Source organism: Triticum urartu, chromosome 5A (assembly GCF_056163025.1).
Source record: "Triticum urartu cultivar PI428250 chromosome 5A, HENAU_Tu73, whole genome shotgun sequence".
NCBI lineage: Eukaryota > Viridiplantae > Streptophyta > Magnoliopsida > Poales > Poaceae > Triticum > Triticum urartu.
In genome coordinates this window covers 402,782,487-402,854,575 of record NC_141877.1, presented here as the reverse complement: position 1 = coordinate 402,854,575, position 72,089 = coordinate 402,782,487, and the positions used below count along the sequence as shown (strand labels likewise).

The following is a 72,089-nucleotide window of genomic DNA, read 5'->3' as shown; positions in this document are numbered from 1 at the left end:
CTGATATAAATTTGATGTGTACATTACCATTTATCCTAGGCTACAAACATCTGTTGCATTTGGGTACACCCTAAATGAATGATCAGATGCTAAAATGCAACACTGAGGGTTTCCAGACTAAGACTGCCTTCACACATACAGTTCACCAACATAACAGATGTTTACAGTGGCAATCCACAGTTGTTTATGGAAGAAGAGGAGTCATTGCTTACCAGTTCAAGGCCACCAATTGCTGTCCCATTCATCTGTGTGCCAAGAAGGGATGATGAAATTGCTCTTAGGTAATCCACACAACCTATCTCTTGCATCACACTTTGCTTAATCGATTCATATTCCCAGTGAGCACTTAAACTTCTGGCGGCAGCATCAAGCAATTGTTGTTGGGGATCCAATTGAAGGCAGTAAAATAGCAACTGTAATACAGCATCTGAGTTTGTGAGAACAATCAGTTGATCGGTACTTGTCAAGAAAAGGTAAGTCCCACAGGGTCTGTACGGGGATAGCTCAATAAAGTAAGTCAGCGTTCCTAGGATTGAGCTAGTGCATCCCATGAAAGAACAGGCCTCGTGGCTGGCAATAGATAGGGTGCTTCTCAACAAAGTTTCATAAAACTCTGGAATAACAAGCGAATTCCCAACAGGTGAGAAGTTTGGACTGTGAGGAGATAACCAATCCAGAACGGACTGAATTTGTTCTCTAGAGGATGCGAGGGGGGCCAGCGGTATTCGCGGGATGATGTCCAGTGGCATGATGAAATGCAAAATACACTGCGACCAGCCCTCCCTTCTAACAGCATGGTTGAAAACATTATCGCCAACAAGAGGTGCCCCAAAGGTCACGCAAAATGGCTGTGCTTGATTGACACTTCCCCGTCTTGTGCAGTTCTCAAGAAACCATATGGCAGCAAGGGTGGCTATTGAACCCCCAGATGAATGGCCTGTGAATACAACACGTTTCTCCTCTGCCACCGCTTTAGATACCTGTAATACAAAGCGATAAAAAAACACCACTTTTCTTTCAGGTGAAAATGCAGTTACACTGAAATTCACCATGGCAAGACTATCATTCTGTTGATACGAAGATAACATAATATGAGGTAAGACTATGAAAAGTCTATGACCACAGCAAGAGCAAAAAGTAAGTGGAGTCGAACTCGGTAGAATTGCTAAACTCACAGTGGGCACTTCATTTTACTGTCATCAAATTAATAAAGCACCTAGTTCATTTTACCTATTTTCACGGAGCATAAATGACACCAAGCCAAACTACCTTGTAGCCTTTTATCTACTACTATCAGTCTGAAACTGTAGTGGCCATGGATCTCATCACCTCCCTCATTATGTTTCATAAGCTCAAATCAAACTAACTGAACATAAAAGCACTATGAAAATCAAAACCGACCAAAGAGATGAATATTTGAAATAAAAAGACATAAATCTTCAAAAGCATTATACCAATATGGGCAAATATATACTCCCACCGTCCGAAAAAGCTTGTCCCTCAAATGAATGTATCTAGCATCAAGTTAGTGCTAGATACGTCCATTTGAGGAACAAGCTTAGGACAAGCTTTTTGGGACGGAGGGAGTATCAGACAAGAAAAGGAGGTAGTCCCTTTCTAGACAGAACCACTGCACAGATCTCCAAGTCCACACGACCGCACCCCATTGCTCGGGGTGACACAATTGATGCAGCAACAACTCACAACGATCCTTCGTGCCAACCAAAACCAATATAAATGTAGCCTGTAGAGAATTCAGAGCAACAAGGGTTTCTTGATGCAAAGGGGGCGTTTGAAAATTGAAATGTTTCTTTCACAGCCGGAATGAAGCTGTTGTTCTACACACAAGAGGGAGAAGGTTTCCTGAAACAACATGCTCTTAGATCCTACGGCGGAAGGAAGTAGCAAAGCGCAAAAGGTCTCAGAAACTGCACTTCACTTCTGTGCGGCAACCACGGCTTCTCGGCAGAATGGTTTATGAAGTGGCGATGGCAGAAGGCCCTCACCTCGGTCTGGAGCGGCGAGCCGTCGAGCAGGCCCCTGAAGGCGGCGACGAAGGCGGCGCTGGCGCGCGCGGGGACGCCGCTCCCGACGCTGCGCAGCGACGGGAAGAGCGCGGGGTCGACCTCCGCATCCCCGAACGGCGCGCGGCCGCCGGCGTCCGGGGAGGAGGGCATCCAGCCGGCGGCGGACCAGGTGGGCGGGAAGACGAAGGCGGCGCAGGGGTAGGGGCGGGACGCGTGGTGCACCTGGAAGGAGGCGGAGGCGGAGGCCGCGGAGGACGGGGAGCCGGAGGCGGAGGGGAAGGAGAGCGCGGCGCAGTGGGCGACGAGGAGGCGGTCGTCGTCGGACAGCGCCGCCCCGCGCGGCGGCGGGGTGTCCATCGGCATAGTGGTGGGTCAGTGGGGGAGGAGCTGGAGCACCTGAAAGGTGGAGGCCGCTCTTCCTCTGCTAGCCTTTGATGCTTGAGCTCGCACGCTGCCGGGTTGACTTTGTCGCCCTGTCGAGCAGTTTGGAGTCTTCGCGGTGGTTGAGAGCAAGTGAGGGGCTCTCAAACAAAACAAGAGCTCGTCTTCACGTGTATTTCTAAATAAAAGTATTTAATAAGAGAAAAAAGATAAAGAAAAAATTGAAAAAAGTTATGAACTTATAGTTAATTATATAGCCAGTTCTATTATATGAGTAGTTAATAATGCTAACTTTAGATGACATGGCATGTTTATATAGCCAACAGCTGGCTACACTATTAACCATGCTCTGATACGATAAGACCACACCGTTACAGCTTGCGAGAGTACCGATCAGTGGCAGAGCCCGACGGAAAGAATGAGCGGCCAATATAATTGTACTTACTTATATGTGATTTGTTTGCAAAACCTAATGTGCACATGTATGAGCATTGTTATGAATAGGTCTCATCAGAAAATTTATGAGAAGGCATACACATAAACTAGCATACACGGTTTTAAAAAAAATGAATTGTTTATCACATGTCACGATGGTAGCATACATATTGGTTGATATGGTGATATCTAACCATATTATGGACGTCCATTAAGTAGAACCGACTTTGATAGGGCCACTTATGAGATGGTGGGAGAGCATGTCCTTTCATGTCATCAGTATATCTCATATGCATTATATGTGTCTACATCCACAGGGGTGAGATCATAGTCCACACTAAGAATGTTCACTGATTTGCTTAGGCTTGTCAAACTTTATTTGGTAGCAAGGTAATTAAAAATGTTGAATAGTTGATTTTCACTAACTTTAATTCTCTTAATATGGGGCCTTCCACTTACCAAGTTTGTTACATCAACATCCACTAATACTCCTGCAGAAAGTGTTGGGATCTATGGTAGGGTGCGTCGACTGCAAATTCAAAATTCCTATGCGCAGAACAACCAAGAACATGCTACGGGAGATGGATCACAGTTCGTTACCACTAGACGCGCAGTGACGTGCAGCGGAAGAAGAGTTGGGGCAGCGCGTCCACGTGGATCGTCTCCTCCTTGTCTGATCTCCCTCGTACAACCGGTGGTTGGTTCCCACGTACAGGTTCTCCGGAGCGGCGCAAGTGCACCGCCTCTAACGGTATCCGCGTGTGCAGGAGGAACGTCGTGCGGCGGACTGCTAGGTCCGATCACACAACCGGCGGCGAGTGGAGGTGTCTATTCACAACACATGCAAACCCTAGTGACAGCGCCAAAGCGATCAACTGCGTGAGTGTGCGGCACCTCCACTATATATATAGGCGTCCGTCGCGGGCTCAACACTTGGGCCTCGCATGGACCCTAAAGCCCATAAGTCTACTCGGACACAATCCGAATACAGCTTGGATCACATCCGACCAGTGTCCTCGGATCCGACCTCGTAGGTTCCTTCCCTTAAGCGCGCGACCACTTAGGTTCAAGTCGGCTTGGTCGCAGTTCGCATCACCTCCGAACTACACGGTTGGTAGCGGCCTCTAGTAAGGCATGTCGAACACCAAGCAGACTATGAAGCTGGTTAGCAAACCTGTACATCACACTTTCATTCCTTTTGCCACACGATATATGTTGTTGAGCTCAAGGCGAGTCTGTCATCCTTGTGCTAGCCCGACCTCTTTCTCGTTCCAGTGATGCCGACCACTATCCGGATTATCTCATAATTCTTGTCGCATGGCCATGCTTATCCTGGTCGGATCACACGAGGGGCCCAGAGTATATCTCTCCTGGTCGGATGGGCAAATCCCATCTTGCTCGACCACGTCTCACAGCATGGTTCTGGACAAATCCGAAACCTACCTTTATAACTACCCAGTTACGGAGTAGCGTTTGGTCGGCCCAAAGCAAGTCTGTCACCATCCCGAGTACATGCGTCAACTCAGGTCTTGGGACATAGAACATATGTTGTACTAGAGACTCGCAGATGACATATCGCTGCGTCTCATAGTTGGGTCTGTCCGACTCAGACCTTATCTCGACTCGGATCCGACTACGTCGAATCCGACCAGATCCTTCCAAGTCCATATTATCCGGTTAGCATCCAATGCTCCATGGCTAGTGAGACCAAGCCATCGACCGTGTCATATGCTAGTCTAGTTGGTTGCGCGTCCACACAGCCCTTTCGACTAGGGACCTTTTAGGACAGTCATCATACAATGCATAGTCCCACAAACAAGTCATGTACTTGCTGATACACATCATTGATAATGTCCAAGGACTATCTTTATTCATAAACACATAGGAAATATCATCATACATGATTGCCACTAGGGCATATCTCCAACAGTCTCCCACTTGCACTAGAGTCAATCAAATAGACATCGAATGCCCATAGCTCTAACGTGCCCCTCATGCTTGGGTTGTGGAAGCGGCTTAGTCAACGGATCCGCAACATTTGCATCCGTATGAATTTTGCATAACTCTACATCACCACTCTTTACGATCGTTCGTATCAGGTGATATTTCCGATCTATGTGTCTGACCTTGTGGTGATTCTTCGGCTCCTTGGCTTGTGCGATGGCACCAGAATTATCACAATAAAAGTCCAACGGTTTTACCGAGGCTGGGAAAATACCAAGATCATCCAGAAAGTTCCGGATCCAAACACCTTCCTTTGCAGCTTCACAAGCCGCAATGTATTCGGCTTCTGTAGTAGAATCGACCACCGTATCTTGCTTGGAACTCATCCAGCTCACTGCTCCTCCGTTCATGACGTACACGAATCTGGACTGTGATCGACAATCATCTCTGTCGGTTTGGAAACTAGCATCGGCGTAACCCCTTACGACAAGATCTTCCTCACCTCCATAAACTAGGAACATCTCTTTAGTCCTTTTCAGGTACTTCAAAATAGTCTTTACCGCTGCCCAGTGATTCTCACCTGGGTTGGCCTGGTATCTACTTGTTAGGCTTATTGCAAAAGCAACATCAGGCCGCGTACATATCATGGCATACATGATGGATCCGATTGCCGAGGCATATGGAATCCTACTCATCCTGCTTCGCTCATCAGATGTCGAAGGACTCTGAGTCTCGCTTAGCCTTATACCATGTGAGAGTGGCAAGAACCCTTTCTTTGCCTCACTCATGTTGAACCGCTTCAACACTTATCTATGTACGTGCTCTGGCTTAAGCCGAGCAGCCTCCTTGATCTATCTCTATAGATCTTAATGCCTAAAATGTACATTGCCTCACCAAGGTCCTTCATCGAAAACTTGCCATTCAATGACTCCTTGGCCGAGTTCAGCATCGAAATATCATTTCCGATCAGTAGTATGTCATCCACATACAAGATCAAAAACACTATCGAGCTCCTACTTAACTTCTTGTATAAACAAGAGTCCTCTTCGCTTTTGATGAAGCCGAAACCAGTGACGACCTCATCAAAACGAATGTTCCAGCTCCGAGATGCTTGCCTCAACCCATAAATGAATCTCTTGAGCTTGCATACCTTACTAGTGCTAGTCGGATCGACAAAACCCTCGGGGTGTATCATATACACGTCCTCGGTTAAATTTCCATGAAGGAAAGCTGTCTTGACATCCATCTGCCATATCTCGTAATCAAAATATGCAGCTGTAGCTAGTACGATCCTCACCGACTTCAACATCGCTACCGGCGAGTAAGTCTCGTCGTAGTCAATTCCTTGAACTTGTCCATAACCCATAGCGACAAGCCGAGCTTTGTGGATCTGAACATTTCCATCCACATCGGTTTTCTTCTTAAAGACCCATTTGCAACCAATGGCCGTTACGCCAGGCGGCGGATCAACCAAGTCCCAAACTTGATTCTCATCCATGGACTTTAACTCAGATCTCATGGCCTCCAGCCATGCCTCGGAATCTGGGCTCACCATCGCTTCCGCATATGTGGCCGGCTCGTCGCTTTCTAGCAATAATACATCGCACACTCTGCGCAATCTTTCCGACCTCCGTGGTTCCGGTGCCGCTTCCACTACGGGTTCCCTGATTGACTCTAGTATGATCTCATCACCAGCCGAGCCGTCCCCGAGTGGTCCTCGAATTTCTTCGAGTCAGACCGTCCTCCCACTGGCCTCCTGACTAAGAAACTCTTTCTCAAGGAAAACCCCGTTCTGAGCAACAAACACTTTGTTCTCTTCCCGGTTGTAGAAGTTATATCCCAAGGTTTCCCTCGGATATCCCACAAATATGCATTTATCCGACTTGGGTGTAAGCTTGTCTGACATAAGTTTCTTGACAAATGCTTCACAACCCCAAATCTTTAGAAAAGACAAATTGGGACTCTTCCCGGTCCACATCTCATGTGGTGTCTTGCCTATGGATTTTGATGGTACCCTGTTAAGTGTGAAAGCTGCAGTTTCTAGAGCGTATCCCCAGAATGACAAGGGTAATTCCGACTTGCTCATCATAGATCGAACCATGTCCAACAAGGTGCGATTCCTCTGTTTGGATACACCATTTCTCTGTGGCGTACCCGGAGGTGTGAGATGAGGTACTATACCTCTGCTTTTCAGATGATCATCAAACTCCTGGCTCATGTACTCACCTCCACGATCAGATCGTAGAAGTTTTATAGTCTTGCCGAGCTGATTCTCCACCTCATTTTGAAACTCTCTGAACCTTTCAAAAGTCTCTGACTTGTGCCTCATCAAATAGATATATCCATATCTACTCAAGTCATCGGTAAAAGTCACGAAGTACTGATAGCCACCTCTGGCAGTTGTGCTCATTGGTCCACACACATCACTGTGTATCAGTTCCAACAGCTCAGATGCCCTCTCACAACTCTTTGCGAAAGGAGACTTAGTCATCTTGCCGAGCAAGCATGATTCGCATGTCTCGAACGACCCAAAGTCGGTCGAAGTTAGGAGTCCATCATCATGGAGCTTCTTCATGCGTTTCAGACTAATGTGTCCAAGCCGGCAATGCCAGAAGTATGTCGGATTTATCTCATTGGGCTTATGCCTCTTGACATTCACGTTATAGACCGGTTCCTGTTCTAGATTCAATATAAATAACCCATCAACAATGGGTGCATAGCCGTGGAACATACCATTCAAATAAATCAAACAACCATTGTCCTTTAAATTGAATTCATAACCCTGACTCATCAAGCATGAGGCAGAAATAATGTTCCAACTAAGTGCAGGAATGTAATAACAATTATTCAATTCCAAAATAAATCCAGAAGGAAGCTGGAGCTGCATCGTGCCGACCTCCAACGCAGCAACTCTTGCTTTGTTGCCGGCCCTGATGTCAATCTCCCCTTGTGCCACACGCCTAGTTCTTACCAGCCCCTGCATCGAGTTGCAAATATGAACAACTGATCTGGTATCAAATACCCAAGAGCTACTAGGTATGTCAGCAAGGTAAATGTCTATAACATATGCAACAAGTGTACCTTTGCCTGAAGCAGCATTCCCGGCCTTCTTGCCATGCTCTGCAAGCCACTTGCTACAGTTCCTCTTCCAGTGAACAGTTTCCTTGCAATGATAGCAAATGGTCTTTGAGTCTGGTCCATACTTTGGCACAGCGGCAGAGGTTACCATCTCCGTGCCCTTTGCCTTAGCCTTCTTCTTAGACCAACTCTTCTTAAACTTAGCCGATTTCTGCACCATCAACACTTCGTTCCTTTCTTAATATCCTGCTCTGCCACTTTGAGCATCACATGCAATTCAGTGAGCTTCTTATCCATGCCATGCATATGATAGTTCGAGATGTACGTACCATAGCTGGGCGGAAGAGAACCCAGAACTGCATCGGTAGCCAGCTCATCCAAGAGCGGGAAGCCCAACCGATCCAAAGCTTGCACATATCCGATCATCTTGATCACATGCGGGCTCAGTGGATCACCCTCCTTCAGCTTACAATCCATCAAGGATCGCCAGACGTTGAACCTTTCGGTCCTAGCCTGCACCTGAAACATGCTCTTGAGACTCTCGATCATATCAAAAGCCCCAACGTCTTCCAAATGCTGCTGCAAATCAGGATCCATACAAGCCAGCATGAGGCAGCTGATCTCGTTTGATTCATCAACGAGTTTCTGGTAGGCATTCTTGGTTGTGGTACTAGCATTATCGGCAGGTTCCTCTGGAAGCGGATCCTCTAGAACATGTTCCTTTTTATCATGCTTGAGAACAATTCTCAAATTTCTATACCAGGTAGTAAAGTTTGTTCCATTTAGTTTATCATTTTCCAGAATTGATTTCAATGCAAAGTTGGGTTGAGCAGGTGGTGCCATTGATCTACAACAGAAAAATATGCAATCACTAAGCAATGTGTTTATGTAGAGTAATTCTAGCCATAAACAGAAATACTCCCACCGAAGTCAGCATCCCTCCGCAAACTCTCAGTGATTCAGGATCCGACTAGCACATGCGACTAGTGAGCTTTAGCATCACAACTAGACAACATGCCTATCCGGTAAGCAACTCCTTGCTAATCGTATCTCTATACGACTCCTGTCAGTCGGGTAGGTATCTCATACCCTAGCTCCCGACCTCTTTTGCCACAAGGCCCAAAACCATTTTGATAGCCTTGTCAAGTCAACCTAATGCAGTTCATGTCCGTGTCCGACACGAACCCTTCAGTTCAAGGACACCTAGCAGCACCCCAATTTTATGAGCCCACTACTAGACGTACTTGACGTGCGAAGGTGCAACATCGGGGATGGCAATTCACTTGATATTCATGAGGGATCTTTCTACCATTCTAACATGCATAGAAAACAAGGAAGCATAACAATCACAAATAAACACATATTGTGAAATAGTATGGCTCCTTCATGGATGTTCTTCCAGGTCGGCTCCAACTCTGATGACCATCTAGAAACTCCATCTTGTTTGTCACGCCGGGACGCCAAGCTACCAACCTGATCTCTATTATCCAACTACTACATCTAGTAATGAATTTTACATAGAGTCACAAGTCGACACGCAGGTCATTATACAATATAATGACAGCACTTTGGCTCCTGCCGGCTGACAAACATGACACGCAGGCCATGTATAATTTACACACATGCATCACATACACATGAGCCATACTATTCACATCAAACCCTGCAAAATAAAGTTATGCATAGAATCGTATTCTACCGGTTTGAGTGATCGTGTATGAAATACAAGGCACTACGCACACGGTGGTCCGATCACGCCGAATTCTCTGATCTGACCGATCTCATCGATCATCGCGAATCCGATTCGGATTTACATTTCACTGTTAACCCCGATGGCGTATAACCGACCGGTAGGGGTAGATCGTGTCATGACCTCATCGATCCCAATCAACAGAAAACATAGCCACATCGATCCCCATGTGCAGTTGATCTCATCAACCGTGCACACAGCCAATCTTATCAACGACAACAGATCTCATCTATTGCCTCCACATATCTAATATGCATATGATCTGAATCCAAATCCTATAGCAGAGGCTCTGATACCACTATTGGGATCTACGGTAGGGTGCGTCGACTGCAAATTCAAAATTCCTATGCGCAGAACAACCAAGAACATGCTACGAGAGATGGATCACAGTTCGTTACCACTAGACGCGCAGTGTCGTGCAGCGGAAGAAGAGTTGGGGCAGCGCGTCCACGTGGATCTTCTCCTCCTCGTCCGATCTCCCTCGTATAATCGGTGGTTGGTTCCCACGTACAGGTTTGCCGGAGCGGCGCAAGTGCACCGCCTCTAACGGTATCCGCGTGCAGGAGGAACGTCGTGCGGCGGACTGCTAGGTCCGATCACACAACCGGCGGCGAGTGGAGGTGTCTATTCGCAACACATGCGAACCCTAGTGACAGCGTCGAAGCAATCAACCGCGTGAGTGTGCGGCACCTCCACTATATATAGGCGTCTGTCGCGGGCTCAACACTTGGGCCTCGCACGGACCCTAAAGCCCATAAGTCTACTCGGCCACAATCTGAATACAGTTCGGATCACATCTGACCAGTGTCCTCGGATCCGACCTCGTAGGTTCCTTCCCTTAAGCGCGCGACCCCTTAGGTTCAAGTCAGCTCGGTCGCAGTTCGGATCACCTCCGAACTGCACGGTTGGTAGCGGCTTCTAGCAAGGCATGCCGAACACCAAGCAGACTATGAAGCTGGTTAGCGAACCTGTACATCACACTTTCATTCCTTTTGCCACACGATATATGTTGTCGAGCTCAAGGCGAGTCTGTCATCCTTGTGCTAGCCCGACCTCTTTCTCATTCCAGTGATGCCGACCACTATCCGGATTATCTCATAATCCTTGTCGCATGGCCATGCTTATCCTGGTCGGATCACACGAGGGGCCCAGAGTATATCTCTCCTGATCGGATGGCAAATCCCATCTTGCTCGACCACGTCTCGCAGCATGGTTCTGGACAAACCCAAAACCTACCTTTATAACTACCCAGTTATGGAGTAGCGTTTGTGTAGCGACCCGACCTCAGACAGTCAAGTCTCTGTGCTTAAGTGTCATCCCTGGATCAGTATGCTGACACACACAGTACTCGAGGATTTATAACAGAGGTAAATCACATGTATAAAGTAACGTAAAATACTATTACCTCAATCCAAATAGCGGAAGTAATAAGGTTGTGGATTCCCATCAACACCAACGGCAAAGTTGAGTGTAGAAATCGTAACCCTAACGTATCACTTACTCGTCGTAAGATAATCCTGCAACATAAGACGTTGCAGCCACAAAGGGTCAATACATTGAATTTACTGGCAAATTCACACCATAGAGAATGATGAATAAAGGCTATCACTACATGCATATTTGGCTGGTGGAAAAGCTCTATGGTTATAATGTTTTTGCGAAAGGCCAATTTTTCCCTACTGTAAAGGAGTAATTTTTTTATTTAACTATCATGGTGGTTGTTGAACATTGAGAATGGTTGACTGCATTCTCAATCCCAATTAAATAACATCATTAAACCCAACAAAATTAATTTAAAGTAACATGATGAGATTCACATGATAATCCAAGTACTAGATACTCAAAACGTCCATAACCGTGGACACGGCTAATCATGATTAGTTTATACACTCTGCAGAGGTTTGCGCACTTTTCCCCACAAGACTCGATCTTCTCCGTTGGATTTCTCGCACTACATGGTGTTTGAGAAATGGATGACCGAGACATAGTCTTTCAGAAGTGTTTGCACCTTACGATGGGTAGACCGTTCCACCTACAACCCCTACATCTGCTAGTCTATCACTGTAAGAGTTCACACGACTTAATCAACTATACTAGAGCCCATAATAGCTTGTGGCTGCACACGGAAGTTTCTAGTATGAATAATCTCATGATCCCTTTGAGCCTGGGTGGCGGTCCATAAAAAACAGGCAATCCTGGAATACTCAGGTGCCTAGAAAGGCAATCGCTGGAATACCCAGGTACCTCAATCTACCCAGATGTGTGTTATAGTTGCCACCTTAAGTAAACTATTAATTAACAATCTCACATCTGTCATGAAATACTCTCAAACCCAATCCACGTCTACGAGCATAGCATGGCAATATAAGCATAACGTAATAGTAACTCCCAAAGGTTTGATAATAAACAGGTAATAGGTACTACCTCAACTACTACTTCCCAATACCCACATGTGATCAATCCTACTCACGCAATGTTTGAGGGTGAAACTAATGCATAAAAACTGGGTATGGAAGGGATATGATCAAAGTGTGAACTTGCCTGCAATGTTGATGAAGATGATTCGCACTCATAACTCTTGATAGCTCTACTCATCACACTCCGGTCAATCTATCGTAAGCAAGCAATAATAACCACACATAAGCAATCACTCAAAGAGCGGAGAGAACAAAGAAAACAATTCGGAAAACGTCAAAACCAAGCAAATAACTCTTGCATCATAAAACAATTTCTAACAGTACCAAAATTATGTGAATTTGGCCTTATCAGAAAGTTTAGGTCAAGAGCTTCGATTTGCAAAAAGAATCAACTCAAACGGAGCTACGAAACTCAAGTTATGATCAAACGAAGTTTGAATTCAAATCTGATCAAATTCAAATTTTAAACTTTTCAAAAACATGTTTGAGTTGGATTACTGGATAGAGGGGATCGTAACGAAGACGTGGGCGTTGGTTTCATCGAATTCCGAGTATCGAGCAAAAAGTTATGAGCGTTGCAAGATCAGGGACTAATCTATAAAACAAATTATCACATATAGGTCCCTGGCCGGAATTAAAACAGAGAAAAAAAATCTATCGAGCGAACGCTCGCTAACAGAACCTTAATGAACGAATTCGTTCGCTGAGAAGACCTAACGAGCGAACGTTTACTAACTAACTAGTTTAAAAGAAAAACCGGTTTTTAAAACGAAAAATCGAAAAAAAAAACTAAATAAAAACCGGCGAACCGGGCGGTTATTACCGGTCTACGCGGGTCAACGATGACGGCGGCTTCCCGCAGCGGCGGTCTTCGACGGCGGCGGCGTGGCTAGCAGCGGCGAGGCGCGGGCGGCGGCAGCTAGGTGTGGCGGCGGTGGCGGAGCGCGGCGACGAGTGCGGCAGAGCTCGTCGGTGGCGCGGGCAACAAGCGCGGCGACGGGCGGGTGTGCGGCGCCAACGAGATGCGGCGGCGGCGCTACGTGGGCGGCGGCGGCGAGAGGAGAGAGAGGGAAACGGGGCCGGGACGTCGCCCTTTATAGGAGGGGAGGGGAGGCGTGGGCGAGGGGGCAGAGGAGGCCGGGGCGGGCACGACCTCCCATGGCGGCGCGGCGGCGTGCGGGAGCCGGAGTTTGTCCGGAGGTCGGGGGCGACGCGGAGCGGGCTAGGCTGGCCTGGCACTAGGCTGGGCCGGCCCAGTCGGGGAAAGTTTTTTTTAATAAAACATTTTCCAGACAAATAAAATAATAAAAGCAAAATAAATAAAAATATTATACTGGCATATAATATATCAAAATTTTCAGAAAAAGATTTGCTACGACATGAACATTTTTCTAGAGTCAAATAAAATTCAAACAAATTCAGATAAAACAAAGAGTGCTACTGGTCCAGAAAAAGATTTTCTACGATATGAACATTTTTCTAGAGTCAAATAAAATTCAAACAAATTCAGATAAAACAAAGAGTGCTACTGGTCCAGAAAAAGATTTTCTACGACATGAACATTTTTCTAGAGTCAAATAAAATTCAAACAAATTCAGATAAAACAAAGAGTGCTACTGGTCTAATAAAATCCAATAAAAATCATTTTAAAAATACCAAAATGATTTCAAATTAATTTTTCTCCAATTTTCTAATATAGGGAATCATGTTACCCTATTTTCCATATATTTTATTTTTGGAGAAAAACAATTTGAATAAAACTCAAACAATTCCAAATTGAAAATAATTTCAAAAGGACTTTGAATTTGATCCTTGAAACTCCCAACTCATATTTCATAATTTGAAGAAGTCATTTTATCTCCTCTCGTGAAAATCATTGCGTTGCTTAAAATTTCTGAATTTGAAATATTTTCCAAATAAAATTCAAATATTTTCAACACCCCTTGTCATTTAAATAATGGAAGAAGTCATGTCATCTTCTCTCTAGGGTTTTGTATTTGAAAAAAATTTGAATTCACGAAGATCATAAATGCAAAATGAAAGTTTGGGAAAGTCCTTTTATTCCCTCTCATTTAACTTTCAAAAAGGTTTCGAATTTCACTCAATTTCACACAATCAATTAAATCTATCTATTTAGTATAACATTCCAAAATTTAGAATTTTGGGATGTTACAGTTTGGTCGGCCCAAAGCAAGTCTGTCACTATCCCGAGTACATGCGTCAACTCAGGTCTTATGACATAGAACATATGTTGTACTAGACTCACAGATGACATATCACTGCGTCTCATAGTTGGGTCTGTCCGACTCGGACCTTATCTCGACTCGGATCCGACTACGTCGGATCCGACCAGATCCTTCCAAGTCCATATTATCCGATTAGCATCCAATGCTCCATGGCTAGTGAGACCAAGCCATCGACCGTGTCATATGCTAGTCTAGTTGGCTGCACGTCCACACAGCCCTTTCGACTAGGGACCTTTTAGGACAGTCATCATACAATGCATAGTTCCACAAACAAGTCACGTACTTGCTGATACACATCATTGATAATGTCCAAGGACTATCTTTATTTATAAACACATAGAAAATATCATCATACATGATTGCCTCTAGGGCATATCTCCAACAGAAAGAAATATAAGAGCGTTTAGATTATTACAAAGAGAGTATTATTTTGCAATCTCATGCAAACCATATGCAGACTCTTTGTTCACACACGGTGCAAGTATGAAACATAAAAAATAATAGCTTTTGATTTAGATCATTTCTTCATACATAATTCATCTAAAATTAATCTTTAAATTCCTATTGCAACGCGCGGAAAAATCACCTAGTTATAAATGTGATTTGGGTTAACTGTAAAGCATTGCCGTGAGTTGTGGATTCATGAAGATTGAATTTTCCCTTCTGATGATGCACGCAAATGGAATTTTGTTGCATATCGTGTATTTTTGGGGTAATTTGCCACTCCACTGTCTAAATCTTCAACTGGTATAACCTTATGATCCATGATCTTTAACTTAATTATGTTAAGAAATGGTTCCTTGACAAGCGGCTTTCTTCATGTTTAATGATATTTGCATAACAGCATTCGCCTCTGTGCGTGCGCGCATGTGAGGTGAGAGGGAGAGAGGGCCCGCGCGCGGGGGGGGGGGGGTCCAGCACAAGTGTACTATTTCTTTTATTATATTTGGATAAATCATCATTATTTTACATATTGTGTGGCATGGCATTCTTTAGAACTCACAAGAACATTGATGCAAAATAAAAAAAATGTTTAAATTGTAGATGAGAATTTAGGCACAATGGCGCTCATTATGCGGATAAGTTTGCTAGTTATTTTTATTCGAAATGACATATCCACATACAAAATTAATGATCATAGTTTCGCCTTGAAGAACATGTCAAGCCCTAAAACGGCATACATCTATATGAAGCATTTCTTTGTTTCACTTCATCCATACGGTTGAGGTAGTTGGCCGGAATGTGGAGTATCTGCTCTGGGCTCAAATGCTCCCTGATGAACAGTAAAATTAAAAAAATAGTAAACAAGTTTTAAAAAATCTGAATTTTTTGTGGTAAACTTTGACAAAAAAAATTATGCTTGTAATATTTCAGCATGAAGCATTTTGGTATGCATATAAACATTTGTCCAAGTTTTTAAAAAAAGATTTTAAAATTTGTTTACCATTTTTTTTACTGTGTACAGGGTGCATTTAAGCTCGATAGCAGAATAGAGCTTTCGAATTATATTCAGGCACTCCCGCAACCTCTGAGAATGGACCCTTTGGTTATTTGTTAGAACCTGCTGCAACTTAAACCTCTGAGGATGGACCTTTGCTATTTATCAAAATCAATTTCGTATATGCATTGCTGTAGAGTTAAAAATATTATTCACGGCACAAATCATGAACACAATAGGAAATAAAGATTTTGGCCATGCTCTTAATGATCTCCGGACACATAACCTCGAAAAGAAAGGCCTAGCCTCTGAATGTATGTTTTTTGGTCAGAGAACAAATGGAAGCTAATGCACGCCATGCAACATTTGAGAATACATGGAGGATTTTATTTCAGGGGCATACATCTCATGAAGCCAAGATCATCATCAACAAGTTTTCAAAGCTATGGTTGAAAGTTCTATCTATGCGAGCGAATCTTCTATCCAGGTTCACATTGGAGGCCTGGGTTCAGAAACTGCTACGCTAACTAGCAGAAAACTATGCACTGCCTTTTGCTAACCCGTGGATACAGCTACCTGTACCAAACATTTATATACAGCGTAGTTTGTTTACATAATTTAAGCACCGGAAACATGGGCAGTCGCCTATGTACGCCGTCTCATGTCAGCAGCGCGATGGTCGCTTGTACGTCGGGGGTAAGGATGGGCAGTTCTCGTTCATTTTTGCGTACGGCTCTATCGTGTTGTACTCTGGTAGCTCCATCCTGTACTCCCCAAGTATCTGGCAGAAGGGAGGCTTGTCTGCCTCAGTACGACACCAGCTTGGGAGCCTGGTCCGGTCGTCTTCAAATATCTTGAGCATATATGCATCCCGTATCTGGGGCAGAAGGTAATTTAGTAACACACTAGATACAGGATCAATCAACCAAAAGAAAGCCCTTTTAGAAATTAACATACGCTACTTCTCAAGCCCTATTATCCTTTCACATAATATATCTCATGTTCAGTCTGAAAGTTCGAAATCGTCTCAGATGTAGAAATGCATGAACAGAGAAGAATTAACACTTTTTCAATTGCAACTATGACAGGTAGGTACGGGACTTGGGCACTTACAGTGAACTCGGTGACTTGAATTGATTCTGTGAAAGGAGCAAATACTCCAGCTTCCTTGTACATCGCAAGAATGAAGGAAACACAAGTAGTTGATTTACCATCACTGTATACCCATTCATCTTGTTCAGGGATGGTGAGCAACTGATCGAAAGACATGCCACGCTTTTCAGTCTCAAGAATGATACCCTGAAGGTCCAAACCCTACATAAAATAGACACCATGAAATTGATAGCCGGGTATAACTTTTGGGTAGATAGACACAGGAGCACTATTTACCTATCTTTTAGTAGAAAATAATAATAATAAAAGCTTATTTGAGCAAAAATATATTTCAAGGCCAACTAAGCCTCATAGAACTCCCTACCAGAGCACCAACAAAAGGCCCCACAGTAGTAGTGCATCTAAAGGTTAGCTGCAGTAGAGGGCCAGTGGCATGCGTACAGCCAGAGAAGAACTCGGGTGTCAGAAATGAAATTTCACAGAAACCACCACACTGCTTAACCTTGTGTCAGCTGTAACTACTACAAACTTATAGGACCCTACACACTCCGGCACTACCCATCAAAGGAAGCCACAATACAAACAAGTTTACAAACCTCAGTCCCAAGTCTTTTGTTAAGGGCTTCATTCCACATGTTCGCAGCATAAAGTGGTTGCAATCTAGTCCACATTGACATAACAGCCATTACCTGAAAACAATAAATAACAGAAGTTGGCAAATCCAACATTACTGATGATAAACTGTTCAATGCATGAACTAAATTTAAATCAGCTATAGCAACCAATTTATAGCGTATCTTGAGTTTGAAAGGCTAAAAGTGGTCAATAGTGTCAGGACATCAACATTACCAATTCAGTATCTTTTTTCCACCTAACTTCAGGAGAACTTCAGGAGATCAAGTGCTTTCTTCTACCTTGATACAGGTTTCCTAGTATGTTTGCTAAGATTTTAACAAGATAATACTATCTAGCTTTTCTACTTTTAACTAAAAACAGACATTCACTATATGAAACCACGTGCTTTATCAAGATTTCAAGAAAGAGTGGTATGGCCGTATGGGTGTATGAAGTAGGTAAGTTCATGGGATGACTCCCGTGCACAGGCAATAGTTTGGTTAGCATTAGCACAAAAAATATTTCTGATCTGCAAAATAAACTTACATAGGCACCAAAAAAATCAACGAGAATGCGTATGAGCACTGAGAATGCCAAAACTAAATATGGAACTTGATTCAGATCCAAACAATTGAAATCGAAGCTTTGGGAAGACCAGAGAGATTACCAGATTAGCATCAAGAGGAGGTGGATAATTATCTCCTATTGTATCAATCCAGCTAAATATCATATTATGATAGCCATACGGCTTTCCGACCATGCTCCGTGCAAAGTCCCATGCGGCACTTTCATTGAATCTAGAGCGTATATCAGGGTGTAATGGCAAAAGGGCTATCTGAGGATTTGATCCATCCTTCAGTGCCATTTCCCACCATTCATCCCAAGGAACTATAGCAATAATTTCCTCTCCCTGTTATTGAAATTCAGTATAGTCAAGACAAAACAAAAATGCACTTTTTCATACATGAAACACTGTGTGCCAGTTTTTCGCAACAAAAAGTTCTGCTGGTTTAGTTTTGCAGATACTAAGACGATCAGGCGCCTAAAGCCCAAAAGGACATAAAATTATCCAGTTTAAGGCTAATCTAGCAACTAAAGGTTGGCCACCAAAATCATAATTTCACACACTACAGTTGGTCCAGCATGTATTTTTAAACCAAAAGGATAGGTTTACTGGTGAGAATAACACAAGAAGTACATCACCTACATTAACCTTTACTCTTTTGAGTATATTCAGAAGGTGAGAAGGATCATAAGCATCAGTAATTATGTAGATGCTGGACATGATTAGGGTCAGCATGTTATCAAGTGTAACCAAGCAGTATAAATTATGTTGATACTAGACATGATAAGGGTGAAAATAAGAAATTAAATGACAGCAGCCACAGCATGTTATCAACTGATAGCATATATTACATGGAGAAAATGAAATGAACAACAAAGATTCCATTCATACGATATAGAAAGCTATATTACCTTTTCATTCTCAAAGCCTGATTCTGCAACCCAAACATCACCGTTCTCATCTTTCAAGCACACAGCAGTATGCCCAGCAAATGCACCAGTTACCCATTTCTCTAATGTCTCAAACCCACCCCATCGTCCTCGAATCTTTGATAGAGCCAAAAAGTCACCAGATTGTATGTCCTCCTTCATAATATTAGCAAACCAAGGTTGAGAACGTTTCTCAAATGTAGCTCCCATGTGCTTCTCTAAAAAGGCCAAGTTGGAATTTTGACCCCATCCAGTATTCGAAAACAAGGGCAGGACATCAATCAAAGATAACAAAGTTCCAAGCATCCCAGATGGCATGAGAAAAACAGACACACCATGCTGCTTAACCTGGTTAAAAACATGGTAATTGAACAGTTTAGAACTTGAAATTAATTTCATGGGGTACTGAATTGTTTAAGATATCTTTTAGAAAGAGAACTCACATATTCCAGCTCTGCTTCTTCCTCCCATGACGTTATCTCCAAAGTGTGTTCTCGAGCCGCAAAATAGTAATCCCATGTTATCCTATATGGTGTTGCAAACACATAAAGATCCATGCACGTCCAGCTTTGAGCAGAAGCAGTCTACATAACAGGATATGCTATTGTTAAAGGCAGAACCCATGTCTGATAGTCAGACCATTAAAAACAGATAATGTTTACAATCACCAGCTGTCCAGTGCAGATCAAGTCAGTGCAAAGATTATGCTTCAAAAATTACAACTGCGGGAAGGTTAAAGCAAAATATTGGGTTCATACACGAAAGTTGGTATACGATACTATTCAGCACCTCCTGGATATAGTTGTGGCATTACCACAATCAGCAAGTCGGGGTGAGACAATGGAGTAAAACAAAGTTGTGAATTTGAATAGAGTAGAAAGTAAGATCTATATATCACCAAACAACATTACCATTAGGAACCATCTTCTTCAAATGCATTTCAGTTCAAATTACAAAAGTAATACTACAATGATGTTCACAGGCAATATGCATAGAGTCTGTCAGAAATACTCCCTCTGTAAACAAATATAAGACTTTTTAGGTAAACAACAACAAAGCCTTTCAGTCCCAAACAAGTTGGGGTAGGCTAGAGTTGTAACCCATAAGATCTCAAAATAAAAAAACAGAATTGGGTATGATGTTGTTATTCTATTTTGGAACAGATCTCCTACCATATATGACGATGTTACCATTTCAAGTCGGTCCATTTACAGTCGGTGCCTGAGCAAATTTTAACTCAAATAAACAACTCTCGGAAGTTCACCGGTAGCTGAGAGATCTTGATCTCAACGGAAAAAAAATAGAATTAAAGTAAAGCAGCGAAGCTAATGCGCGCATTCCATGACAACAAATGCTAGTTTCGGTCAACAAATCAATCAATACTTTTCAGAAAGGTTCACCATGGGGAGAACTAAAGTTCTATTATCCCCTACACAATTAGCAAGCTCTCATTAGTCATCGGTTCATCACTCCCCGTTCTTAATTATAACTAAGCAGCAAGCATGCACTAGAGCAACTCTTCCTAATTTGCACCGAAGCTTCAGTGACCACCTATATATGGGTATACGGATATACCCCTCAAACGAGCAGTTCCCAGAGGTGACTACTCCTACACGGAATGAATTAGCAACTACACACCCAAGCAGTCGGGTCAGGCGACATAATTTAAGAAGATTTTCAGGTCTGAGGTGCGGACCTTGAGGCGGAGCACGGCGCCGCCGATCTCGGTCCCGTTGCGGTCGCCGGGGGTGAGCTCAAGGGCCGCCTCGTTCACGGCGAAGCAGGAGCCGTTCCAGACGGCGGGGGAGGGTGCGGCCGGGGCCACGGCGGCGACGAAGGAGGGCAGGAGGTCGACGGCGCTGTGGAGGGTGTTCATCACGGGCCACGCCACCTGCCGCGGCAGGATCGGGAGGACGTCCCCGGGGCTGAACGGTAGCTTCAGCCCCAACGCCCCGCCCCGCGGCAGCCCCGTGGCCAGCACGAGCAGGAGGAGGAGACAGAGGCGCGGTAGGGGGCCGGCGCCCCTACGGGTACGGGACGCCATCGCCGCCGGCCGGCTGGGGAGATGTCTGCGCCGGCGGTTGGTTCCCTCTCCCTCCCTTCCCCGACGGATTTTGCGATTTTTTCTTTTGTCCGACCTCGTCGAGGAGGCTTGCGCGGTCGGGGAAGGTGCCGTGGAGTGGAGGAGGAGTCTGTTCGTCGCGGCGAGGGCTTCCAACTTCCAAGTTCCAAGACGTCTTCGGTCTTCCCGTCGCTTTTGGATTTTGAGGGGGATCTAGTTTTTCTTTTTCTTTTCCTTTTTTTGAGCTTAGGTGGATCTAGTTGGGCACGAGTCCGGGTCCCACTCGGGGACGATATTGTTTTCCGTTGGATTGCTTTTTCTTGGCTAAAAAAAGGACGGCCCAGATCAGGTGTTTGTTTTTCCGAATTTATTAATTCTAATCTATTACCTCCTCCTAAAATACTCCCTCTGTAAACAACTATAAGAGTGTTTAGATCACTAATATTTCTTTACGGAGGGAGTACAAAACATTTTGATAGGCTAGCTTAGCCAAAATATAAGATATTTTCGAATGAAGATGGCATATGTGAACTAATAAAATCTCGTCTAACTTTTTATGTTATTGATTTTACCTGGAGACTCTGCTGATGTTTTTTTTCTTTTTCTGTTTGATTCAGTCAGTTAGATAATACTTAATTAATTCTTATCTAGATGAGAGCTAACCATATTTTTACCCAAATGATAAGCGTCACACGTGTGGAACAATGCCCTCCGGCCTGATATTTTTTTATAACTAAAGTTGCCATCCAAAAAAAAATCACATAGAAAAACTGAAACTTGTCATCCAAAAAAAAGTTGTCATGTTCGATAACTAAAGTTCTCATCCTCACGCCACTAAATTTATTATAAAAAAATGTCTAGAGTTGCCATGTATTCATACCACATATGTAGTATTTATTAGGGTCCTACTTTTCCTTTTAACTGAAACACGTGCTTTTAGTGAGATCACTAGCCACTAGGACGAAAAGATCATTTGATACGTTCTCCAACCACATATAAGGTGTTTGCTCTCCCATGTTATGACTTTGTTTTGGATCCCTATGTTTCTTTAGGAAACAAGCCGCGGTCTCTGCATCAAGCAATGCACATGACAATATTATTAATTATTCAAGAAAGGTCTGACAAAAACATATATTAGACAAGTCGAAGCCATCATCCACACCTACAAACTCGACAATGGGAAATGCCCTCACGCCTCACCATCTACAGTCGGGGTCATCGTCGATCCGCCTGCATGACGTACCAGCAGCAAACACCAGGTGGAGTAGAGCTAAAGCATACACCGTCTGCACACGCTTAAAAAGTCGCCGCCACCATCATACCGCCGACCCATCTTCAGAAAAAAGATCTACATCATCCTTGCCAGGCCGGTCAGCCATCGATGCCGCCACAGTGCCAAATAGCACCACTGCCCTGCACTCGTCCATCACAACGCATCTACCACCGAGACTCCGCTGCACCATGTCGTCCAGACCTGCTGGGGTCGACACTGTGGATACGATGCTGCTCTACCTCTGGACCCCTCTAGCCAGCACTTGCTCCGAGAAAGATGCCCCCTAGAGGGGGTGTGACGCCATACGCTACCATTATCCGATCCGGGATACCCAGATCCAGGGCTTCCCCCAGAGTAAACGCCCCTTCCCTGTGAGTCTACGCGGTGATCCAATGCCGCTACACTTTCACAATCTCTCCGGCAGATATGAGCTTCAAAACAGTGCCTCCAAGAAGGTAGATGATGCCACATGCCACCACCATCCAGTCTGGCAAGCCAAACCTGAGGTTTTCCTCGGAGCTCGACGGGGCCGCCACCGTTACAACGCCCTCCAAGGAGGTTAGCGGCGTCCGTAGACATCGCCGCACCATCTACGCCTGCAGATCGAGACAAAGAATTTCTTCTCGACGATAGTCCCTTGAACCAGGAGAGCAGGAGTGATGTCTACTACACAACCTTCTTCTTGTAGACGTTGTTGGGCCTCCAAGTGCAGAGGTTTGTAGGACAGTAGCGAATTTCTCTCAAGTGGATGACCTAAGATTTATCAATCCGTAGGAGGCGTAGGATGAAGATGGTCTCTCTCAAGTAACCCTGCAACCAAATAACAAAGAGTCTCTTGTGTCCCCAACACACCCAATACAATGGTAAATTGTATAGGTGCACTAGTTCGGCGAAGAGATGGTGAAACAAGTGGTATATGGATAGTAGATAAAGGTATTTGTAATCTGAATTAATAAAAACAGCAAGGCAGCAAGTGATAAAAGTGAGCATAAATAGTATTGCAATGCTAGGAAACAAGGCCTAGGGTTCATACTTTCACTAGTGCAAGTCCTCTCAACAATAATAACATAATTGGATCATATAATTATCCCTCAACATGCAACAAAGAGTCACTCCAAAGTCACTAATAGCGGAGAACGAACGAAGAGATTATGGTAGGGTACGAAACCACCTCAAAGTTATTCTTTCCAATCAATCCGTTGGGCTATTCCTATAAGTGTCACAAACAGCCCTAGAGTTCGTACTAGAATAACACCTTAAGACACAAATCAACCAAAACCCTAATGTCACCTAAATACTCCAATGTCACCTCAAGTATCCGTGGGCATGATTATACGATATGCATCACACAATCTCAGATCCATCTATTCAACCAACACAAAGGACCTCAAAGAGTGCCCCAAAGTTTCTATCGGAGAATCACGACGAAAACATGTGCCAACCCCTATGCATAGGTTCATGGGCGGAACCCGCAAGTTGATCACCAAAACATACATCAAGTGAATCACGTGGTATCCCATTGTCACCACAGATACGCACGGCAAGACATACATCAAGTGTTCTAAAATCTTTAAAGACTCAATCCGATAAGATAACTCCAAAGGGGAAACTCAATACATTACAAGAGAGTAGAGGGGGGGAGAAACATAAGATCCAACTATAATAGCAAAGTTCGCGATACATCAAGATCGTATCACCTCAAGAACACGAGAGAGAGAGAGAGATCAAACACATAGCTACTAGAACATACCCTCAGCCCCGAGGGAGAACTACTCCCTCCTCGTCATGGAGAGCACCGGGATGATGAAGATGGCCACCGTAGAAGGATTGCCCCCTCCGGCAGGGTGCCGGAACGGGTCTAGATTGGCTTTCGGTGGCTACGGAGGCTTCTGGCGGCGGAACTCCCGATCTATTCTCTGTTCTGGAAGTTTTAGGGTACGTGAGTATATATGGGTGCAAGAAGTACATCGGTGGAGCTTCAGGGGGCCCATGAGGCAGGGGGGCGCGCCCCCCACCCTCGTGAGCACCTCCCTTGGCTCCTGACGTGGGGTCCAAGTCCATCTGGTAGCTTTCCTTCCAAAAATAATTTCTCCAGTTGATTCCGTTTCGTTTCGACTCCGTTTGATATTCCTTTTCTTCAAAACACTGAAATAGGCAAAAAAACATCAATTCTGGGCTGGGCCTCCGGTTAATAGGTTAGTCCCAAAAATAATATAAAAGTGGATAATAAAGCCCAATATTGCCCAAAACAGTAGATAACATAGCATGGAGCAATCAAAAATTATAGATACGTTGGAGACGTATCAAGCATCCCCAAGCTTAGTTCCTGCTCGTCCTCGAGTAGGTAAATGATAAAAACAGAATTTTTGATGCATAGGGGATCGTAGCAGAAATTTAAAATTTTCTACGCATCACCAAGATCAATCTATGGAGTAATCTAGCAACGAGGTGAAGGGGAGTGCATCTACATACCCTTGTAGATTGCTAAGCGGAAGCGTTGCAATAACGCAGATGAGGTAGTCGTACTCGTGGCGATTCAGATCGCGGTCGATTCCGATCTAAGCGCCGAACAACGGCGCCTCCGCGTTCAACACACGTGCAGCCCGGTGACGTCTCCCATGCCTTGATCCAGCAAGGAGAGAGGGAGAGGTTGGGGAAGACTCCGTCCAGCAGCAGCACGACGGCGTGGTGGTGGTGGAGGAGCGCGGGACTCTAGCAGGGCTTCGCCAAGCACTACGAGAGACGAGGAGGGAGAGAGGTAGGGCTGCGCCAAGAGGGAGATGATCTCCTATGTCTGGCAGCCCAAAACCCCCCAATATATATAGGGGAAGGGGAGGGGCTGCGCCCCCATCTAGGGTTCCATCCCTAGGGGTGGCGGCAGCCCCCAAAACCCATCTAGGGTGCGGCCAAGGGGGGAAAGAGAGGGGGGCGCCCTAGGGTGGGCCTTAAGGCCCATCTGGACCTAGGGTTTGCCCCCTTCCCACTCTCCACGCGCCTTGGGCCTTGGTGGGGGGCGCACCAGCCTACCTGGGGCTGGTCCCCTCCCACACTTGGCCCACGCAGCCTTCTGGGGCTGGTGGTCCCACCTGGTGGACCCCCGGGACCCTCCCGGTGGTCCCGGTACGTTACCGATAGCATCCAAAACTTTTCCGGTGACCAAAACGGGACTTCCCATATATAAATCTTTACCTCCGGACCATTCCGGAACTCCTCGTGATGTCCGAGATCTCATCCGGGACTCCGAACAACATTCGGTAACCGCGTACATACTTTACCTATAACCCTAGCGTCATGAACCTTAAGTGTGTAGACCCTACGGGCTCGGGAGTCATGCAGACATGGCCGAGACAACTCTCCGGTCAATAATCAACAGCAGGATCTGGATACCCATGTTGGCTCCCACATGCTCCATGATGATCTCATCGGATGAACCACGATGTCAAGGATTCAATCAATCCCGTATACAATTCCCTTTGTCTATCGGTTACGATACTTGCCCGAGATTCGATCGTCGGTATCCCGATACCTCGTTCAATCTCGTTACCGGCAAGTCTCTTTACTCGTTCCGTAACACATGATCCTGTGATCAACTCCTTGGTTACATTGTGCACATTATGATGATGTCCTGCCGAGTGGGCCCAGAGATACCTCCCCGTTACACGGAGTGACAAATCCCAGTCTCGATTCGTGCCAACCCAACAGACACTTTCGGAGATACCCGCAGTGCACCTTTATAGCGACCCAGTTACGTTGTGACGTTTGGTACACCCAAAGCATTCCTACGGTATCGGGAGCTGCGCAATCTCATGGTCTAAGGAAATGATACTTGACATTAGAAAAGCTTTAGCATACGAACTACATGATCTTGTGCTAGGCTTAGGATTGGGTCTTGTCCATCACATCATTCTCCTAATGATGTGATCCCGTTATCAACGACATCCAATGTCCATGGTCAGGAAACCGTAACCATCTATTGATCAACGAGCTAGTCAACTAGAGGCTTACTAGGGACATGGTGTTGTCTATGTATACACACATGTATATGAGTTTCCTATCAATACAATTCTAGCATGGATAATAAACGATTATCATGAACAAGGAAATATAATAATAACTAATTTATTATTGCCTCTAGGGCATATTTCCAACAGTCTCCCACTTGCACTAGAGTCAATAATCCAGTTTGCATCGCTATGTGATTAACACTCAAGGTCACATCCCCATGTGACTAACACCCAAAGAGTTTACTAAAGTCAATAATCTAGTTCACATTACCATGTGATTAACACTCAATGAGTTCTGGGTTTGATCATGTTATGCTTGTGAGAGATGTTATAGTCAACGGGTCTGAACCTTTCAGATCCGTGTGTGCTTTACAAATCTCTGTGTCATCTTGTAGATGCAGCTACCACGCTCTACTTGGAGCCATTCCAAATAACTGTTCTACTATACGAATCCGGTTTACTACTCAGAGTCATCCGGATTAGTGTCAAAGTTTGCATCGACGTAACCCTTTACGATGTACTCTTTTACCACCTCCATAATCGAGAAAATTCCTTAGTCCACTAGTTACTAAGGATAAGTTTGACCGCTGTCATGTGATCCATTCCTGGATCACTCTTGTACCCCTTCACTAACTCATGGCAAGGCACACTTCAGGTGCAGTACACAGCATAGCATACTGTAGAGCCTACGTCTAAAACATAGGGGACGACCTTCGTCCTTTCTCTCTCTTCTGCCGTGGTCAGGTCTTGAGTCTTACTCAATGCTCACACCTTGTAACACAGCCAAGAACTCCTTCTTTGCTAATCTATTTTGAACTCCTTCAAAATCTTGTCACGGTATGTATTCATTCGAAAGTACTATTAAGCGTTTTTTGATCTATCCTTATAGATCTTGATGCTCAATGTTCAAGTAGCTTAATCCAGATTTTCCATTGGAAAACACTTTTCAAATAACCCTGCATGCTTTCCAGAAATTCTACATCATTTCTGATCAACAATATGTTAACAACATATACTTATCAAAAATTCTATAGTGCTCCCACTCACTTCTTTGGAAATACAAGTTTCTCGTAAACTTTGTATAAACCCAAAATCTTTGATCATCTCATCAAAGTGTACATTCCAACTCCGAGATGCTTACTCCAGTCCTTAGAAGGATTGCTGGAGCTTTGCATACTTGTTAGCATCTTTCAGGATTGACAAAACCTTCTGTTTGTATCACATACAACCTTTCCTCAAGAAAATCATCGAGGAAACAATGTTTTGACATCCTATCTGCAAGATTCCATAAATAATGCAGTAACTGCTAAAATAATTCCAACAGACTCTTAGCATCACTACGAGTGAGAAAGTCTCATCGTAGTCAACTCCTTGAACTTGTCGGGAAACATCTTAACGACAAGTCGAGCTTTCTTAATGGTGACACTTACCATGATTGTCTGTCTTCCTTTTAAAATCCATCTACACCCAACAGCCTTACGACCATCAAGTAGTTCTTACAAAGTCTATACTTTGTTTTATACATGGATCCTTTCTCGAATTTTATGGCCTCGAGCCATTCGTCGGAATCCGGGCCCACCATCGCTTCTCCATAGCTCGTAGGTTCATTGTTGTCTAGCAACATGACTTCCAAGACAGGATTACGTACCACTCTGAAGTAGTACGCATCCTTGTTGTCCTACGAGGTTTGGTAGTGACTTGATCCGAAGTTTCATGATCACTATCATAAGCTTCCATTTCAATTGGTGTAGGTGCCACAGGAACAACTCCCTGTGCCCTGCTACACACTAGTTGAAGTGACAGTTCAATAACCTCATCAAGTCTCTACCATCCTCCCACTCAATTCTTTTGAGAGAAACTTTTCCTCGAGAAAGGACTCGTTTCTAGAAACAATCCCTATTGCTTTCGGATCTGAGACAGGAGGTATACCCAACTGTTTGGGGTGTCCTATGAAGATGCATTTATCCGCTTTGGGTTCGAGCTTATCAGCCTGAAACTTTTTCACATAAGCATCGCAGCCCCAAACCTTTTAAGAAACAACAACTTAGGTTTCTCTAAACCATAGTTCATACGGTGTCGACTCAAACGGAATTGTGTGGTGCCCTATTTAAAGTGAATGTGGTTGTCTCTAATGCCTAACCCATAAACTATAGTGGTAATTCGATAAGAGACATCATGGTATGCACCATATCCAATAGGGTGCAGTTATGATGTTCGGACACACCATCACACTATGGTGTTCCAGGAGGTATTAGTTGTGAAACAATTTCCACAATGTCTTAACTGTGTGCCAGACTCGTAATTCAAATATTCATCTCTATGATCATATCATAGATATTTTATCCTCTTGTCACGACGATCTTTCAACTTTACCCTGAAATTACTTGAACCTTTCAATAATTCAGACTCGTGATTCATCAAGTAAATATACTTAGCATCTACTCAAATCATCTGTGAAGTAAGAACATAACGATATCCACTATATGCCTCAGCACTCATTGGACTGCACACATCAAGATGTATTACTTCCAACAAGTTGCTTTCTTGTTCCATCTTACTGAAAATGAGGCCTTTCAGTCATCTTGCCCATGTGGTATTATTTGCATGTCTCAAGTGATTCAAAATCAAGTGAGCCCAAACGATCCATCTGTATGGAGTTTCTTCATGCATATATACCAATAGGCATGGTTCGCATGTCTCAAGTGAGTCCAAATATCCATCAACATGGAGCTTCTTCATGCGTTTTATACCATTATGACTCAAATTACAGTGCCACAAGTATGTGGTACTATCATTACTATCTTATATCTTTTGGCATGAACATGTGTATCACTACGATCGGGATTCAATAAACCGTTCATTTTAGGTGCAAGACCATTGAAGGTATTATTCAAATAAACAGAGTAACCATTATTCTCCTTAAATGAATAACCGTATTGCGATAAACATAATCCAATCATGTCTATGCTCAACGCAAACACCAAATAACAATTATTTAGGTTTAACACCAATCCCGATGGTAGACGGGGCGTGCGATGCTTGATCACATCAACCTTGGAAACACTTCCAACACATATCGTCGTCTCACCTTTGGCTAGTCTCCGTTTATTCTGTAGCCTTTTATTTCGAGTTACTAACACTTAGCAACCGAACCGGTATCTAATACCCTGCTGCTACTAGGAGTACTAGTAAAGTACACATCTAATATAATGTATGTCCAATACATACTTCTGTCAACCTTGCCAGCCTTCTCATCTACCAAGTATCTAGGCTGGTTCTGCTTCAGTGACCATTCCCCTTATTACAGAAGCACTTAGTCTCGGGCTTGGGTTCAGCTTTGGGTTTCTTCACTAGAGCAGCAACTGATTTGTCGTTTCATGAAGTATCCCTTTCTTGCCCTTGCCCTTCTTGAAACTAGTGGTTTTACTAACCATCAACAATTGATGCTCCTATTTGATTTCTACTTTCGCGGTGTCGCGAATAGCTCAAGGATCATCATATCTATCCTTGATATGTTATAGTTCATCACGAAGCTCTAGTAGCTTAGTGGCAGTGACTTTGGAGAACCATCACTATCTCATCTGGAAGATCAACCCCCACTTGATTCAAGTGATTGTAGTACTCATACAATCTGAGCACATGCTCAACGATTGAGCTTTTTTCCTTAGTTTACAGGCTTAGGAAACTTGTCAGAGGTCTCATACCTCTTGACATGGGCACTAGCCTGAAATCCCAATTTCAGTCCCTGGAACATCTCATATGTTCTGCGATGTTTCAAAAACATCTTTGGTGCCTCGATTCTAAACCATTTAGCATTACGTACTGAACTATCATGTAGTCATCAAAACGTGTATGTCAGATGTTCGTAACATCCACAACCGACGCTCGAGGTTCAGCTCACTGAGCGGTGCATTAAGGACATAATCCTTCTGCGCAGGAATGAAGACAATCCTCAGTTTACAGACCCAGTCCGCATAATTGCTACTATCAACTTTCAACTAAATTTTCTCTAGGAACATATCTAAAATAGTAGAACTAAAGCGTAAGCTACGACATAATTTACAAAATCCTTTTGACTATGTTCATGATAATTAAGTTCATCTGATTATTTAATGAACTCCCACTCAGATAGGCATCCCTCTAGTCATCTAAGTGATACATGATCCGAGTCAACTAGGCCGTGTACGATCATCACGTGAGATGGACTAGTCATCATCGGTGAACATCTTCATGTTGATCGTATCTTCTATACGACTCATGTTCAACCTTTCGGTCTTCCGTGTTCCGAGGCCATGCCTGTACATGCTAGGCTTGTCAAGTCAACCTAAGTGTATTGCGTGTGTAAATCTGGCTTACACCCATTGCACTCGAACGTTAGAATCTATCACACCCGATCATCACGTGGTGCTTCGAAACAACGAACCTTCGCAACGGTGCACAGTTAGGGGGAACACTTTCTTGAAATTATTGCGAGGGATCATCTTATTTAAGCTACCGTCGTTCTAAGCAAATAAGATGTAAAACATGATAAACATCACATGTAATCAAATAGTGACAGGATATGGCCAATATCATTTTGCTCCTTTTGATCTCCATCTTCGGGGCGCCATGATCATCATCGTCACCGGCATGACACCATGATCTCCATCATCATGATCTCCATCATCGTGTCTTCATGAAGTTGTCTCGTCATCTATTACTTCTACTACTATGGCTAACGGTTTAGCAATAAAGTAAAGTAATTACATGATGTTTATGTTGACACGCAGGTCATAAAAAAATTAAGACAACTCCTATGGCTCCTGCCGGTTGTCATACTCATCGACATGCAAGTCGTGATTCCTATTACAAGATTATGATCAATCTCATACATCACATATATCATTCATCACATCCTTTTGGCCATATCACATCACACGGCATATGCTACAAAAACAAGTTAGACATCCTCTAATTGTTGTTGCAAATTTTTACGTGGCTGATATAGGTTTCTTAGCAAGAACGTTTCTTACCTATGCCAAAACCACAACGTGATATGCCAATTTCTATTTACCCTTCATAAGGACCCTTTTCATCGAATCCGATCCGACTAAAGTGGGAGAGACAGACACCCGCTATCCACTTTATGCAACTAGTGCATGTCAGTCGGTGGAACCTGTCTCACGTAAGAGTACGTGTAAGGTCGGTCCGGGCCGCTTCATCCCACGATGCCGCCGAATCAAGATAAGACTAGTAACGGCAAGTAAATTGACAAAATCGACGCCCACAACAACTTGTGTTCTACTCGTGCATAGAAACTACGCATAGACCTAGCTCATGATGCCACCGTAGGGGATCGTAGCAGAAATTTAAAATTTTCTACGCATCACCAAGATCAATCTATGGAGTAATCTAGCAACGAGGGGAAGGGGAGTGCATCTACATACCCTTGTAGATCGCTAAGCGGAAGCGTTGCAAGAACGCGGATGAGGTAGTCGTATTCGTGGCGATTCAGATTGCGGTCAATTCCGATCTAAGCGCCGAACAACGGCGCCTCCGCGTTCAACACACGTGCAGCCCGGTGACGTCTCCCATGCCTTGATCCAGCAAGGAGAGAGGGAGAGGTTGGGGAAGACTCCGTCCAGCAGCAGCACGACGGCGTGGTGGTGGTGGAGGAGCGCGGGACTCTAGCAGGGCTTCGCCAAGCACTATGAGAGACGAGGAGGGAGAGAGGTAGGGCTGCGCCAAGAGGGAGATGATCTCCTATGTCTGGCAGCCCAAAAACCCCCAATATATATAGGGGAAGGGGAGGGGCTGCGCCCCCATCTAGGGTTCCATCCCTAGGGGTGGCGGTAGCCCCCAAAACCCATCTAGGGTGCGGCCAAGGGGGGAAAGAGAGGGGGCACCCTAGGGTGGGCCTTAAGGCCCATCTGGACCTAGGGTTTGCCCCCTTCCCACTCTCCATGCGCCTTGGGCCTTGGTGGGGGGGGGGGGGCGCACCAGCCTACCTGGGGCTGGTCCCCTCCCACACTTGGCCCATGCAGCCTTCTGGGGCTGGTGGCTCCACCCGATGGACCCCCGGGACCCTCCCGGTGGTCCCGGTACGTTACCGATAGCACCCGAAACTTTTTCGGTGACCAAAACGGGACTTCCCATATATAAATCTTTACCTCCGGACCATTTCGGAACTCCCCGTGACGTCTAGGATCTCATCCGGGACTCCGAACAACATTCGGTAACCGCGTACATACTTTCCCTATAACCCTAGTGTCATCGAACCTTAAGTGTGTAGACCCTACGGGCTCGGGAGTCATGCAGACATGGCCGAGACAACTCTCCGGTCAATAATCAACAGCAGGATCTGGATACCCATGTTGGCTCCCACATGCTCCATGATGATCTCATCGGATGAACCACGATGTCAAGGATTCAATCAATCCCGTATACAATTCCCTTTGTCTATCGGTTACGATACTTGCCCGAGATTCGATCGTCGGTATCCCGATACCTCATTCAATCTCATTACCGGCAAGTCTCTTTACTCGTTCCGTAACACATCATCTCGTGATCAACTCCTTGGTCACATTGTGCACATTATGATGATGTCCTACCGAGTGGGCCCAGAGATACCTCCCCGTTACACGGAGTGACAAATCCCAGTCTCGATTCGTGCCAACCCAACAGACACTTTCGGAGATACCCGCAGTGCACCTTTATAGCCACCCAGTTACGTTGTGACGTTTGGTACACCCAAAGCATTCCTACGGTATCGGGAGCTGCGCAATCTCATGGTCTAAGAAAATGATACTTGACATTAGAAAAGCTTTAGCATACGAACTACACGATCTTGTGCTAGGCTTAGGATTGGGTCTTGTCCATCACATCATTCTCCTAATGATGTGATCCCCTTATCAACGACATCCAATGTCCATGGTCAGGAAACCGTAACCATCTATTGATCAATGAGCTAGTCAACTAGAGGCTTACTAGGGACATGGTGTTGTCTATGTATCCACACATGTATCTGAGTTTCCTATCAATACAATTCTAGCATGGATAATAAACGATTATCATGAACAAGGAAATATAATAATAACTAATTTATTATTGCCTCTAGGGCATATTTCCAACAGAGTGCTACTTGGCATAATTTCAATGTGATTCTTCTTAATTGTGGTATGAATATTCAGATCTGAAGGATTCAAGACAAAAGTTCATATTGACATAAAAATGATAATACTTCAAGCATACTAACTAAGCAATTATGTCTTCTCAAAATAACATGGCCAAAGAAAGTTCATCCCTACAAAATCATATAGTTTAGTCATGTTTGATTTTTGTCACACAAGAATGCTCTCATCATGCACAACCCCGATGACAAGCCAAGCAATTGTTTCATACTTTAGTAATCTCAAACCCATAAACTTTCACGCAATACATGAGCACGAGCCATGGATATAGCACTATGGGTGGAATAGAATAATGAGGGGGTTATGTGGAGAAGACAAAAAGGGAGAAAGTCTCACATCAACGAGGCTAATCAATGGGCTATGGAGATGCCCACGATTGATGTTAATGTAAGGAGTAGGGATTGCCATGCAACGGATGCACTAGAGCTATAAATGTATGAAAGCTCAACAAAAAAACTAAGTGGGTGTGCATCCAACTTGCTTGCTCACGAAGACCTAGGGCACTTGAGGAGGCCCATTGTTGGAATATACAAGCCAAGTTCTATAATGAAAAATTCCCACTAGTATATGAAAGTGATAACATGAGAGACTCTCTACTATAAAGATAATGGTGCTACTTTGAAGCACAAGTGTGGTAAAAGGATAGTAACATTGTCCCTTCTCTCTTTTTCTCTCATTTTTTGGGCCTTTTCTTTTTTATGGCTTTTTTGGGCCTTCTCTTTTTTATGGACTTTCTCTTTTTTATTCCTCACTTGGGACAATGCTCTAATAATGATGATCATCACACTTCTATTTATTTACAACTCAATGATTACAACTCGATACTAGAACAAAGTATGACTCTATATGAATGCCTCCGACGGTGTACCGGGATATGCAATGAATCAAGAGTGACATGTATGAAATAATTATGAACGGTGGCTTTGCCACAAATACTATGTCAACTACATGATCATGCTAAGCAATATGACAATGATAATGCGTGTCATAATAAACGGAACGGTGAAAAGTTGCATGGCAATATATCTCGGAATGGCTATGGAAATGCCATAATAGGTAGGTATGGTGGCTGTTTTTAGGAAGATATAAGGAGGTTTATGTGTGAAAGAGCGTATCATATCACGGGGTTTGGATGCACCGGCGAAGTTTGCACCAACTCTCAATGTGAGAAAGGGAAATGCACGGTATCGAAGAGGCTAGCAAGGATGGAAGGGTGAGAGTGCGTATAATCCATGGACTCAACATTAGTCATAAAGAACTCACATACTTATTGCAAAAATCTACAAGTCATCAAAAACCTCGGTACTACGCGCATGCTCCTAGGGGGATAGATTGGTAGGAAAAGACCATCGCTTGTCCCCGACCGCCACTCATAAGGAAGACAATCAAATAACACCTCATATTTCAAATTTGTTATATAACGTTTACCATACGTGCACGCTATAGGACTTGCAAACTTCAACACAAGAATTTCTCAATTTCACAACTACTCAACTAGCACGACTTTGATATTATTACCTCCATATCTCAAAACAATCATCAAGCATCAAACTTCTCTTAGTATTCAAAACACTCATAAGAAAATTTTACTAATCTTGAATACCTAGCATATTAGGATTTTAAGCAAATTACCATGTTGTTTAAGACTCTCAAAATAATCTAAGTGAAGCATGAGAGTTCATATATTTCTTCAAAATAAAACTACCACCATGCTCTGAAAGATATAAGTGAAGCACTAGAGCAAATGACAAACTACTCTGAAAGATATAAGTGAAGATCAATGAGTAGTCGAATAATTATGCAACTATGTGAAGACTCTCTAACATTTAAGAGTTTCAGATCTTAGTATTTTATTCAAACAGCAAGCAAAACATAATGAAATAAAATGACGCTCCAAGCAAAACACATATCATGTGGCGAATAAAAATATAGCTCCAAGTAAAGTTACCGATGAATGAAGACGAAAGAGGGGATGCCTTCCGGGGCATCCCCAAGCTTAGGCTTTTGGTTGTCCTTGAATATTACCTTGGTGTGCCTTGGGCATCCCCAAGCTTAGGCTCTTACCACTCCTTGTTCCATAGTCCATCGAATCTTTACCCAAAACTTGAAAACTTCACAACACAAAACTTAAAGTAGAAAACTCGTGAGCTCCGTTAGCGAAAGAAAACAAAACACCACTTCAAGGTACTGTAATGAACTCATTCTTTATTTATATTGGTGTTAAACCTACTGTATTCCAACTTCTCTATGGTTTATAAACTATTTTACTAGCCATAGATTCATCAAAATAAGCAAGCAACACATAGAAAACAGAATCTGTCAAAAACAGAATAGTTTGTAGTAATCTGGATCAAACGTATACTTATGGAACTCATAAAATTCTCAAATAAATTGCTGGACCTGATGAATTTATCTATTAATCATATGCAAAAATAATTAACTAAATAGCGCTCTCCAATAAAAATGGCAGTAATTCTCGTGAGCGCTAAAGTTTCTGTTTTTTACAGCAAGATCAACAAGACTTTCCCCAAGTCTTCCCAACGGTTCTACTTGGCATAAACACTAATTAAACACATAAAACCACATCTAAATAGAGTCTAGATGAATTATTTATTACTAAACAGGAGCAAAAAATAAGGAACAAAAATAAAATTGGGTTGCCTCCCAACAAGCGCTACCGTTTAACGCCCCTAGCTAGGCATGATGATTTCAACGATGCTCACATAAAAGATAAGAATTGTAACATAAAGAGAGCATCATGAAGAATATGAATAGCACATCTAAGTCTAACCCTCTTCCTATGCATAGGGATTTTGTGATTAAACAACTTATGGTAACAATAATCAACTAGCGTAGGAGGGCGAAACAAGCATAACTTCAAAATTTTAAGCACATAGAGAGGAAACTTCATATTATTGCAATTCCTACAAGCATATATTCCTCCCTCATAATAATTTTCAGTAGCATCATGAATGAATTCAACAATATAACTAGTACCTAAAGCATTCTTTTCATGATCTACAAGCATAGAAAATTTACTACTCTCCACATAAGCAAGATTCTTCTCATTCGGAATAGTGGGAGTATCATAAGAGACTCGAATACTATAAATTGTTTCCACATTAAAAGAGTAATGTTCAGAAAAGGGGTAACCATAATCATGAAAAGTTTTATAAATATAATTGAGGGAGTCCTGGATTAGGGGGTGTTCGGATAGTCGGACTATACCTTCAGCCGGACTCCTGGACTATGGAGATACAAGATTGAAGACTCCGTCCCGTGTCCGGAAGGGACTTTCCTTGGCGTGGAAGGCAAGCTTGGCGATACGGATATGAAGATCTCCTACCATTGTAACCGACTTTGTGTAACCCTAACCCTCTCCGGTGTCTATATAAACCGGAGGGTTTTAGTCCGTAGGACGACGTACACATCAACAATCATACCATAGGCTAGCTTCTAGGGTTTAGCCTTTTCGATCTTGTGGTAGATCTACTCTTATACTACCCATATCATCAATATTAATCAAGCAGGACGTAGGGTTTTACCTCCATCGAGAGGGCCCAAACCTGGGTAAAACTTCGTGTCCCTTGCCTCCTGTTACCATCCGGCCTAGACGCACAATTCGGGACCCCCTACCCGAGATCCACCGGTTTTGACACCGACATTGGTGCTTTCATTGAGAGTTCCTCTGTGTCGTCGCTGTCAGGCTCGATGGCTCCTACGATCATCAACAGCGATGCAGTCCAGGGTGAGACCTTCCTCCCCGGACAGATCTTCGTCTTCGGCGGCTTCGCATTGCGGGCCAATTCGCTTGGCCGTCTGGAGCAGATCGAAAGCTATGCCCCTGGCCGTCAGGTCAGATTTGGAAGTTTAAATTACACGGCTGACATCCGCGGGGACTTGATCTTCGACGGATTTGAGCCACTGCCGAGCGTGCCGCACTGTCACGACGAGCATGATCTAGCTCCGCCGCCGAACAGTGCCCTAGAGGCCGCACCCGCATCGGCTCCGACCCTTAATTCGGAGCCAACTGCGCCAATCGAGGATGGGCGGTTGGACGCCACCTCGGGGGCTATGACCCCAACGGCGATTGAGCCGAACACCAGCCCCGTACTCTGCGAGACTCGTGACTCCAAGGAGCTGGACTCCTCTCCGGACTCCGAACCATTCGTGCCTCTGCCGATCGAATCTGATTGGGCGCCGATCATGGAGTTTACTACCGCGGACATTTTTCAGCACTTGCCCTTCGGTGATATTATGAAATCACTAAAGTCTCTCTCTTTATCAGGAGAGCCCTGGCCGGACTACGGTCAGCGAGATTGGGATACGGACGATGAAGAAATTCAAAGCCCACCCACCACCCAATTTGTAGCCACCGTCGACGATTTAACCGACATGCTCGACCTCGACTCCGAAGACATCGACGGTATGGACGCCGATGAAGGAGACGATGAAGAACCAGCGCCTATTGGGCCCTGGAACGCCACCTCGTCATATGACGTATACATGGTGGACGCACCAAAAGATGACAACGAGGAGCGAAAGGACGCACCGAAGGCTTGTTCCCTCGAAAAGCAGTCAAAGCAGCGATGCAAGCACCGCCCCAAATCCCGCCTCGACAGAAATAGCGGTCACACAGACCCAGCGCTGGAGCAGGGCGAACCGCTGCCGGACAACGGCAATCCGGATAATCAAACCGAACAAACAAATCCTATCAAGGATAATGGTCCGGACGACATAACGCCGGACAGGCACCCGGAGCAGCAGACTGCCCGTTAAAGGCTTGTTGCCACCGCGAGGAGTCTGAAAAAGCAGAAGCAAAGGCTCAAGGCCGCGCAAGACACACTCCAAATTAGATGGAGTAAAATACTCAACACAACAGCAAGGTACGGCGACAATCGCCCCTACAAGAGCTACCCAAAGCGGAAGCTGCTACCCGAATTCGATGAGGAGACCTCAGACCCCCCACAACCAAATATCAAAGCAGCCACCTGGTCGGATAGACGACCCCTCTACCAACACAGAGCAGCATACAACGCCGCTCACCATACAACACGCAACCAATGCGAGGGCTCGCACCCAAAGAACGGTGCAACAAGATCCATCTATGGACCACGCAAGCACGCCCCAGCATACAATGCAACACAAAAAACATCCGAACAATGCGGTACACCCAGCTACAGGGGTGCCGCACACCCCCTATGTTTCACCGATGAGGTACTGGACCACGAATTTCTAGAGGGATTCAAGCCCATAAACATAGAGGCATACGACGGAACAACAGACCCTGGGGTCTGGATTGAGAACTACATCCTTCATATCCATATGGCTCGAGGAGATGATCTCCACGCCATCAAGTACCTACCCCTCAAGCTCAAAGGGCCAGCTCGTCACTGGCTCAAAGGCCTCCCCGAAAGCTCCATTGGAAGTTGGGAAGAGCTCGAAGATGCCTTTCGGGCAAATTTTCAAGGGACTTATGTCCGACCTCCAAATGCGGACGATTTGAGTCATATAACTCAACAGCCCGGAGAGTCAGCCCGAAAGCTTTGGAACAGGTTTCTTACTAAAAAAGAACCAGATTGTCGACTGTCCGGACGCCGAAGCCTTAGCAGCTTTCAAGCATAGCGTCCGTGACGAATGGCTCGCTAGACACCTCGGCCAAAATAAGCCGAGAACGATGGCTGCATTAACAAACCTCATGACCCGCTTTTGCGCGGGAAAGGATAGCTGGCTAGCCAGATGCAGCACTAGCGACCCTAGTACATCTGAAGTTAGAGATGGAAACGTGAAATCACGGCGCAACAGCAATAACAAACGCCAGAATAAAGAAGACATCACGAAGGGCACGGCAGTAAATGCCGGATTCAAAAGCTCTCGGCCAGGACAAAAGCCGCCCCCTAAAGGCACCAGGGATGAATTGTCCAGCCTCAACAAAATTCTGGACCAAGTATGTCAGATTCATAGTACCCCTGGTAAACCTGCTAATCATACCCACAGAGAATGTTGGGTCTTCAAGCAGTCCGGCAAGCTCAACGCCGTACACAAGGGGGAGGATACACCAAGTGAAGACGAGGACGAGCCCCCCAAGCAAGACACGGGGGAACAAAAGCAATTTCCACCAGAAGTCAAAACAGTAAACGTGTTACACGTAATCAAGGGAAAAAACAATGCGGCACTCCCAGGAAAGTATACCCAAGTGCCTGTCACCACGAAATCCTACCAGTGGTCATCTCAACCGATCACTTTCGACCATCGCGATTACTCAGCAAGTATCCGACACGCAGGATGGGCTGCCCTGGTATTAGACCCAGTAATTGGCGGATATCACTTCACAAGGGTCTTGATGGACGACGGCAGTAGCCTAAACCTAATATATCAGGATGCAATCCGCGGGATGGGGTTAGACCCAACACAAATTCGCCATAGCAATACTACCTTTAAAGGAGTAACGCCAGGCCCAGGGGCTCATTGTACGGGCTCCCTCCTACTACAAGTTACATTCGGCTCCCCCGATAACTTCCGCCGCGAGCATTTAACTTTCCATATCGCTCCATTTCAAAGTGGCCATCAAGCACTGCTCGGACGCGAAGCTTTCGCTCGCTTTAATGCAATACCACACTACGCCTCCCTCACACTCAAGATGCTCGGTCCACGTGGCATCATTACAATGCACGAAAATATCAAGCGATCTCTGCGTGCCGAAGAGAGTGAGGCTGCCTTGGCCGCCGCACACTAAAGGCGCCCGGACAAGCGAAAGCACCCAATAGGTCGTCAAGACCTCAGATACAACTAATCAAGTCCGGCGCCGCTATTTATACAGAAATAAGTGGTCACACCCCTATTTGTCAATACAAGGGGCTCAACGCGCGCAGACAAGTGGCAATTTCTTATCATCTTGAATTATACATGGTTTCTTTAAAAACTATCCTTTTGCACGACAACGTTTTCACTTAACTTCCTCTCTTTTACAGACGATCATCGTGCTACACACGTCCAGGATACGGCACAACGGAGACACAGGCACAGACGTGCAGCAGGGACCCGCTCCAAGGATCTTTTTAGATTAAGACCCTGCGTAAACCTTTTTTACTGTCTCTTGTTGATACATATCCACCGTTGAGAAGGATGCTGACGTCTTGGCATGTGGCCACGCCAAAACAATGCACGTACCTGGACACACGGGGCTTCTTACAAAGGCCACTATTTAGGCCCGGTTTATACCACAAAGACCGAATACCTTAGGGAGTGTTCTGCGTCGCGAGTTTGGCCCTATATGCATCAGCTCCGAATCATTGTCTTTGGTCAAATGTTGGGTTTGCCCGGCTCCTGTGTTTTGGTGCCTTACGTTCCGCCTTGCCGGCTAAGGTAGCACCAGGAGAACTACTACGATTGTGCCCTGGTTCATCCGGACGAGCACCTCAGTAGAGAAAGCCGAAAACTGACTGTCATGATATAGCGTGAGACTGGTCAACCACTCGATGACCTTTGGGAATGTTAGAATTCCTCCGCTTTAACGAAGGGCCGTTTCCCGGCCAGGCATGTACGCACCCCGAGATCGGGAGAGTGCGGAGCCACCAGGGGCTATCTAGTAGCCCCACTGTCAAACTCCTATGGCTAAGTGAAAGTGCTAAAGCATTATAGTCCGGTTGCCTCGCTCGCTCCGCTATCACCTCCTTAATAGGACCAAGACGTTGGGTTAAGTGTGAATGCGTGTTTTTGCGAGCACCTCCGCATTATATGCGTGAGGGTTGAAGCCGATGGCTGCAATCTTTCAGGTTATACACATGTATACATAAACGGCCGCCCAGGAGGCATCATATTACTTTTAGGCAAAAGTATAAAAATAGCCTTATAAAAATTTATAAAAGCATTTCGCTTACAATGAGATTACATATCACTCAAACATGATATTTTTTGAGCACTGGGTCTCTATCAAACGGGCACCCTCAAGAACTTCTTCAAAGTAGTGCTCGACAGCCTTTCGACCTATAGCCGAATCCCGCGCTGCAACATTGGTAGCATCCATCTCCGCCCAATATGCCTTAACACGGGCAAAGGCCATCCGTGCGCCCTCTATGCACGCTGACCTCCTCATCGCATTAATGCGCGGCACCACGTCAAGGACCTGCTGCACCAAGCTGAAATAGCTATTCGGTTTTGACCTTCCCGGCCATAGCTGATCCACAACAGACCTCATAGAGAGTCCGGACAATCTCTTTAGTTCGGCCCATTCGGCTAATTGGTCAGTCAATGAAAGTGGACGCTCGGGAGAATGGAATTGTCTCCAAAACAGCTGGTCTACTCCATGGTCCGTCTGACCCTGGAAGTACTTGGCCGCATCGGCAGCGCTCGCCGCCAAATCCATATACACATCCTCCGAACTCCACAGCCGGTCCAGAGGGGCATACCGTGGATCTCCGAATTTCCTTCGCGACATAAAGGATTTCCCAGCTACAATATCCCCGGCTTCCCGCAGCTCCTCCTTCTTTGCCCTCATAGCAGAGCGGAGATCCTTTTTCGTCGCAGCAGCCTTCTCAAGGTCCGATGCCTTCGCTTTGTTTTCCTTTTCAAGAACCCAGCAACGGTCGGCGGCGGCTTTTAATTCTATAGCCATCTTGGCCATCTTGTCTCGGGTCTCGCCATGCGCGGCCTTCTCGGCTTGCAACTCTTCGGCCACCTTCACAGCAGCCGCATTACCCAACCTCGCTTGTTCCTTGGCTCGCGCAAGTTCTGCCCGCAAGGCTTCAACAGTGGCAGCTCCATCTGCAGTCACAACATATTAAAGATACTGGCATCATGCTACTCTTCCTATGTGGCGTTTACCAGATATTGACACTTACCCTGTGCTTCGTCAAGCCTTTTGTTAACAAGCTCGATGTCGGCGTCTGCCGCATCCAACTGCCGTTCTAAATGGGCAAACTCGCTAGTCCGGCTAGCCACCGGAGCTTCCATCACCTGCACATAGAGGCAGTATGGTTATTTCCTAGGAATATGATCCTCTGTTCGTCGTCGTTTCCGACGACAACCAAAGTCTCAGGGGCTACTATCTACACAGGGCACACCTAGCATGTGCAGGATTATCATACATTCTTTTACGTACCTCAAAGCCTGTCAGTAGACTCATAAAAGCTTCATGCAATCCGCTTTCAGCGGACGATATTCTCTCCATCACCGTATTCATCATCACACGGTGTTCATCTGAGATGGCCGCTCGCCCCACCAACTCCCTCAGAACATCCGATCGCACACTAGACGGGGCCGGACTCTTTTGTCTGCTCTCTTCGGGAGCCGGACACTGGGAGCTTCGGGGGTCAATGGGATTATCTTCTGGCCTCACCGGACTCGGAGAGGCCCTCCGCGACGACATTTCAGGGTCGCCCGCTTCTGGAGCGGAGGAGTCCGGAGGAGGCGTTTCGCTCTCCATCATCTCTGGAAGAAGATCCCCCGAAGATGAGCTCATTTGAGAGGGGCTAAGGCCCGAACTGCAAAAATATATGCGGTGGTTATTTTCTCAGAAGAAAAAGATGGCATATCTGTACTATTAAAAGTATTTCGGGTCACTTACGACTCGTGGGAGAATTGATCCCCCTCCGGACTTTGTGCGGCAACAACGCCTCCCAAGGTAGGACCCTCTGTGGGAGACTTCTTCTCCCGTTTGGAAGCTTCGGCTTCCGAATCCCCGGGCGCAGTCCTTTTCCTCTTCTGGTCGCCTTCCCTCATGGAGACGCTCGCTCCCTCGGCTAGAATGGGCAGCGTTGGGGGCCCGCGTCCGCCTGCATTATCCTCCACAATATCTTCCTTCAAGGGCTCCGGGCAAGGTGCGGTCTGGAGCATCTTTTCCAATACCGAATTTTCCAAACCCTCAGGGAGGGGGGCCGAACACCGAATCAACTTCGCCTTTGTTAGCCAGTCCTGGTCAAAAAGCAAAATCTCAGAAATAACTTCGTAACAAAGTAGAGATAGTATATTCGGCCGGAAGATGCCTTACCTGTTCGGCGGTGCGGTTACTACTCAGGCACACGTCCTCGGTGATTTCCGGACACTCCACATGAGGTCCGAAGAATGACTTGTACATCTCCTCGTGCGTCAGGCTGAGAAAATTTTGAATGGCACGCGGTCCCTCAGGATTGAACTCCCACAGGCAAAGAGGCTGGCGTTTGCAAGGCTGGACTTGACGAACCAGCATAACCTGTATTACCGCAACCAAACTGAAATCTCCATTGAAGAGATCTCGAATGCGGCCTTGCAGTATAGGCACGTCCTTGACTGGACCCCAGCTCAGACCTCTGCTGATCCATGACATCAGCTGTGGTGGAGGGCCCGAGCAGAAAACAGGGGGGCCGCCCACTTGGCACTTCTAGGAGCCGTGATGTAGAACCACTCCTGTTGCCACAATTCAGACACCTCTGGGATGGAACCTTTGGGCCATGGAGCTCCCATCATCTTGCGTATTGAGGCACCTCCACACGCTGCATGTTGCCCCTCGACCATCTTTGGCTTCACTTCAAAGGTCTTGAGCCATAGGCCAAAGTGAGGGGTAACCCGGAGGAAGGCCTCGCACACGACAATAAATGTCGTGATATGAAGAAAGGAGTCCGGAGCTAGATCATGAAAATCTAGCCCGTAGTAAAACATCAAACCCCTGACGAAAGGATCCAGGGCAAGGCCTAGACCTCGGAGGAAGTGGGAAATGAACACAACGTTCTCGTTGGGTTCAGGGGTGGGGACGGCCTGCCCTCGGGGAGGCAGCCGATGCAAAATCTCGGCGGTCAGATATCTGGCCTCCCTCAACTTCTTGATGTCTTCTTTCGTGACGGAGGAAGGCATCGATCGGCCTTGAAGGCTAGATCCGGACATGACTGAAGGTTCGGAGCGCCTGACCTGAACTTCGGGCGTTTGAGCTTGAGGTGGGGGAAGGGTTCGATTGAGCACGGGAGGGAAAAATAAAAGCCTTGTCCCCTTTATAAAGAGGGTGAATATCAAGCGTCCTCTCCGTGTCCGTTTGGACTTGCCTATAATCTAGGAGTCCTAGAAGCGGTTGGGTTACCCATGCCCATATTTATGAGAATCCCGGGATAAGGGGACACGATCTCTGCTTTAACAAGACGTGCCAAGGAAAGCGCCTCGCATGACGCGCTAAGGTGGGATAATAAAATGACTCGGATAAAGGCTTGGCCGTGGTGTGTCACGCTACGGAATGCGTCAGCATATTAGATTGGCGTAAATATTATTCTCTCTATGGCAATATGTGGAAACTTATTTTACAGAGCCGGACACTATCTTTGTGTTCAGAATCTTCTATGAAGTACTTGGAGGGGGAACCCGCCTTGCAATGCCGAAGACAATCTGCGCGTCGGACTCGTCATCATTGAAGCCTGGTTCAGGGGCTACTGAGGGAGTCCTGGATTAGGAGGTGTTCGGATAGCCGGACTATACCTTCAGCCGGACTCCTGGACTATGGAGATACAAGATTGAAGACTCCGTCCCGTGTCCGGAAGGGACTTTCCTTGGCGTGGAAGGCAAGCTTGGCGATACGGATATGAAGATCTCCTACCATTGTAACCGACTTTGTGTAACCCTAACCCTCTCCGGTGTCTATATAAATTGAAGGGTTTTAGTCCGTAGGACAACGTACACATCAACAATCATACCATAGGCTAGCTTCTAGGGTTGAGCCTCTTCGATCTCGTGGTAGATCTACTCTTGTACTACCCATATCATCAATATTAATCAAGCAGGACGTAGGGTTTTACCTCCATCGAGAGGGCCTGAACCTGGGTAAAACTTCGTGTCCCTTGCCTCCTGTTACCATCCGGCCTAAACGCATAGTTCGGGACCCCCTACCTGAGATCTACCGGTTTTGACACCGACAATAATCCTCACTACTTTTTATAGCATATGTATCATCACAATAATTATCATAAGTAGGAGGCATGTTATTATCATTATAAATTTACATATCAAAACTTGGGATACTAAAAATATCATCTTCATCAAACATAGCATCCCTAAGTTTGGGACTTTTCATATTATAAGCATAATCACTCTCATCATTAATAGGATGGATAGCACCAATAGTATAGCAATTATCATATTCTTCCAAGCAAATGCCAAAAAGATTTTCAAGATCATAAGAAGTATCATTATCTTCCACAATTATATTTTCATGAGGCACAATAGTAATAGGAGCAGCATTATTTGAGAGAGATATCTTTTTACCTCTCTTCCTTTTTCTTTTCTTCTTCTTCACCACATCATGTGTGGGTTCAATCCTCATTTTGGAGCTCCTTATTAATGAGATTGGTTGAATAGGAGGCTCCTCCTCGTTACCTGATTCATCATAAGAAATAATAGGAGGATATTGGAAAGTCTCTTCCCTTTCATTAGTATTCTCTTCATCTTCTATTTGTTTTCTTTTCTTTATGTAATTGGCAATATAAGGATTTTCAATGCAATTCACCGCACAATACATATAAATTTCTTCTATGTCAAAATGAAGAACTCTATCAAGGGCAAATTTGGGAATATCCTTAGTTATATGTTTCATTTCTTTGTAGCCCATAAGCAAACTAAGTTCATTATAATGTGCAAGGGAAATCAAGTCATCACAATTTTTGGACACGATTAGATCATGAAACAATTTGCATCGGATAATTAAATGACCACGTTCATTACAAAGCTCACAAGTATGGCCAAGAAAATTTAAATTTTCAGCACAATCATCTAGCTCTTCTTGCAATAATTTAGTTTCGAAGTACTTATGCTTCTTGCAATATCTATCTTCTCTATTTGGTGTGTACTTACAAACCCAATGCACTCCACAAAAATTGACATGTTTATAGGAGACATTTTCATCATAACTAGTGCAATCATCATTAGTGTCATGGATATTCAAAGAATTCGTACTAACAACATTGTAATCATGCTCATCATTCAAATATTTAGTTCCAAACATTCTAATGCATTCTTCTTCTAGCACTTGAGCACAATTTTCCTTTTCATCATACTCACGAAAGATATTAAAAAGATGAAGCGTAAGAGGCAAACTTAATTCCATTCTTTTATAGTTTTCTTTTATAAACTAAACTAGTGATAAAACAAGAAACTAAAAGACTCGATTGCAAGATCTAAAGATATACCTTCAAGCGCTAACCTCCCCGGCAACGGCGCCAGAAAAGAGCTTGATGTCTACTACACAACCTTCTTCTTGTAGACGTTGTTGGGCCTCCAAGTGCAGAGGTTTGTAGGACAGTAGCAAATTTCCCTCAAGTGGATGACCTAAGGTTTATCAATCCGTAGGAAGCGTAGGATGAAGATGGTCTCTCTCAAGCAACCCTGCAACCAAATAACAAAGAGTCTCTTGTGTCCCCAACACACCCAATACAATGGTAAATTGTATAGGTGCACTAGTTCGGCGAAGAGATGGTGAAACAAGTGGTATATGGATAGTAGATAAAGGTATTTGTAATCTGAATTAATAAAATCAGCAAGGCAGCAAGTGATAAAAGTGAGCGTAAATGGTATTGCAATGCTAGGAAACAAGGCCTAGGGTTCATACTTTCACTAGTGCAAGTCCTCTCAACAATAATAACATAATTAGATCATATAACTATCCCTCAACATGCAACAAAGAGTCACTCCAAAGTCACTAATAGCGGAGAACGAACGAAGAGATTATGGTAGGGTACGAAACCACCTCAAAGTTATTCTTTCCAATCAATCCGTTGGGCTATTCCTATAAGTGTCACAAACAGCCCTAGAGTTCGTACTAGAATAACACCTTAAGACACAAATCAACCAAAACCCTAATGTCACCTAGATACTCCAATGTCACCTCAAGTATCCGTGGGCATGATTATACGATATGCATCACACAATCTCAGATCCATCTATTCAACCAACACAAAGGACCTCAAAGAGTGCCCCAAAGTTTCTAACGGAGAATCATGACGAAAACATGTGCCAACCCCTATGCATAGGTTCATGGGCGGAACCCGCAAGTTGATCACCAAAACATACATCAAGTGAATCATGTGGTATCCCATTGTCACCACAGATACGCACGGCAAGACATACATCAAGTGTTCTCAAATCTTTAAAGACTCAATCCGATAAGATAACTCCAAAGGGGAAACTCAATTCATTACAAGAGAGTAGAGGGGGAGGAGAAACATAAGATCCAACTATAATAGCAAAGCTCGCGATACATCAAGATCGTATCACCTCAAGAACACAAGAGAGAGAGATCAAACACATAGCTACTAGTACATACCCTCAGCCCCGAGGGAGAACTACTCCCTCCTCGTCATGGAGAGCACCGGGATGATGAAGATGGCCACCGGAGAAGGATTGCCCCCTCCGGCAGGGTGCCGGAACGGGTCTAGATTGGCTTTCGGTGGCTACGGAGGCTTCTGGCGGCGGAACTCTCGATCTATTCTCTGTTCTGGAAATTTTAGGGTACGTGAGTATATATGGGTGCAGGAAGTACGTCGGTGGAGCTTCGGGGGCCCCACGAGGCAGGGGGCGCACCCTAGGGGGGGCGCCCCCCACCCTCGTGAGCACCTCCCTTGACTCCTGACGTGGGGTCCAACTCCATCTGGTAGCTTTCCTTCCAAAAATAACTTCTCCAGTGTCTTAACACCCTCATGAGCATCTAGCATGTGGGCCACCATTCTTATTTGAGAAAAGTGTCTTAACTATAGCACTAACATCCTAGACAGCAGTGAAAGCTTGATTGGAGCTAAGAACTATTTCCAAAAGAACTACTCCCTCCTCATCATGGAGAGTACCGGGATGATGAAGATGGCCACCGGAGAAGGATTGCCCCCTCCGGCAGGGTGCCGGAACGGGTCTAGATTGGCTTTCGGTGGCTATGGAGGCTTCTGGCGGCGGAACTCTCGATCTATTCTCTGTTCTGGAAGTTTTAGGGTACGTGAGTATATATGGGTGCAGGAAGTACGTCGGTGGAGCTTCGGGGGCCCCACGAGGCAGGGGCGCACCCTAGGGGGGGCGCCCCCATCCTCGTGAGCACCTCCCTTGACTCCTGACGTGGGGTCCAAGTCCATCTGGTAGCTTTCCTTCCGAAAATAACTTCTCCAGTTGATTTCATTCCGTTTCGACTCCGTTTGATATTCCTTTTCTTAGAAACACTGAAATAGGCAAAAAACAGCAATTCTGGGCTGGGCCTCCGGTTAATAGGTTAGTCCCAAAAATAATATAAAAGTGGATAATAAAGCCCAATATTGCCCAAAACAGTAGATAACATAGTATGGAGCAATCAAAAATTATAGATATGTTGGAGACGTATCAAGGAGGCAGAAGCGCTCATCGGAGACGCCCACCAAGGTTGAAGGAACGGTTGCGTTAGGCAAAACGTATCCGGGCACATTACCAGATTCTATCCAACCCAACTCGACTAGAGGAGCCGATGGGAAGAGGATCCGGGCGCACCAGCCCTGGATCTGCCACCATCGTGTGCGGTCCATCACCACGCCATCCGTTGTGCGTCGGAGAACCAACACGCCATGAGGCCCGGCCTGCGCCACATTGTAAGGGCATATTTATCCCTAAGTGGTTTTGGTGATTGATGACAATGCATTTGCAGACTAATCGTGTGCATTGAGCATTTCAGATATCTCATGATTTAGACACAAGATGATTTGTTGCCCCTCGGAATCTAGTGAAGACGGAGTTTTCCCTACATTTTTTCGGTGGATTTGAGTCGTAGGAAAGCCGTACTATTAAGAGGGGGTCCGCTTTGGAAAGGTTTGGGTGAAATCATCACGTACATGTCTGTTCCTTTTGCACCACCTTTCCTTTGCCTCTTTGGAGCAACCACCATTTATCTGTGTCTCTACAAAATGAAGGACTCCTAGTGATTGTGGTGCTGTGGCATGCGGTAGTACTACTCATGGGAGTAGTAGTACCGCAGAGGCCCACGGTAGTACCGGCCGGGGTCGTGGTAGTACCGCAGGCCCTTGCGGTAGTACTGCTCCCCGGGCGCGGTAGTACCGTGGCCTCGGGCCAGGCACGGCAGCACGAGCGGAAGTAGGGGCGGATGTAATTTTTTACATCCACGCCCTACGCGGTAGTACCGCTTCCTGGTTGCGGTAGTATCGTGTTGAATTTTTGCACAGATCGAAACTCAGCGGAAGTAGCGACGGATTTATTTTTATTCCTCCGTGCCTTCCCAGCCCAGACAAACCCTGCCTTGCGCTAGTACCGCAAGGGCGAGCGGTAGTATCGCCCCAACGGTTCTACCGCTCTTTGCTTCAACGCAATAGGGCTGGTCTAGCTCCTGCCGCGCAAGCCGTAGTACCATAGTGCCCCGCGGTAGTACCGCATGTCGCGGGCTGGGTAAGTGGATAACGGTTGGATTCGTCCTATCACTATTTAAGGGGAGTCTTCTTCTCCGAGTTGACCACCTCTTCCCTTCCCAAGCTCCATTAATGCTCAAAGCTCCATTTTCGCCCGATCTCTCTTCCTAGCCAATCAAACTTGTTGATTTTCTAGGGATTGGTTGAGAAGGCCCCGATCTACACTTCTACCAAGAGAAATTTGATTCCACCCACTAATGCCTTGCGGATCTTGTTACTCTTGGGTGTTTGAGCACCCTAGATGGTTGAGGTCACCGTGGAGCCATATTCCATTGTGGTGAAGCTTCATGGTGTCGTTGGGAGCCTCCAATTAAGTTGTGGAGATTTCCCCAACCTTGTTTGTAAAGGTTCAGTCGCCGCCTCCAAGGGCACCGATAGTGGAATCACGGCATCTCGCATTGTGTGAGGGCGTGAGGAGAATACCCTAGTGGCTTCCTGGGAAGCATTGTGCCTCCACATCGCTCCAACGGAGACGTACTTCCTCTCAAAGGGAAGGAACTTCGGTAACACATCCTCGTCTCCACCGGCTCCACTCTTGGTTATCTCGTACCTTTACTTGTGCAAGCTTATATTGTGTTGCTTCCCTTGCTTGCTTGTGTGCTTGTTGTTGTTGCATCATATAGGTTGCTCACCTAGTTGCATATCTAGACAACCTACTTTGATGCAAAGTTTAAATTGGTAAAGAAAAACTAAAAATTGTTAGTTGTCTATTCACCCCATCCCCTTTAGTCAACTATATCGATCCTTTCACACACCCTAGCCGAACACACCGGCCCGCGACGGTCTCCCCGCATGAGAAAACTACGGAGCCCCGTCGTCGACCAAGCTTCGCCCGGCCATGCTCTCTAGCAGCGCCAAGGGAGGAGGAAGGAGAGGAGGGAACAGACGGCAACCGGGGTTGGGCGCCCCGGTACAGCTCGAGGAGTCGCACAGGAGAGATCCCTTTTTTTAGGACCGGGAGATTAGGCGCATTTGGATCCCTATGTAGTGTCTAGATATTTGGAGGCATCATAACGAGTGAGGCGTTTTGGCTCTTGGCCTCCATGAAGGCTGAATTGTTTCAAAAAAAACAAAATTCAAACCTTCTGAAAAAAATGTACAAGTAAATAAGGATGTTATGTGCATGTGTGTAAAATTTCAATATGAAATACCTTGAAATGCGATCTGTACAAAAAAGATAAATTCATGGTCTAGGAGGATGAATAGTATCGTGTGTTAAAAACATCATTTTTTTTTGCATAACCCTCATTTCAACGTATTTCGTTCTGAAAATTTATACACTTGTGCATTATGCCTCCATGTATATCTCTATTTTTTAGATTTTTTTTTGAAATGTAAAAATATGAATTTTGATTTTTTTTCAAAAATTGACCTCCATGGAGCTCAGCCTCCAAAAGGGATTTTTGACGTTATAACCTCAAAAGAAAATAAAAAGAATGGGCTTGTAAGTGGTTGGATGAATCATGGCACGACCTATCAAACTTTGGAATGCCACATGGCGTGTTAACTGATGCCATGTAAGTTATATGTTACAATAACGAAAATTTTAAGTTACCTATTCTAATATGATGGCACCTTCTTGCATGCGGACGAGAGGCGATCATGTTGTTGTCGTCTCACGTCATGTTTGCAAACTACTCTCACATTTTTTTGTGAGATTGCAAACTACTTTTTTACATGTAAAGTTTCTACAAACTAAGAGACTCGTGGAGTTCTAACTATATCATGCACCAACACCCTTATCAACTATGCTTTAGACGATTTAGATGCATGCGTTAGTGTTACAACTTTTTTTCTCTTTATGCGACTTTGAGAAATTAACCTCAACTAAGTTATATATGCAAATGACTAAAAATACACTGGTGGACATATAGGTATTTGTGAAAATGTTATTGTTTGTGGGTGCTAATGTTTTAGTCCTATCTGACTTTGTTGTGCTTGACATGCCCGAGGACTAATTTATCTATTATTCTTTGGAAAAATTTTATAAACACTGCATGGATTGTTATTGATTGCAACTAAGGCAGTGTGACTTTAAATATGAAAGGAAATCAGCATATTGTTTATTTCCAAAAAAAACGCCGAAGAGAATAAATATTGCCATCCACTTAAAAGGGGATGGCTATTGAGAAATGAGAATTCTTAGTGTCTTCTCGTAAAAATAAATATCAATCAATTATAGTTGAGTCTATATTCCTATCCAAATTGAGGGAGTATTTAACAAAAAACTACCACATTTCACGAAACCATGTCTATAAATTATCACTTTACAAATTTGTGTCGAAAACTACCACTTTTTAACTAATCTTTGACTAAAAACTATCATGTCGGGAAAGTGCCCGATTCGCGTCTTCTAAATGCCTTTCTGACAGGATGGACCCACCTATCAACATTAATCTTCCTCCTACTCCTTCTCCTCCTCCTTCTCTCTTTGGCATTTCCTCGAACACACCGTGTGCACTCCACGCTCTTCGCCATGGCGACGCCCGGGCGAAGCACCTCTCCGACGCTGGTCGGGACTGGAGACGGAGGCGCAACCACGCCGGCTGGAGCTGCCTCGGTCGTGCTGGCGTGCTGCGGCCTTGCGTGCGTGCGCAGCAGCCGCTGCCACCGCGTGCTGGACGTCGTCGCCATGAGCGTGCGTGCGCAGCAGCCGCCGCCACCGCGTGCTGGACGTCGTCGCCGTGAGCGTGCGTGCAGCCGCCGCCGCTTGCTGGCCGGCTGGAGCCGCCTCGGCCGTGCTGGCGTGCCGCGGCCTTGCGTGCGCAGCAGCCCCGCCGCCGCGTGCTGGCCGCCGTCGCCGCGAGCGTGCGTGCAGCGCCGCCTCTTGCTGGCTTGCGTGCGTGCTGGCTGGCCACCGCTCACCACGAGCGGCCATGGCTGGCCACAGCAACGGCTTGGCCGCTGCCATGGCCAGGGGCCGGCCACAGCCACGACGCGCTACAGGAGTGGATTGCTTTTTTAGAAAAAAAAAACTAGAGACCTTGCTTTTTTAGCCCGCTTACGTGTGGGTCCAACTAGTCAGAAACACGTTTAAAAGAGTCAAATCGGGCTTTTTTCAGACTTGATAGTTTTTAGTCAAGAATTAGTGAGAAAATGATAGTTTTCGGCACAAATTTGTAAAGTGGTAGTTTGTAAGCACGGTTCCACGAATTGTGATAGTTTTTTGTTAAATACTCAAGTTGAGGTAACTCGATCCCTCAAAAAAAAAGTTGAGACAACTCGAATAATATTTGATATGGAATGATTTTGCATTTCATGAATGATTCATTAATAGGCTTTATCACTCTTATTAGTAAATTATTTCCATGATTACAAAGTCGTCTATATTAAATACTCCCTTTTGTATGGCTTTTATTATAAATTTTCTAAAACATTTTTAATTGCTCAAAATGAATGATTTTTTCCTTCATAAAACCATTTTACTCAGTATTTTAAAAATCATAAAAATTCTCATTTTTTATATAAAAAGCCATATATTTTTTATCGAAAATGAGGAGCATCTAGCATGTGGGCCACCATTCTTATTTGAGAAAAGTGTCTTAACTATAGCACTAACATCCTAGACAGCAGTGAAAGCTTGATTGGAGCTAAGAACTATTTCCAAAAGGATCCCTTTCACTTTTGTATGGAAACATCTTTCTTTGTCCAGTCCAGTCTGATTTAAAATGAGTGGCCCATGGCCAGGCCGCGCGCCCTAGCTCTAGGCCACTTTTCCAAGAGCATGTGGGGCCCACCTGGTACCTCTCGTGTGGTGCTTGGGCTGGGAGGTCTTCTTCCTCTCCAAAAACACTCTCCATATTTTTCAAACTTTTTCCTGAGCTTTCATGCTGCCATTTTCGATTCTTTTGCTCCTTGCATCATTTTTTGTTTCTTTGATGAAATTGTTCCTTGGTATGTGACTCTTCTACTCATCCAAATAGAATTTGTGTAGTGCTCTATATCATGCTATCTTTGCTACTGTTGTTGCTTCTAAAAATGAGCTTGCATGATGATTTAGATTATTTTGGAGTAGTTTTGATGCTTGATATAGTTACTACGTATAAGCTTAGAGGCGTTGTCTCCCACGTTTTTGTGAAAACAATCTTACCTTTTATTTGCATGTTAAATAATTTGAGAATATGAGTTAATGGATGTCCAATGTTGGAAAGGTTGTTGATGCCTCTTCCTCAAGGTTAACAAGGTCTTCCTGTAATGTAAGTGCCTCGGCAAGACCGCGGTATGCCCAAGATAACAATGCATTCAATTATGGTATCAAACAATAAAGTGTCAACCGCAAAAAAAAACCCTACAAAGTGAATGCAAGTCCAATTATGTAGCCGGACTATTTCTTCTCGACTGAGTTGGGCATTCGAGACAACTTCTACGAGCTCATTACCAACTCAGGTTTGCGCGAATTTGCATCAACGGGACTCCTACAGTCCTACTTATGTCAACTTGACTGAAGAACTCGTTCCTACTTTTAAATTATATACATTTTGACATACGGGCAAGAACAATTCTCGCAAAAAACAAAAAGAAAAAAACACAGCAAGAACAAGCTTGGTACATGTTCTGGATTGCTGACCGACCAAGATCTGAATGCCGATTTCTAACCAAACTGCGGTGGACAACGGGGAATTACATCAAAAGTGCATAGCAATAGACTCCAACCAAAGTGCAATGCCCAGGGACACAAAATTTGGTCCAACTGGTATGACGTTCTGTCTGGTCTCTCTTTTATATACACATATACAGCTTAACGGCTAAGCTAAAAGTCAGACGTATATGCAACAGATCAGCTAATTCTGAGTTTCCGAGGAACAACTTCAACTCCCACTTCTGAACGCCCGTAGCCACCTTTGTAGCCTCTTCAAGCTCCAGCACTCTGATCCTCTGCCGATCGAGGATGACTGGTTACGTTGTCAGAGCGTTGGGCAGCGAGGAGTGAGAGCCGAGCACCTTGCCACCGACGTCCGGGAAGCTCTCATGCCCAGGCAGCGGCACCACCCTCCCGTCCTTCTCGACCTTGATGGGGTACTTCATGAGGTGCCCCTTCATGTCCACCATCTGCGGCGACACATAGCATGCCCAGTTATCCTCCGCCATCTGGTTCACCAAATGGACGCACTCCATGGACTGCGGCTGACGGAAGCACTCCTTCACCGTGCCCAGATGCTCCGCCCACAGCGACATCCGGTAGCCATACACCTGCAGACAGAAAGAAATGGTTGGAAGGCAACAGCTCTAGCCACTTCTGCAGAGGTGAGTAAAGAGAGGAGGGCGTGCCTGTCCTCGCGGAGGACCTTGGGTTCCTGCCCAGCTGTGGTGTGGCTGATAGGCGCCCATGGCGATCTCGGTGTCCCGCAAACCGTCCAAGGACCTCTGGTTTATATTGGCTGAGCCGATGAGAACAAACTCGTCATCGATGATCATCCCTTTCGAGTGGACGTAGATCATGAACCTCCTGAACTTCTGAGCCAGACGCTGGAGGAGAAAAGGAAAACAACTTTTTTATGCGACGCGCATATTGCATATATTTAGCAAATTACAGGAGAAGAGAATGAAATAGAGTTACCATCGGGGAATTCTCATTAGAATGGCTTGTCGGTGCAGGAACCTCGGCTGTGACTTCACGCTTACCAAGGCAGTAGAAGTTCAGGTAATCCTGTGGATGGGCATTGTCCAACCCTTCCTTTCGGAGAGCGTCTGCGATAATCTTGTACATCATGGACATGGTTTGCCCCTTGAAGAGATAAAACGACTAACATCAGCTCACATCTCTAGCTCAATGAATGCCCTTGTCACAAGAGTTAGGTTCATGACAAAACTGTAATCTGATCATGAGGCACAAACCTGCCAATAGAGGATCTCCTGCATAGGAGCAGTTGTCGGATTACCTTCAGGCCACATTGGTATGATAATATAAGCTGCAAATGGCTCCCTTGCTGCGATCTTTCTTGCAATCTTTATGGCCACTTCAATTGGTATTAGGTTCTCTGCACCTGTTCCCACATGAGTATTCAAAGATAAGCTGGATGCCTCGATTGGCCTTATCCTTGACAGGAATCTATACATCAGATAGCACATAAAGGCCCTGTTTGGTTCAGCTTTTATCAAAGGATTCCGCTGCCGCGCAGCAGAATCTGAACCAAAGAGCGAACCCAACAGAATCCGATTCCAGAAATCCACTGCCAAAATCTGAACCAAAAAGTGCTAGTTTTCGTAAAAAGAAACCAATGATGTACTTCTCTTTCTTGTCATAAAAAGCTGTGAAAAGTCCAACTATTCCTCGGTCAAGGTTCATAAATGCTAAAATAAGCTTATTAATTTGTTGCTATAAAATATAGTGGGCATGGAAATTAAATAATGCTTCTAGTATTCAAAAGTGTGAAGCATGGAATACGACAAACTCATGCAATAATGCAGAAGGGATGGTGTGGCGCAAGTATCTAACTTGCGAAATGGAAGGGCAAAGCACAAAGCAAAAACGGAGCAGAAGAGATTACCATAACTGAGAAACAACTTCATTACCTGCACCTCTATGTGAAGACCAGTAGTACGAAGATCCAATAAAATACTGGTTTTCAATATAGATAAAGTGTTGTGCAGATCTGATGGCTTTTACATATGCATTGTGTATGCTCTTGTCTATCTGCAGATTCTTTGCACAGACAAGATTCTGCACAACAAAAGATAATGAGCATCTCACTGCTATGAGAAAGCTTGAAGTTCTGATAAAGTTAAAACTCCATCTTTTTAAATCAACTTAAATAATCATGTTGCATTTTTGCATAGCTATTTCAACTGGTGAAATGAACACTACCTGTGACTCAGCTTCTTGAACATCTTTAGGGAATCCCTTTACTGATCCTGAATCAATGGATCGGAAAATCTAGCCAAAATAAACAAGGTGGTGACATTTATCTAATAGACGAAAAAAGAGGAGAAATTGCACCAAGGTGATGCATCTATGATTTGTATGTACGCATAAAATATAATACCTGTACATGCCAGTTTTCTGGGTCATTTTCTTCACAAACATGTGCATTTATCTCATCTGCAGAGGGCGAAACAATCCATGACATCCGGTTTATTTTCACCAAAGTATCATGATGCCAACTTACAGCTCTTCTGACACTGACTTTCCATTTTGCGGATTTTTTCCATCTCTGTTCAAAGTTTGTAAGTATGTCATATGCAGCTGGACCCTCAATCTTGCAATGTAAATCATGCCATGGCTGTCTCGGTCCATCAGACTTATTCACCTGAAGTTGCAGAAAGAAGAATGTTCTAAATTTTAGCATGTCGGAAAGTTGTTTTCTCAGCTATAGCTGTTAAAAATTTAGAAGAATCAGTAATATAGTTAGGGAACAAAGATACAGTTAACTGTTAGAGAATTACAGGGAAAGTGGGATTATGGAAATCATCCTTGAAGACAGTAGTAAGATCCTTGAAAAGCCTGTGTTCAGGTGTATCATATCTGCCGTCACACAAGTCGAGACCGCCAAGAAAAGCTGTTATTTTTCGATTGTTTCCAGTGGCTTGAGTGTCTACAATTACACATTTCTGATGGTGCGTAAACAAAGTTCCTACAACCTGGAGAAGGGATTTTGCTTCAGAAACACTCGAATACATAAACATTGCTGAAATAAGTAGTAATAGTGAATTATGGGCATCTGTTTGTTGGGCAAAAATTCATTATGCTTGTCATGCATGACAACATGCATATTCTTGGTATGTACGTTGTTTAACTTATCAAAAGGATAGCATGCAAGATGTTAGGGCTTGAAAAGTGAAAAGTGAAAAGTGAAAACATATACGGAGAAAATAAATATGGGAAATATATGCAAGATGTTAAGCTTAGTGCATGCAGGATAACTACCACCATCAGGTTAGCAGGATGGCACAATGTAAGGGAATGGAGTAGAACACAGGTTATGGGTGATGAATGAGAGAGGAGGGTTAGATAAAATATTCTTGTTGACTAACCGGATAGATAGAGAGATTGATACTGATACACGCTGGTTCCTCTTATATAAAGAGAAATCACTTGACCCTTCAATAATTTACTTTTTATTTACTCGAGTACTGTCTAATATGGCCACAGCCACACGCATGACAGCAAATAAAAATGACTGGTTGATATGCAGAATATGCAGAAGTATAGGTACACTCTATGTATGTGACAAAAAAGGAAGGGACACACAACATCCACACCTGCTGCTTGAAAATGCTCATTTTGTTGCTAGCATAACGAGGAGCTAACACACAGTGGACACCTGAATGCCTGAAAAACTTTCGAGCTTCCTCATCATGTGTATGCATGAGTCCATCCTGCATGCAGCCTACATCATTTCTATCAGACTATTCTTTTGTGAACAAAACAGGCAAACAAGCTCACGTCTTCAGGAAAACATCAATAAAAAATTGAACATAGGGGTTTGGTTCTCTGGAATATGATATTTATCTAGTTATAAATCATATTTAAGTAAGATACAATGAAACATGAAACTTGCAGGTTTCTTGAGCCCTTGGGTATTTTTATTGACAACAACAATATATAGATTCAAGTGATGAGACTGACACCAGAAACATTGAACAAGAAGGGAGATAGATCCATCACAAAACTGTCTACCCCTTTAATTTATTCACATCATTCACCCAAAATTTCAGAATTCTCAAAGCAGTAATGAGATATTAGACAAGAGCATTATTCAATTCATGCTTGTTATTTATGTCTACGTTTTGGAGGAAAAACTACACGGTAGCATCATAACTAATAATGTCATGACAAACAGTTCAAAATAGTAATAATTTTGATGTACAGCCATGTCAGTGAAGGATTAAATGAAGAGGTTCAAGGGTGAGCCAATGGGCGATGTGGAATAACGCCTACCGTTTTCAAAAGAAATTTGTCGTGTGATGTTTTGTCATCCCAAAGCAACACGATAACACGAACTCCCTCTTGAACCTTGCTTTTCAAAATCTCTCCAATGGTCCGTGGGACTCCATCAGGCAAAGGTTTTGTCGATTCCCTTAGAAGATTGATAGGGTGATATAATGACCAGCCAATAAGGTAAATAAGGTGATGAGCCTCAGCAATTGCATGGCAAATCTCTTCCCAGCATTTATTTTGTTCATATGTCCTCCCACCTTCAATTTCAATGTTAGGACGAAAATCATCAGGAACATGGGCATCTTGATATAGACTGACCCTACCACCCTTGCGAAGAGGAAAATAAGCATTTGGCACACCAATATTCTCAGTACCACCGGCACCAACTCCGTCCTTGTACAGCGGATTCTGATCAAATGGCTTATACTGGATAGACAAATTGAGTTCAGAAGATATCTTTGGGTTACTGTAGTGACCAGAGATTGGAAACCAGCCACTGACAGTATCCCCTTCTGTGATCTGTTCAACTGGTACTGAAGCAACACCTATGAGCTCAGCCCCAAAGATGTCATCGTCCTTTACATGAAACTCGAGTCTGCTAACTGAATGGGCAACCTGAACATAGAAGTGTTCATCCCATTTAGGATTCTCCGAGTTGTTAATGACTCGAGTTTGTGCCACCGTTGCACCTGAGAGGCAAACTGAAACATATGGATCACTAGTAATGATCTTCCTCACGTCTGGTTTTGGATTAGAATTCCCGCAGTTGGACCTGCAAGCACCATAGCCAGTGAAGCATTTCCGGATCCTTTCGGTCATGAGATCCATATTAGGAAGACATCTTGCTTCCACTATCTGTATGTCCAAGTCTCCATGTAGGAGCATACTAGTCCCGGTTTCAGCAGAGTGTTTCCCCATTGTATGAGGGATGAGATTAAACAGACCACAATAAGGTGCATAAGCTAAGCTTTCATTTATCCTGGAGAACCATCCTTTGCAATTCAAATCACATTAATGGATTATCCAAATGGTACCTGGAGAGTGAAATGTAGTTTTGATAAAAGCACTTAACTTCATACGAAAGCATTAAAAACGATCACATGAGATTCTATAAATATTTCTGAATCCCTTGTTTGGGCAACGGTATTCCATTTCATCTAGTAATATTCTAGATCTAGCCCGGGCCTTGCATTGAATGTGGCCAGAGGACAATGGGATTGCTCCAATTACAAAATTTACATGGCATAAAAGGCGTGGTTGCGCATGACAAGAATCAGGAGTAAGATGGAGCGATTCATTTAAAGAAGGAATCGATTTTTTTACACGCCTGTGATAAATCATTGCAGTTCACATGCCCCTGAACAAGAAGAACAAGGAGAAGAGACAGAGACATTACCGCACCGGAGAGGCAGAAGACGCGCCCGAGAGCGAGAGAGAGGCGCGCGCGTGTGGTCCGCGCGCGGGAAGAGAAGAGGATGAGACGGCCATGCCGGAGGCTGAAGTTGCTAATTAATGTGTCGTCGGCCATTTTGCGTGGGAGAGAGGATCAGACGAGACCAGGTCCAACCCCTCGTCAAGTTAGGGACGCCCTATTTAGGACACGGGGAAAATTAAGAAACCAAGGTTACTTTTTTCGGATGTCGATCGCGCGGTCGCGGACTGCGAGCCAGGCGTCCATGATTGCCCGCATCCATCGGGGCCAATGCGCGGCGACAACTCTCTACTGTTTGGCGGCGGCGGAGGTGGACGCAGCGAGTGAGGGAAATGGGGGAATAGGTAGAGGGAGACCACAGGGTTTTTCTTGCAGGTGCTGCAGATGGTGCTGGAGATGGCCGGAAGCGGCAGATCGTGGCGGCGGCGTGGTAAGTAGAGAGGTGGGAGGAGATGGAGAGGCCAAGTATTTTGCTGGCATAAGGGCATCTCCAACCGTCATAAGGCGTCATAATGGGAGTAACATAGTGCACTTCGAGAAACTTTTGCTTATATGGCATGTAGTTAATGAGAAGTGGTAACATAATATGTTACTGTAACATAGCGTTTTCTAAGACAAAATGAGTCTACAAGCTAATTAATGAGGTCCTCTATGACACTACTAATATGTTACTTTGCACTATGAAGGTAGTAAGTTAGACTAGTGTCATATGCATGACACTAGTATAAGTTACTCCCCACTATGACCAGTCTAAGATCATCGTTGGTTAAATTGCCACCTAGATTGTTTTGATAACATGGCACATAATAGGGCACATAATAATATAAAAAAAGAGAATGAAATCGTATGAACCTGAACCAACGCTTCAGGCACAAGCTCTGAGGCAAGTCTGTTCATTTCTTCAACATTTAGTGGGTCCGTCTGGTTGTTTAACATACGCTTAACATACGCCCCATTGAAGAGTCTGTATGATGTGTTGTTGGCTGCTGACGTGGACATTTATACCAACGATTGAACATACAAACGGTTGCAAATGCTCTAAATGGGCTCGACGGCTTCGTAAGGATTTTTTATATTAAAAAAATGGTGTCCTTTGTGGCTTCGATTCATTAAAAAGGTAGGAGTAGAAGAGAGCTCATAAGAAAGGACATTTCGATCGACCTAATTATCCACAAGACTTGGACAGATCATCGAGGAGAGGGTGCCATCAGGGTTGCCCACAATGTCATTATCATCATCTCTTCTTGAACAAGCGACTCCGGCTTCACCACGAACGACCAATCCAGACTCCTTCGAACAAACGACACACGGGAACCTTATGAGCTTGACGGCTCATTACTATGCCGAATATCCGGCCAAACACGTCGAGGACCAGAGAGCTCTGACTTCAGCCACGAGCCTAATAGGAGAAAGAGAAGCACTCCTTGCACCAATTCATCGCATGACATCGTTGCCGCCACATCGCCCGTTAATGCTACAGCTCCAACTTCAAACTTATGACATATTGAATGGTTGATGACGAAGGACATGTCGCGACCTTGCTTTGCTTGTCACCGCCATCAATTACCACACAAGTAACAATAACACCGAATGCGAGACAACCGTCACGACATCCCCACCGACACCACAGTCCAGCATCCCGCGAACTGTGATGTTGTGTGCATCCAAACCCGAGAGGCACGAAAGGGATTGATGACCTTCAAGACGACGCCCACAAGGCGGAAGTGACGTGGAAACAACGTCGTCATCCCAACCATGCGAAGTCTTAGGCTTTTGCCCGAAGCTCATGATTCAAGGGTGGATGGCAAGTAGGAGCTCCACAACGGCCCCTCTAAGGGGGGAAGCGAAGCCCACGAGCGTCATGCTCCTTTCCTCCGCAACACATGTGTTCATGTACTCCTAATTTTTATCTTACAATATGACCTGCTCCTCCACATGTGGAAAACAACCGAGTGAAACTTGTATCCAACTTCCAAGATTCTAGCTCTTGAGGTGGAGAATTTTCAAAGAATGGCAAGCAAACAACTTCCATCCCTGCAGGAAGATCAAGGGTGTAGAACCAAGCCTTCTACCATGCCTTGATCACCTTAGGCATGAGGAAGTCAAAGTAGACTGAATCTGGGCGAGGCCGAATGATAGCATGAAATATCGAGAAGAGGGGTCTAGAGGGGGGGTGATTAGACCCTTAACAAGTAAAAGTAGCAGTTTTTAAGTTTCTTCGAGTTAAGGTTGAGTTTAGCACATGTTAAAGGGAATACAATACATTTTACACAAGTATAGCAAAAGTATAGGCAACGGAAAGAGTAAAGCATGCAAGTGCAAGAACGTAAAAGAGATGGGAATATGAATGAGCAAAAGCAATGGAGACACAAAGACTTTTGTTGTGGTTCCAATCGATGGTGCTATCGTATGTCCACGTTGATGGAGACTTCAACCCACGGAGGGTAACGGTTGCGCGAGTCCACGAAGGGCTCCACCCACGAAGGGTCTGAAGAAGCAACCTTGTCTATTCCACCATGGCTTACGTCCACGAAGGACTAGCCTCATTCGGGTAGATCTTCACGAAGTAGGCGGTCTCCTTGCCCTTACAAACTCCTTGGTTTAACTCCACATGATCTTGGAGGCTCCCAAGTAACACCTAACCAATCTAGGAGACACCACTCTCCAAAAGGTAATGGATGTTGTGTTGGTGATAAACTCCTTGCTCTCGTGCTTCAAATGATAGTCTCCTCAACACTCAATCTCTCTGTCACAGATTTGGCTTTGGTAGGAGAAGGATTGGAGTGGAAAGCAACTTGAAGAGGCTAGAAATCAAGGTTCAAATGGTAGGAATGGAATCTCTTGATCTCAACACATGAGCAAGTGGTTCTCTCCTAGAAAATGAATGGTGGAAGTTGTGGTTCGTTCTGATGGCTTTACTGAGTAAGAGGGGGTGAAGGGGTATAAATAGCCTCCACACAAAGTCCAACCGTTACACACTTTTGACCAAACTCGATGGCACCGACTGGAATTCTCGGTGAGACCGACCTGTGCAAAAGATATGAACGTTGGGGGTCTCAGTGGGACCGACTAGATCATCTCGGTGAGACCAAAGTGCAATGGCAAAGGCTGAACCATGTTTTGGTAATTCCGATGGGTTTCACTCGGTGATTTCGAGATGAAGTGACTTCATCACAGAAACTTGGTCAGGCCATCTTGATGAGACCGAGAACCATTTTGGTCAGACCGAAAAGCTAGGGTTTTGGCTGTGGCGGTAGTAGGATCATCTCGGTGGGTCCGGAAGGGATATACCGGTGGGACCGAAATGATGAATTAGGGTTTTAGACATATGTGTTTTGGGAAAGTGGTTGAGGGTTTTTGGAGCAATATCATTGAGCACTAGAGCAACAACCTCATCAACCATACATCATCCCCTTTTAATAGTATTGACTTTCCTAAGGGACTCAATGTGATCTTGGATCACTAAACCAAAAATGTAGAGTCTTGGATATTCTTCACATTTTGAAGGGGTTCCACATTTTCTTGTCCTTGCCACGCCACTATTGGAATTATCTGAAATATTCTAGATAGAACAATTAGTCCAATAATATGTATATTGACATTGATTACCAAAACACCCAAGGGAGACAATTGTGCTTTCAATCTCCCCCTTTTTGGTAAGATGACAACATACATCGAAGCTTTTAAGTAAGAATGTATATGAATAGTTTATTCAAGCTTTGAAGGAACATGTAACATGCATAAGCTCCCCCTACAAATGTGCAAGCATGTTTATGTTGGAAGTTAAGACATGTGAATGCACAATATTATAGAATGAGTAATGATTTACATGTGTCTTGGCTATATGCATCAGGGAAATAGTGATAGCGGGAAGATTTTGTTCAGTAGGCGATTTGAACGAGGTTACCTTGACAACCAACCCAGAATTACGCAGGAAGGTGCTTTTTGCACTGTTAGTGGAGAGATACTGACGCACTGAGCAAGAAGTGACATTGTGCCTGTGGTAGCCTCGTCACCTTCAGGTGGTTGTGGCTGTTCAATCATTTTTTCCATAGCTTCCTGAAAGTTTGAACTTGTAGATTAGTGTACTAGATAAGTTACTAATGAGACAAAAACAAACAAAGTAGGTTACACGTTTATACATAACTTATTTTGGTGAACTACTGTAATACATTAGCATGTATTGTAGTGCCAACTACATAATAAAATTACTCCCTCCATCCCATAATATAAGAATGTTTTTGTCAAAAAAAGTTCTTATATTATGGGACAGAGGGAGTACATTCGTAACATATGTCCAAGTAGCATGCCTACTGTATTGTCTATTTACTCACATTCGTTGACATCTAAGGATAAATAGACATGGTTTAAAGTAGGATGAACATAGTATGAAATCATTCATATCATGGGCAAACAGATATAAAACAAATAGGCTATTTTATCATTGTGTGCGCACGTGAACATAACAACTAGAATACAAATCAAGACCAAAAGAATATCCTTCATCTCTTTTAAACCATGTAAGGTGAAATGATACGTTAAGACAACTATGTATAAAAGTGAACAGAGTATCAACGTATCGAACATTGATGTTTGCAGCGGTCTTTATGAATCACAACGTATTGAACGGGCTATCAACATAGTAGGCTTATCTACATGAAAAGAATGACGTCATACTCAATGAACAATCATCGGTTCATGAAATGCCCGCTTTTGACCACCCTGGCCCACCAAAGGTTCCTCTGCTGTGTGCTGCCTGCGTTGGGTCACTAACATGCAGGCCATGTAACCAAAGAGCCCACACGTCAGTGGAAGAACGGTGTGGTGTCCTATGTCAGAGTCGAGGGCGCCACTCGCTGCACGCCCGACTGAACACGCCTCCTTGCCGCATTCAAACGCCTCCATGAAACCCGCCCGTGTGGAAGCCGAGAAACCCACTCTGGACACACGTCCGTTCATGACCGGGCCGACATTAAACACAACGCCGGCCGAGCTCCTTCCGTCCGCCATCTATTTAATCTCCTATTTAAACGAGGCCAAATGCCGGCCAAGAATCGCACACTTCTGCCGCTCCCCTATCTCCTCCTTCACCATTTTGTCCACTCTTACAATGGCTTACGAAGAGTAGTTATTCCACACAAGCCATTTGTCTAGGTTTGTATCTCTCACAAACACCCACGTAGGTGGGGGACGTGCACAAAGAGAAGAGGTGCACGCACGACGCATGTACTCCCGTCTCTTTCCCAACCACACCCGCGCGGGTACATGGTGGAGCTCATTTCTGTACGAAAAGGCAGCCCATGTGGTAATTTGACTGTGTACTGGTTGTCCACTTGGTGGAGGGAGGATCGTCTACCACGGCTGAACAAACAAATTGCGATGCGTTATGTTTAAAAAGAGGCAAACCATGTGGTGCCTACCTTAGAGGCAAGGCTCTATACTCTGGAGTACTTTTGATGTGTCTCGTCAACTCGCAGAACGAGGAGAAGCTTGCTTAGTACGCCGTCTCCCCCGCCCACGGGCACGGTGGCTCGCAGGATGAGGTGAAGCTTGCTTACTAGTAGTAGTATTGTACGCCTTACGCCCGCTCCCTCGCCCACGCGCGCGGTGGCTCGTAGGACGAGTAGAAAATTTTACTACTCCCTCTCTTTACTCCTCGTCCCTACTACCTTGGTTAGAGAGATTATCATATTGTTTGGAATATATATGTTCTTCAGTACTCCCTCCATTTACTTATACAAGGACACTATAAAAAAAATACATTTTGCATCTATACAAGGCCACAAATAGTAATCGAGACAAAAGTTACTACTCCCTCCTTTCCAGTTTATGGCTCAATTTTAAAATCTCTCCAACCAAGGTAGACGGTGAGTGGTCGAATTAATTTCGTACTCCTAGTTTGCACAAGTAATTAGTACGCTCGTTTTCTCAAGAAGTTATGTTTACCGAGGCATTAATTAGAACGAATGCATGAATGACCACTAAATTTCCATGAACTTCTACATGCATTGGTGAATTTTCTCTTGACACTGCTTGCATCAGGTGATCTAACGCACCTCAAAATCCAACATGTGATGGTACTACTACTAGTGGTAGAATTGAGACTTATAAAACGGAAAAACGAATGTTTTTTAGATGAGCCCTATAAACCCTAGTGGGTACGTACTCCGTAAAATCAGATTTTCCCAAAACTAAGTCGCTCAACCTTTATTTGCTTGTTTCCCTTCCTACCTCCTTGCCTCGAACAGACTATGCCAAACTCCCCTGCCTGCCGCGCGGGAAAATACCCGCCCTCGCCTTTTTTTAGTCCGGGTTTGTATCGATGGATCGCGCGAAGCAGCAAAAACCCAAGCCGTGTCTTGTACTCCTCCGTCGACGCTCGCTTTCATGAACTTCCTATCACTGACATGTGGGACATATAGCAACCGGGTTGACGTGTCAAGCACCAAATAACAGTGCAGAACAGCAGGGGGGACGCACCCCAGTCGTACCGCCCCAGTAGTAGTAGTAATGAGCAATGAGACGTCAAATCACAATGCTGCACCTTCCCAGACGGATGAAGCAACCATTATTTCACACTTCGGTTCGCCATCATCTCATACCATGTAGTATTGCTTCTGCCTCAAGAGGGACACACGCATTGCCTTGGTACATCATGACACGTGTGTAACATCCCAAATTTTCAAGTTGGAATGTTATACATTAGATCATCATTGCATATCATATTTTATTGCTTTTGGCCTGATCCAGAAATTCAACGCAACTCAAGGACCCGCGGAGAGAGTTGGGGATTTCGTTATTTTCATATTTGGGTTTTTCTTAAATTTTGAAAATAGGATCATTTGATTTTATTTATTCTATCTTCAATTATTTCAATTATAAAAAAATAAGAGAGAGGGAATAAAATGACTTTCCCAAAATAAAGAAATATTGAGGATTTAATAAAAAAATCAAATAAGATTTTATTTTGGAGTTTTTCGCTGTTTTATTTGAATTTAGGAAAAATGTGCGTTTTTCAAAATTGCATTTAGGCCCCAAATAAATATTCACTGTGTTCGGCTTGATTTTAGAAGTCAGGGAAAATTTATTTCGGGATTTTTGGAGTCCGTTTAGTATTTCTTATCTTTCTTTTTCTGCACGTTATTTTATTTAAAAAAAAACAAAAAAACGAACCGACCTAACCGGGCCGTGTCCGACTAGGACACTTGGCCCGGCCGGCCTTTAAAAGCCGCGAGGGCCCGAGCCAGCCACAACCGCCCCAGCTCGAAACCCTAGCCGCCGCCTCGCCTCGATCCGCGCGATCTGCCGCTGCCCGCTGCGCGATCCGCCGCCGCCGCCGCCTCTCGCCGGAGCCGTGCTGCTGCCGCCGTCGTCTCACTGGGGCCGCCTGAGGTAGCCGTTGTTGCCTCGGTTTTCGCGAAGAAAACCGATCATTTTTTTGAAAACCTAGAACCGTTTTTTAGATCCGGTTCGGTTTATTTTTCGTCGGTTTAGTTATTTAGTGAACAGCCGCTTTTTCGTTCGTTTATACGAACAGTATTCGTCGTTTAGCCGCAGACAGCGAACGTTTGTTCGTTAGCCTGTTTGTCGTTTTTCTTTTTCTCGGGTTTTTCCGCGCTTCTTTCTGATCGCGATTTCTGATCCGATTTTCGTTTTAGTTTAACTTTTCGCTCGTTTATCGGAATCAGGTGATTCAAGCGCGTGGAGTTTCGTCTCAAAACCCTCTTTCCGTTTAACCAACTCAAACAAGTTTTTGCATCTGTAAAATTTGACTTAGATCCAGATTAGTAAATGAAGCTTGTTTCTTTCGCCGTTTGACTTTCGTTGCTTCGTTTGATTTGATTCTTTTGCAAACCGGAGTTCTTAAATTGAACTTTTTGGTTATATTTCTTATTTGAGTTTTACCTGTGCATTAGATGAGTGCTTATTGTGTGCTTGTTTGTTTGCGATAGAGTACTCGGAGTGCGCCGCTTGCTACTTTGAATCTCTAGGTTTCGCGGATCATCAGCAAGGCAAGTAACACTTTGATCATACCTCTTACTACCCAGTTTTATTTGCATTAGATCAATCCTCAAACATTGCATGATTAGGATATAATTAAATTGTGGGTTCTGGGAAAGTAGATGAGGTAGTACCTATTACCTGTTTTATTATCAAACCCTGGGAGTTACTTCTACGTTTGCTTATGCCATGCTATGCTTGTAGACGTGGATTGGGTGAGTGTATCCATGATAGATGTGAGATTGATTAAATTAATGGTTTATTTAAGGTGGCAACTTAAACACACATCTGGGTGGATTGAGGCACCTGGATATTCCAGCGATTGCCTGTGTTTTTCTTTATGGACCGCCACCCAGGCTCAAAGAGATCATGAGATTATTCATGCTAGAAACTTCCATGTGCAGCCGCAAGCTACTATGGGCTCTAGCATAGTTGATTAAGTCGTGTGAACTCTTACAGTGGTAGACTAGCAGATGTAGGGGAAGGTAGGTGTAACGGTCTACCCGATCGTAAGGTGCTGGCGCTTCTGAAAGACTATGTCTCGGTCATCCGTTTCTCAAACACCATGTAGTGCGAGAATCCCAACGGAGGAGATCGAGTCTTGTGGGGGAAAATGCGCAAACCTCTGCAGAGTGTATAAACTAATCATGGTTAGCCGTGTCCCCGGTTATGGACAACTTGAGTATCTTGTACTTGGATTATCATGTGAATCTCATCATGTTACTTTAATTAATTTTGTTGGGTTTTTAATGATGATGCTTAATTGGGATTGAGAGGGTGTCTACATTCTCAATGTTTAACAACTACCATGATAGTTAAATAAAATTTATTCCTTTTGCAGTAGGGAAAAACTGGCTTTACGCAAAACTGTAACCATAGAACTTTCCACCAGCCATATATGCATGTAGTATAGCCTATTCTGTTCACTATTCTCTATGTGTTACATTGCCAGCATATTCCATGTGCTGACCCGTTTTCGGGCTGCAACATTCATGTTGCAGACTTTTCAGACGACGAGTAAGGTGCATTTAGGTCGTGGTTCTATACTCAATGATGCCGTTGGAGTTGATGGACTCACTTATCTTCCAAGCCTTTCGTTGTTATCGTTATTAGATGGCCTTAAGCCATATTTATTGTAATAAGTTCTCTTTTGAGACATTCGATGTAATAAGTGTGTGATTGCTACTCTGTTATAAATCCTCCAAGTACTGTGCGTGTTAGCATTACTGATCCAGGGATGACACTAAAGCACAGAGATCGGACTGTTTGAGGTCTGGTCGCTACAAGATGGTATCAGAGCACACATTGACTGTAGGACACGACCACTAAGATAAAGACCTAGATCACTACTCACTCTTCTCATTTCCGACTCCTCATATTTTCTACTCTTTTAGGATGGCGGATGCAAGGAACAAGTTCACACAACCGGATGAAGATACACCCTTTGGACGACACTTGAAGGAAGTCACTAGGTACATGAACATAGGAATACCAAGTTTCACCGGGACCTACAACGCCACTTTACCAGAAGAGGAGCGATGGATGATTCAAGTTCAAGTTCCAGGAAGGACCTTCACGCCAGTCACTAAGCCCATAGAGTTTTCCTTTGATGCACCAACCTGGAGTTTAGGAAAGAGTATGGCAGCTCACATCACCATGGGACGCATTGGAGAAGTATATCACAAGGATCTTAAGGACACCATCTACCAGATATGTGGGCTCTGAGACGAGCAATGGGAGATGATTAGCACCAAGAAGGATAGATCAATTGCAGCTTTCTTCCAGGAGTTAAATCAGCACATTCGACGTCAGGAAAACCAGATGTGCGCAAACATGATAGATCTGAAGAAGGCGATGACAAGAATCACGGAACTGGAGGAAGAACTCAAGGCTACACGTGAAGATTATGAGGAGGAAATCGTCGTACTAGTGGAGAAGAATGACGACCTGATCAAGAAGATCGGAATATTCATAGGAGACCCTACACCAGTAGAAGAAGATGAAGAACCCAAGGAGATTTGCCCGGAAGACTACATCATCATCGACGATACCAACTCTGACCTAAGCGATGATGACTATGTTGACGAAGCTGGAGCAGATATCATGGAGTCTGCAACCGAAGAATATTTCTAGTAGACCACCCCATCAGTAGTAGTATTCCACCATGTAAATAGAGTAGTCCGAGCACTGTTGCGATAGTTAGACCAATTGTATGCCCCTGTTTGATTGAATGAAGTGATTTTGTTTGCATTTGCCTCATGTGCATATGGGTAGTGTTTTCTCTCTAGACCTCTCTCTATTCTTAAATCTCATCTTTTCTAAACCCATCAGATGCCTCCGAGACGTGACAATGGATTTGCATTTCCACCGGAGCTCACTCAGTTGATCCAGCAGCAGAATACGTTGATGCAGTTGCTAGTCCAGAATCATAATCAGGGGAACAACTACAACAACAACCCACCACCACCGCCACCACCTGTTGATCACTTCACCCGTTTCCTTAGGCTGAACCCGCCGGTGTTCTCTAGTAGCACCGAGCCTATAGTAGCAGATGATTGGCTCCGCAAGATTGGAATGGAGTTAACCACTACAAGACGTACTGATGCTGAGAAGGTGCGCTTTGCCGCACATCAGTTGGATGGACCAACAACATCATGGTGGGAGAATTACACTGTCACCTATCCTATAGCCACGGTGACATGGGACCAATTTCAGCAGGCTTTCCGCACTGCCCATGTTTCAGCAGGAGCCATGGCCATGAAGAAGCGTGAGTTTCGCAACTTGCGCCAAGGAGGACGGACAGTTGGCTAGTATGTGGTTTAGTAAACTAGCATGTTATGCCCCAGATGACGTAGCTACGGATGCAGCTAAGCAGGAAAAGTTTCTGGAAGGACTGAATGATGAGCTGAGCATGTAGCTGATGGTAGCAACTTTCAACAACTACCAGGAGTTGGTAGATATAGCTCTCATGATTGAAGGGAAGCAGCAGCAGATTGAGAACCACAAGAGAAAGTATGGACATGGGAAGTACAATTCTGGAGCTCAGCAGAAGCCACGTTTTACCCCGAAATCGGGAGGACATTTCCAGCATACCCATGGAGGGGGTAGCTCGCACAATCATAATGGCCCTAAGAATGGTAATGGGAATGGAGGAAAAAACAGCCAGAACTGTACCAACACATCAACCCCAACCAAGAGAGACCTGAGCCAAGTCACTTGCTTTAAGTGCCAGAAGACCGGACATTACGCCAATGAATGTCCTGAAGCCCAGAATGGAAATGGAAATGTAAGCTCAGGGAAGAAGCTGAACCCTTTCAACAGGGGACAGGTGAACCACGTTAACGTGGAGGAGGTTGAAGCCCAGCCAGATGCAGTAATAGGTAAGTTTTTGGTTAAGTCATTTACTGCAATCGTTCTTTTCGATACTGGTGCATCGCATTCATACATATCACGGGGATTTGTGGATAAGTATAACCTGCCCACCAAGGTTCTTAGAACACCTATGTTAGTAAGCTCACCAGGAGCGGAGTATATGGCCAGTCGAGGATGTTTTCAAGTGCCATTGAGTATAGGTAGGCATGTTTTCCCCTTGGATTTAATCATTTTGGAATCACAAGGTTTGGATGTAATTCTGGGTATGGATTGGCTATCAATGTATGGAGGAAACATCGATTGCGCCAGTAAGTCGATTTTGCTTACCACCCCAAAAGGAAGAAGGATCAAGTATGTATCGCGGCATGTGCCGAATAGGACTCAAGTAAATTCCCTAACAGGAGTTGTACAAGAGGAAGTACCGGTGGTAAAGGATTTTCCGGATGTATTTCCAGAAGAGTTACCAGGCATGCCACCGGATAGGGACATTGAGTTTTTGATTGAACTTTTGCCAGGCACAGGACTAATATCTAAGAGACCGTATAGAATGCCTGCAAAGGATTTGGAGGAGATTAAGAAGCAGA

At 44.6% G+C, this 72,089-nt stretch overlaps 3 protein-coding genes across 3 annotated transcripts in view; all 3 read right to left on the bottom strand.

Annotated features, from left to right (window-relative positions):
* LOC125509241 (protein EDS1L) overlaps positions 1-2,510 on the bottom strand; it is a 3,556-nt gene extending 1,046 nt beyond the window's left edge. The window contains exons 1-2 of the mRNA XM_048674169.2: positions 2,007-2,510; positions 213-980 (exon numbers count right to left, since the gene is read on the bottom strand). Coding sequence (XP_048530126.1) covers positions 213-980; positions 2,007-2,390 — 1,152 coding nt within the window. The 5' untranslated portion in view covers positions 2,391-2,510. The remainder of the gene's footprint in view (positions 1-212; positions 981-2,006) is intronic.
* Positions 2,511-16,081: 13,571 nt separating this feature from the next.
* Positions 16,082-21,172, bottom strand: LOC125509240 (uncharacterized). The gene is made up of 7 exons (XM_048674167.2): positions 20,635-21,172; positions 19,382-19,522; positions 18,921-19,286; positions 18,112-18,354; positions 17,426-17,518; positions 16,830-17,030; positions 16,082-16,593 (listed from the first exon to the last, which is right to left on the bottom strand). The coding sequence occupies exons 1-7, from the start codon at positions 20,980-20,982 to the stop codon at positions 16,381-16,383; spliced, it is 1,605 nt and encodes a 534-aa protein (XP_048530124.1). The 5' UTR covers positions 20,983-21,172; the 3' UTR covers positions 16,082-16,380.
* Positions 21,173-54,385: 33,213 nt separating this feature from the next.
* On the bottom strand, positions 54,386-60,593 carry LOC125509238 (phospholipase D delta). The gene is made up of 11 exons (XM_048674161.2): positions 60,097-60,593; positions 58,701-59,734; positions 58,022-58,138; positions 57,206-57,400; positions 56,806-57,069; positions 56,628-56,696; positions 56,336-56,483; positions 55,658-55,806; positions 55,380-55,547; positions 55,091-55,288; positions 54,386-55,012 (listed from the first exon to the last, which is right to left on the bottom strand). Exons 2-11 carry the CDS (start codon positions 59,616-59,618, stop codon positions 54,719-54,721), a joined length of 2,520 nt encoding a protein of 839 aa, XP_048530118.2. The 5' UTR covers positions 59,619-59,734; positions 60,097-60,593; the 3' UTR covers positions 54,386-54,718.
* Between the last annotated feature and the right edge of the window lie 11,496 nt (positions 60,594-72,089).

Coding starts and splice junctions, on each gene's coding strand:
- LOC125509240 (XM_048674167.2), bottom strand. CDS start 20,982: ATGGCGTCCCGTACCCGTAGGGGCGCCGGCCCCCTACCGCGCCTCTGT. Junction 19,523..20,634: donor GCGCCGTGCTCCGCCTCAAG/GTCCGCACCTCA, acceptor CCTGTTATGTAG/ACTGCTTCTGCTCAAAGCTG. Junction 16,594..16,829: donor TTCAAGTCACCGAGTTCACT/GTAAGTGCCCAA, acceptor CTTCTGCCCCAG/ATACGGGATGCATATATGCT.
- LOC125509238 (XM_048674161.2), bottom strand. CDS start 59,618: ATGGGGAAACACTCTGCTGAAACCGGGACTAGTATGCTCCTACATGGA. Junction 56,484..56,627: donor TTCAAGAAGCTGAGTCACAG/GTAGTGTTCATT, acceptor TTTGTTGTGCAG/AATCTTGTCTGTGCAAAGAA. Junction 55,807..56,335: donor GTCTTCACATAGAGGTGCAG/GTAATGAAGTTG, acceptor ATGTGGGAACAG/GTGCAGAGAACCTAATACCA.